Genomic DNA, 72,089 nt, shown 5'->3' on the forward strand with positions numbered 1-72,089 from the left:
TCAAGTAAAACTATTTAAAGATCATCTAATCTTAGAAAACAAATAATTTCACATAATTTAAATTATGATCTATGTGCTTATGACATTTTAAAAATAAATTGATAAATTTTATTGTCTGTTGAATTAATTTAAATTTAAACTGACTTGACCTTCTTTTTTTTATTATTTCTATTCGTTTGTCCTTTTCATTACCGATCAATTACTTAATAGACCTGTACACTTGTGACTATAATACAAACATCATGCGCAGCAAAGGAAGACCACAGACTAGTCATTGCCAATTGCCATAGTGGGTTTTGGCTTAGTCAAGTCTAAAAAGATTATAGAAATTTCTTTTGTTCACAAACCTTTTATTATATTTATTGATATTTAAAATAATAAAATAATAACTATAATGTAATTAATGAATAAATAAAATGCGTTTGTCAAACACATGGCAAATAAAAAAATGTTTAAAGACTTGCGTGGGGGAAGCACCAGTTTTACCGGCAATCAACCACGGAGTTTACTTTCTAATTTTTGATAATTATTAAATTATTAATTATGTCATATTTAGTTAATTTTATATAGAACGTATAAGTCTATATTTTTGCATTCAAAAAATGTTGAAGACTTGATGGCTACCTACGTCATGGAAAATTATTAATTAACCAAAAAGTTGACTTTTCCAATATAATTCCAAATTGTGCCGGCGAGATATATTGGACTACTAATATCAGTCCAGTGATATATTTATGAAGGGAGAAACACTTTATGCAACTTCCCACCACCTTCTATATGATTAGGTAGAATGGTGGATTTAAGAATAAGATTTTGAAATTTACTACATTTAATATTAATAAAAAGTTAATTGATCTTATAGTAGGATTCATTGCTTTGTCATCTGACAGTTGAAATGAGATAATTCTATACAATTTATTTATTTTTATACAAGCTTTTGAAATTCATTCAGAGAGGGAGATTAGGATAATATTTTTCTTTTGAATTTTTTCCACGGTTCGTCAAATTTTAATCAAAATGCGGCAAGTATCTTGTAGGTATTACATATCCAATCAAGATTTAAAAAACTAGTCACCGAACACTTCAAAATAATTGAAACAAAAATAGAAATGATGAGAATCGAAAAACCAACTTAGGATTGACTGTCTTAATAAGTAATGCTGAGATTGACAAATCTTTGTTTGGTAACGTGGTTGGATAGCAGTAATTTTATTAATGTCTGAAATTTGAGATTTTAGAGGTTGATAGAAAAAGTAATTTTTTGTGTTTTTTTGTCTAAATGAAAAAAAAAGATTTGAATAAGAAGTAAATATTATATTCCAAAGATATCTCTATAGAATATACTTATTTTCTAAATTATAAAAACTAATATCTTTTTTTTTATTTGATTTACAAGGACATAAATATCAAATAACCACACTTAAAGATGTTTTCTATTTATAAAAACAAACAAGATGACACTTATGTTCACATATTTAAAAAGGAAAAATAAATATGTCATTTAAATATTCGCATTCAACTCTATTTAAACTTTAGAAAAAATTAGACACATTCAGATTTTGGACAAAAAGACAAACAATACCTTAATTTTTTATTTAATTACTAACTCCGCATTACAATTTCAATTCAATTACTTTGTTTGTTCATAACAATTCTAGCTAGCACCAGCATGTTTGCTTGATGCATAAAGATAATGCTCTACTTGTATTTTTCAAATTAGAAAAATATGCAAAAGAGAGATATAAGCACATGAGCTCTAATAAACTAAAAAATGAATGTCAAATAGAAGTACTTTACTAATAATTTTGCAGACACACACACACACACAAAAGGTACCCAACATCACCTTTTGAGAGTCTAGTACCAAGAAGCAACTAGCACGAGAAAAGTTTTCTCTCAATAATAGAGAGAAAAATCTTTTTCTCTCAACAATAGAGAAAAATATTTTTCTCTGATATGTATAAAGTGGCTCATCTATTTTTCTTTAGAGAAAATAAGACTTTTTCTATCTCTCTCTAGTGAAAACCCTAGACTCTATTTTTTTATATTATTTAATTCTATTAAATCAAGTTTGATTTAAATTAAAAATAATAAACCAAAAGTAACGTTACTTTTTTCTTGTCATAGGGGCCGACCTTGTAAATTAACACAAGGCCCCTTAGACACAAGCACATTACATGGAGCCTCCCACTAAATAATATATTTAGGCTTTTAACTCAAATAGCTAGTTATCTTACTTATTAATCCAGTAGTGGTGCAGTCAATTAAATGAACTAACCCGGGGATCATTTGGGAACATACAATAGTGGCTACAATAATTAGGCCTGTAATTAAACTAGCCCAATTATTTAATTCCAAATCTACTCCACTAAAAGATTGGAACTGACTTCCATAATTATATGCTCGAATAATAATTCGTCCCAAGCCACATTGATTTCTTTACTGCATAATCATTTGTACCACATCGTTAATTAATTCGATATCTCAACTGTTCAATCGATTTAATTACATCTTATTCCTTGATACTTTTTTTTTTTTGAGAAGGGAAAAAACTTCATTAATAAGAAGAAAATAAACACAGAATTTGTGCTGGAATATTTCCCAGCCATACAACAGACTCTGCACCTTTTAAGGCTATCTTAGCTAAGGTATGGGCATTAACATTACCAGACCTAGGGGTGTGTTGAAATTTAACTTCCTGGAAGTCTTTTTTCCTGCTTTTGATATCCGAAATCACCCAAAAGATCTCAGTTTTGCTACCCTTTCTGTTGTTTGCCAAGTCAACAGCCACTTGACAATCAGATTAAAAAATAACAGAGGTTATGCCTGCACTTCTTGCCACTTGCATTCCCCATTCAATTGCTTCAGCTTCTGCAAAAGATACTTCTCCATTGAAAGTTGAAAGCTTGATGGCTGCTGCCACAATGTCTCCATTATCATTCCTTACAACCACTCCCAATCCCACTCTTTGTCTTTGATTGTCAATTGCAGCATCCACATTTACTTTGTACCAGTTTTTGGGTGGGGGTTTCCATTGCTTTGCTCCCTCTGCCTTTGTGCTCTCCCTTTGTTGGTGCTCTGGCTTTTTGTATCTTCGGAAAGCTTCTACCACTGCTTCAGCTTTTGCAGTTGAGATTAAAGGATCCAGCTTCTTCCTCTTGAAGAGGAAGTGGTTTCGTGCATACCATGTAACCCACCAATAAGCAATCTGAAGCTCAGCCTCTTTTTTGCTCAGCCTTGATGTATCTAGAAAAACATCCAACATACTCCCCCCATGAGAGGATGGCCTCTCCACTACTGCTAACGATGAATGTTGCCTAATCTTTTTTGCAGCTTTACACTCTACCAGAGCATGAAAACTAGTTTCCACTCCCTGATTGCATCTTTGACATGTTGGATTTGGTATCACTTTCCTTTTCCATAGATTTTTTGCTGTTGGAAGTAAGTTTTTTTGCAGCCCTCCACATAAAAATCTTCAACTTCTCAGGGAGATCAAGCTTCCATATGGCATTCCATTGGCTTGGCTTCGGTTTTGAGCTACTTGGGACATTCTGAAATTTTTCTTTTAAGGCTATCTGGTAGCCACTTTTGACTGAGTATCTCCCAAGCTTATCATAGTGCCAACAAAGCTCGTCCCTTGCTGAGCTTCTTGGGAGGGGAATCCTTTGAATGATATCTGCATCGTCCTGAACAAAATGCTGTCGAATTAAGTCCATCTTCCATTCTCTTTCGGGGTCTATCAAGTCTGCCACTTTAGTATCTGCAGCAAGTGTTCTTGGTGATATTGGTCTGAAGGTTGTTGGTCTTGGCAGCCAATTGCTGTTATAAACTTGAACTTCTTCCCCAGAACCAATTCTCCATCTTGTGCCTTTTAAGATTATTTTTCTGCCCCATAGGATACTTCTCCATATAAAGGATGGATTGGTACCTATTTTGGCATTTAGAAAGCCCTCATGTTTGAAGTATCTTGCTTTGAGAACTCTTGCCATTAATGATTCCGAATCTTGGATAATTCTCCAACTTTGTTTTGCTACCAATGCTTGATTAAAGCTGGAGATGTCTCTAAAGCCCAATCCTCCTCTATGCTTGGCATGACTCATTCTCTCCCACCTTGCCCAATGAATCCCATTCTTCTCTTTTTTATTTCCCCACCAGAATTTTGCCATTGCTTTCTGAATGTCCTCACATAATGTCGATGGGATTTTGAAAACGCTCATTGCATAAGCCGGAACGGCCTGGGCTACAACCTTTATCAGCACCTCTTTGCCTCCGCTTGAGAAAAACTTATGCTGCCAATTTGAGATCTTGCTCAGCACTTTCAGCTTCACCTCGTTAAAGAAACTCGTCTTTTTTCTTCCGATCATAGAAGGTAGTCCCAAGTACTTTTCATATTTAGACACCATCTTTAATTGGAAAATGTTCTTGATGGTTGATATTTGCTCCGCTGAAAGCTTTCCACTGCAAAACATTGAAGATTTCTCATAATTGAAAATCTGTCCTGAGGCCTCTGCATAGGAATCGAAGATTGCTTTTAAGTTTCGACAATCCTCAATAGATGCTTTGGTGAAGACAAGGCTGTCATCAGCGAACAATAGATGTGAAACCGTCACTTGCTTGTCGAACTTGAGGCCATGGATCATTTTCTCCTTCTCTGCCTGCATGAGTAATTTTGAGAAAACTTCTGCGCACAAAATGAACAAGTAAGGTGAGAGTGGGCACCCTTGCCTCAACCCCCTTTGCGGTTGGATTAAACTTGTGGCCACTCCATTTATGATTATCGAAAAAGAGGGTGTCGTGATACAATTCATGACTAAATGCACCCATTTTTCAGTAAAGCCCAGCCTCCTCATAATCTGCTCTAGGAAGCCCCACTCAACTCTATCATATGCTTTGCTAATGTCTAGCTTAAGAGCAACTAACCCATTTTTCCTCCCTTTGCTGTGCCTTATTTTGTGAAGGCATTCGTACCCAATAATAACATTATCAGTAATGATTCTATTGGGAATGAATGCACTTTGATATGGGGAAATAATCTGGTGAAGCACTTGCTTTAGCCTATTAGCTATAGTTTTGGCTACAATCCTGTACACTACATTACACAAGCTGATGGGTCTGTATTCAGAGACTTTCCTAGGTCTGGCCACCTTTGGAATTAAGGCAATGAAAGTATGATTTAAGGGGGTGAGGTTACCTTGCTCGTTCAGAATGTGCAGGCAGATTTGGGTTACAGCTTTGCCTACATATTGCCAATGCTTCTGGAAAAAGACTGCATGCAAGCCATCCGGACCAGGTGCCTTTGTGGGGCACATTTGGGACAAGGCCTCTGAAATTTCCTCTGTTGTAAATGGGGCATTCAACTGGTTATTCATAGCAACTGTAACCTTTGGCGTTAAAACCTCCAGAACTGCATTCATTTGCTCTTGGCTCGGGTTTGAGGAAGTGAAAAGTTGCTGGAAATAATTGCAAAACTCTCTTTCCACAGCTTCTCCATTTTCTGTCCAAACGCCATTTTTATCTTCCACTCCCCATATTTTGTTTTTCCTCTTTCTAGCTGTAGCTTTTGAGTGAAAAAATTTCGTGTTTCGGTCACCCGCTTGCAGCCAGTCAGTTCTAGCTCTATGCCTCCAATAAATCTCCTCATCGAGCAAAATGTTGTGGATTTGTTCTTCAATTTTCTTTATCGCCTTGGCCTCTTTATGTTGCACTTTGTTCTGCTTTGCCTTTTGGAGTTCTTGCGTCAACATGTTCAGCTTCTTGTCCCTCCCTCTGAATTCATCCTCGCTCCACCACTTCAGCTGAGCCAAAGAAGACTTAGCCACTGCTTTGAATTGATTAATTGGGCTTTCTCCTGCTGCTGTGCCATATTTCTCCCATTCGGCTTTAATTATGTCTTTACAGGACTCATAAGAGCTCCACATGTCCTCGAAATGCACTCTAGGAAAAGTCTTTCTCACATACTGCAACCCCGACCCTTTCTCTTTTACTTCCATCATTATTGGGTAATGATCCGACCCTACACTAACTAAATTTGTGCCCACCATCTCTTGAAAGTGATTCCCCCACTCTTCATTACAAAGAAATCTATCCAACCTTTCTTCCACAAAGTGTGGACCGAACCTACCATTACTCCATGTAAATTGATATCCTCTGTACCTCAAATCAGTCAACTTACTATCTCGTACTGCTTCTCTAAAATCAGACACCAACCGTATGTTCTTTTCATTCCCTCCGCTCTTCTCGTTCAAGCTCAAAATTTCATTAAAATCCCCAAAGCACAACCATGGTTTTGAAGACAAACCTGCCAGCCTTCGTAATAAAGTCCATGTGTGCTTTTTCTGCTGCGTTTCTGGGTGCCCGTAAACTCTAGTGCATCGCCACTTTTTACCTCTACCACATTGCACTTCCGCATCAATGTAATGTCTACTATAAGAGAGGATGTTGACATTAATATCTGAGCTCCACATCATAGCTATGCCTCCACTTTTCCCATTTCTACTTACTGCAAAGCACTTATCAAAATTAAGCTTTATGCATTCCTCTCTTACTTGTGCTGACTCCAACTTAGTTTCACAAACAAAAAAGAGCTGAATTTTATTTTTTTGGAGAATTTTTCTTATAGCTAGGCGCGTCCGGGGATTCCCCAAACCCCGAACGTTCCAACTTAAGAGATTCATAACTGTCGGCGGGGCTGTTCACCAGCTCCCGCCGCTTTATCTTCTGGAATTGTATTCAAATCCTCCAAGGCCATATCACTGTGTTGTTCCCACGCCAATTGAATCTTCATGGCAGGGGCGTTAATTTAGAGTTTGTTGTTGAGAGCTTTACTTGGGCTATTTAACTTAGTTCGTTTTGACTTTGGACTTTGCCCACTAATTGCACTGCTTGGGCGTTTAGTCTTTGCTTTTCCCTCGAAGATACTTCCTCTCTCAGTTTGTTCTCTTGCTTTGGCTTTCCATCTCCTGGTTTTGGGCCTTGGGTTGGTTTTTACCGGCCCATTGACTGACTCCTCAATTTCCGACAAATTTTGACTTCTTTCCTTTTGTGTGGTTTGGATAGCCCTTTGTTCAAATGCTTTGACCCATCCACTTTCCCGCCTTGCCCTCCATTTCCCTAGGTGAGCATTTTCCACCTGCGTTGGTCAGATTTTCATGCCCTGCATCATGTCTGCTATCTCTGATATTTGTAGCTTTCACAGCTACTGGCATTAAATGCTCTTCGACTACCTCTTTCTCCCTCCCTGCCTCCATTGGGGTTATGAGTTGACCGCTATCACTTTGACTCGACCCGTTATCCGTATTTGGGTTTTTTTGGGTTTGTCTGATTTGGACTTGGTTCTGGTCTTCTGTGTTCCCCATTCCCGGATTACCTTGCTGGTGCTCTCTACTCCATTTTCCTTTCCCTCTATTTTTCCGGCTCCATTCAGCTACTGTCAAAGCTTTAAACCATACTCCGTAGGCTAGATTTTCCTTTGGTTGCCCCTTGTACTTCAGGCACTCCCTGTATTGGTGGCCTACTAACCCGCAACAGAAACAGAAATCCGGAAGTCTTTCGTATTGGATTCCGATTGGAGTTTTGGCTCCATCTTCCTGTTGGAGAAAGATAATCTTTTTAAGTGGCTTGGTAACATTCACTGATATTCTTGTTCGAAAAATAGGCCCTATGCATTCCCCCCCTTCATCCGTGTCCACTTCTTCCACTTTCCCTATCAAAGACCCCAGCTTCTGAATTGCATATTTGTCCATACACATGAGAGGCACATTGTGCAGCTGTACCCAGAAGGAGGTGTGTGTACATGCTTGCTTTTTGACATCCCCCACTCCCTTTGGCTCTGAAAAAACTATTAGGGAATTATCAAAGTGCCAAGGGCCCCCTGAAAACACCCTCTTTTTATCCTCCGCTGTGCCAAATTTGAACATGAAAAAATTTTCTCCCAAACTCTCAATCTTCACTTCTCTAAAGGTTTTCCATACTTGCCTCATAGCATTTCTCAGCCCTTCTATGTGTATTCCTCGATTGAGAAGAATTTTTCCAATCAAGCAATGAGCTGCAAGTATTTCCCCTTTTTCCTTTATCTTTCCCTCGTACATAATCTTGTCTTCTTCTTCTTCTTCCAATGCAATGGAGCTGCATTTTTTAATTAATTCCTCTGTATCCATAGACAAAGAGAATTAATTTGTACTGCCACAATCGAATAAACTATTACTTAAAAGGAGCTCCCTCTTTATTGCACCTTACTGGACTTCTACTAACTCACAAAGACGTCGCGGTTCTCTCAAACCAAAAACTAACCTCCATACCCACCCAACTTGTAGGTGACCCGAGAAGGATTATGACAATCCTGTACTACTGCCATTCTGCGGTTTCCTCTAAGAGAGAGAGAACCTTTGAAGGAGACTTTAATATATAGTTTATTCCTTGATACTTACTGGTTTTCTCTAGTGATTATTTTCAACATAATAAATATATTGACACACTCTGACCAGAGAATTCTATGATCAAGTGCCGAAAACCCATCAAGAGATGTGTTGTACAAATTCTATATTGTTAAACTATAACTCCAATACTCATAATTGCTCCCACCAAGATATCGGGTAATTTTGACTACAAGTGTGTGTCGTGCCTATTGAAAACTCAAATGGAATAACAATTACAATCATGAAATTATAACTAACTCAAGATTAAGATTACAGTAAAATCAATGCCTATGAGATTTAATAAGTCTGACAATTATTTCAAGGTTAATTAAATTTTATATGTGATCCAGCTCAATGTAGTCAAACTACATCAGTAAATTCATACATGATTAAGACAAATCATTCAATGAATTTACTACAGTCTAAACATAAATAGAGCGCCCAACTCTATTTATCAATTGCAAACTTAATTTATTTAATCGTAAGATAACTTGTATTTATGTCTTTTGTGAATCTATATAATGATCACATAAATACATATAATATGATTAAACGAGCCTTATTCAATATATTTATGCAATTGAAAAATATCTCAAATATTTTATTAATAAGAAAATAAATTAATAAGCTTTAAAATAGCACATAATCCCAACAATATATATATATATATATATACATCACTCATAATTAAAATTAGAGTCGCCATTTAATAAAAGTTATTTAAATACACTCTATCAAACCTCTGAGGCAAAATTTGAAGAGAGCGTTGGTCCTTCTCCTCTATATAAATAACCTATGTTTTTCTAATTAGTGCTTTTGTGTTGATTACTAGGGCTAAACCGGGCTGTAGCTTGGTCTAGCTCCAAAAATTTTTATTAATACCTCTTGATTTTTCAGTTTTTCATAAAACAATATAATTTTTAATATTTTTAAATATGCTCCCAATCTAAGCTCCTTTTTTTAATTGAAATTAGATGCCTTTTTCATAAAATAATTAAATTAATATTTATTGAATAAATTGAAATCATTAGGAACTAGAATGTTGCTACTACTTTAATTTATTATAAAACAAATGTTATGATTCGTCTAAGCAAAAGAAATATATCTCCATATATTAAAATTACTAAGAAGTTATAAAGAAGTATATAGTAACAATCAACAATATTTTCATAATTTCATGACACATTTCCTTCACAGTCATACTTGTTCTTTTCTTTTTTGTTACACTAAATTATCTAAATATTTCAGCATCTCTATCAATAAAATAAATTAGGATTTCATTAAATAATTTTTTACCGTACAAATTTAATAATTTAGATTATTAGCTTATTTATTACAAAGTTGCCAATTTTTTTGTTAAATACATATATTTCTTTTAAGAGTTTTGAGATCTCATCACCGATATTTACAAAAAATATTTACAATAAATTTAAGAAATTAGCGGGGGCGGCGCTAGCAAAAAGGGCTTGGTCCACCCGTATGTGGCTGGCAGTGAATTCACACTTAGCCATTGACTTTTGATTCTTCAATGCACTCCTGATCATTCGTGCATATATATAGGTTAATATCTTCGGCTCCTTTGAGCGAATCTATCAGTAACATCAAAAGAAATGAAGCCTCACGGTTTGATGTGCCCAAACATTCTCTCATTTATTTCTTCTCTTTTATTGTTATCTCATGGGGTGGCTTTAGCAGCTGAAAATCATGAAAAATTTCTCAAATGTCTTTCTCTGCAGTCTGACACCATTTCTGAAGTGCTTTACACCCAAAACAACGCCTCATATTCATCAGTATTGAAGGCTTCAATACAAAATCTCATTTTCTCAACCCCCGCAAACCCGAAACCTCTATTCATCATCACCCCATTTCACGTGTCCGAAATTCAAGCAGCCGTTAAATGCTCCAAAAAAAATGGTCTCCAAATTAGAGTACGAAGTGGAGGTCATGATCATGAGGGTCTTTCCTCTATTTCTGACGTTCCTTTCATCATCATTGATTTGATAAATTTCAGTGAAATCAGTGTTGATGTAGAAGATAAAACAGCATGGGTTGAATCTGGGGCTACCGTTGGCCAACTTAATTATAGAATTGCTGAGAAGAGTCAGAATCTGCTAGCCTTTCCAGTAGGAACTTGCCCTAGTGTGGGCGTTGGTGGACATTTTAGTGGCGGTGGCTACGGTGCCTTGTTGCGTAAGTACGGTGCTGCTGCTGATCACATAGTTGATGCGCACATGATTGACGTCAAAGGTGAGAAATTTTAAAGAAAAAATAAAGAGAAAATAGTAATGACTCTTATTTGTAAGTAGGCTTAAAAGGTGAATTTATACAGGTGATAGAATTTGAAGATCTCTCTAATCATTTTCTTAAATAACGGAGAGTCAAGAAATTATATAATCAACATAATTTGGAAATAAATGAATTATTCAATCAGTTGTTTTCCTATCCAAAAAAAAATTAGCGGCGGACAAAGCTCAAATCAAATATTATTACCTTGGCCAAGGCACATCCAATCATATGTTGATTTATCTACATTTTCCATCTATGTTTTGCTTCTTTTCAGGTAGATTTCTAAATAGAGAATCAATGGGAGAAGATCTATTTTGGGCCATTCGTGGAGGCGGAGGAGCTAGCTTTGGAATCATTGTCTCATGGAAAATAAATCTAGTCGCTGTTCCGTCAACTGTGACTGTATTCGCCGTCCCGAGAACCTTAGAACAAAATGCAACAAAGCTACTTAACAAATGGCAGTACATAGCAGACCGGGTTCACGAAGATTTATTCATTTCACCCTTCTTATTCCGAGAGAATTCCACCATGGTCTCTTTGTTCACATCATTGTTTCTTGGTGGGGTTGATAGGCTACTTCGCTTGATGCAGGACAGCTTTCCTGAGCTCGGTTTGACTAAAGAAGACTGCAAAGAAATGACCTTTGTTGAATCTATCGTCTATCTCGATGGATTTGAGATTAGAGAGTCGATTGATATGGATGTATTGCGTGGTAGGAATTTTCCCAAAAGGCCTTTCATAGGAAAAGCAGATTATTTGACAGAGCCAATTCCTGAAGAAGCTTTCCAAGGAATTTATGATATATTTTTTGAACAGGATCAGAAAACCAACGGCCTTCTAGTGTTTTTCCCATATGGTGGGAAGATTAGTGAGATTTCAGAGTCCGAAATTCCGTACCCACATAGAGCTGGCAACATATACACACTTTTATACTATGCGGAATGGGGACAAGAAGCAATTGATGACGCATATCAAAGGCATGTCAATATGCTCAGAACGTTGTTCAATTATATGACTCCCTATGTCGCCAAAAATCCTAGAACAGCATATATTAATTATAGGGATCTTGACATCGGAACAAATAACAAATTAGGCCACACAAGCGTCCAGGAAGCTAGTGTTTGGGGCAAAAAGTATTTCAAGAACAATTTCTACAGGCTGGTGCATGTGAAAACTATGGTGGATCCTGAAAATTTCTTCAGAAATGAACAAAGCATCCCGCCTCTCAACTTGGTGAAAGATGAATTGTGAGGAAGTCCCATGCTTCCCCTGTTAACACAATGCAGGGTCAGATACATGTACGTGATTATTATATTGCTAAATGATTTCTGCTTTCGAGTTCTTTAATGTTTTTGTAGTAAGGTGCTCTTGACAAGTTGTGTCTTGTCTTTTTTTCTTTTTAATTAATAAATATTTGCTAGCACCGTCAGGTTCGCTTAAAAAAATTTATAATTGCTGCTTTGGCTTTCGGCGTGAATTTTATTATGGGTTAATTTTGTCCTGCGCCCAACTGTTTTAACATTTTTCGTCACACACTCATATGTTTCGAAAATACTCACTTCACACTTAATTCCGTTAATTTGACCGTTATGTTTAACGGAGCTATTTGAAATTTAAGTAAATGTCCGAAATACCCCTTATCTTAAATTAGAGAAAAATAAAATGAGATAAAATGTTAATTTAATAATTAATGTTTACATTAAAAAATTTTATTTAAAGGTAATTAATAATAATTTCATCAATTAAATTATTAAATAAATTTAATTTATCATCATCAAATAATATTTAGGATATAAATTTTCAAATTTACCCTTTGACCGTTAGAATAAACGGTCAAATTAACGGAATTGAGTGTGGAGTGAATATTTTCGAAACATATGGGTGTGTGGCGAAAAATGTTGAAACTGTTGGGTGCAGGACAAAACTAACCCTTTTATTAATGCATTCTTTGATGTGTGCGTGACACATGTGATTGCACTGTTAGACAATTTCTACTTTGGAAGGATTTTCTGCTTGTATTTTTCGTGCATAGCATAATAAATATTATCTAGTTTGGTTCGTAGGCTGTCCACTGATTAAAGAATTCTTTGTCGCTTCTCATTGTCTTCGCAAGTCAATTTCAATCTTTATACTGTGACATACAGTAAATCTTTAAATTGTCATTTAAACTTAAAAATTATAATATTTGAAATATTGAATTGTACAAGTGGCAACTTGTGATCAGTTTACACTCTGCTTTGTCCAGCAATATACTTTAATAAAGCATCTCCATGATTGTAATTTATTGTTACGTAAAAGGGTCCCCTCTTAATAATTTTCATCGTTGATTGGAAGTGAAAAAAAAATAGTAAACATATATGTATAAATTTGATTCATTCTAATTCAATCTCATTTATTTAATGTGAATAATAAATTTACTATTCATAAATATAATAAAATAATAAATTTATTATTCATAAATATAATAAAATAATAAATTTATTATTCATAAATATAATATTTGATTTATTGGTACGTAGCAAAGCAAAGTGTTCTTAAGAGAAACCCTGAAAATAATTTGAGGAATGAAGAAAGGAAATACTTCAAACAAAGGGTTCTAATTGAGTTCACAAAATGAAAACAATTGAAGGATTTATAGAGGGTGTGTACAAATGAAAAGAGTGGATATATAGGATCAAATGGCAAAGTAAAAATGATTAGGGTGATGAACAAAGTTTCAATTACTTGATTAACAGGAGATCAACGACCATTTATTTATTTGGTCAACTAAAACGACAAACATTGAAAACAATTTAACAAACACGGTCTATTTATTTAGTTAACTAATTGTATATATTTGATAAATGTTACTGTTAAATAGTTATAATATAAATGATTGAATTACATATAATATAGAATATAATTTATATAAATATTTATAAACAAATATATATTTTTATTGTGTGCCTATAATGACTGATAACTAAATAATTATTTTACATTATAATTTTATTTTCAGTTTTGTTATCTCAATATAATTGTTAATAATAATAATATCTTTAATGTTAATGATTTTATTTCCTAAATAATAAGGATAATTTTAGATTTTTATAATATATAGGATATATATGGAATTGTATTAAGTATAAAAGTAATTATCAAAATCAAATTTCAAAAAACTGCTCATTTTTTTATTTTTAATTGTGTTGTAGGACATGGTAATTTTGCCAAAAGTTATTTTTTTTTAAATTTACCAAACACCACAATTTGCTTTTACATTTTTAAAATCACTTTTGAGCCTCCCAAAAGCAATCTCAAACGGGCTCTTCGAGTGTAAGAAAAAATTAGATATATTTTATAGATGTAGGTCAATTAAAAAATTAGGTATATTTTATAGATGTAGGTCAATTATTCTTAATTAATTAAACTAATTATTTAAATACAAATAATAAAAATTATGGAAAATAAAGCACATATGGATTTTTACATAGTTCAGATCACAAGCTTATATCCAAGATTCCATGAAACCACACCTACTTATTAAGCAATTCACTAAGTATTAAGAAGATTACAACCTATTAGATTCTTACACGATTTCAGACTCCTTACTCTTGTCACCATCTCAATTGAATCTACTTAGTTGAATATGCTTGGTTAACATCCTTTGTTTTCTTGTCTACAACCTTAATGTAAAATCCATTCGTTGTTGCAAATGACTTCTTTATCCCAAAGAGACTAATAAAAAAAATAGTACATCTAAGAGTGAGATGAATATAAATATTAGAACTCCATGAATATTTTTGGCAATTACTGTTCACTAGTACTATTCAAGACATTTTTCACCAATACTATTCACCAAATACTACTTACGGTGTTGTTCATCTGATAATATTCCCGCATGCTTGTGGTGAACTACTTTTACTGCGTGGAATACATCCCAATTTATAAGAATAGTATGATAGTCTTATAATGAATCATAGTAAGAATCCATATTACCTTTTAATATTGATTTGCTTCCAAAACAAGTCTCCTTGTGTACTATGTAGTCTCCCTAAATAAAAGAACAAAGTTGTAATTTCAGGAAAATCAATACATAAATAAAGAGGTCTTCCAAACAATATAGACTTTCAGTTTGGGACTTACAAATCCTAAACTGTTATAACATACCAACTTAAAGAAGACTTTAGATCTTAACACAAAGTAGTTTAAAACTTTATATCATTTATTTATAATATTTTTTATAATTATGTCTGTATTAATATAGATCTTAAAGTCAATTTTTAATTTAATAAATTTTATTATTAGTAAAATTAATCAGGATAGACTAATAATAACTTAATATCAGAAATAATTGTCATTATATATATGTGTGTGTGTGTGTTATTTTATTAATAACGATATTTATATATGATTTTTGTCTTATTAAAACACAATTTTATTTATTTTAACCATAGTCAAAGGGTATGATAAAAAAAAGGTCTAAGTGACCATTTATGAAACCAAACAGGTGAAATAACACCCTCAAACTCCGTAGGGAATCAAAGGGTGGTCCTTAGATACAATTCATAAATAAACTTAAAAAATCTATGCAATATACAAAAATCCAATCATTAAATAGCGGAAGACTTTAAAATTTTGTCAAACCATCTACCATCCTTAATTCAAACTCTTCTCCTCACTCATCATAAATTAATCTTGATCTTTGGAAATCACAATAAATAATAATGAGTACAAATTTAGTAAGCAACCCAATTTTTTATGTATCAAAATACATACATATTTATATAAAATGCAAATGCATGATATGCAATGGCCTTCCAGAACATCATAAAACAAATTCATTAAAACCTCCTTTGTAACTTTAAACTTTACATGTCTTTTCAAATCATTTGAACTACCTTCATTTAATTCTAACTTAGTAGGACTCCTACTTAACATTCATAATATTATATAATACTCATTTTGAGCTTCATGCAAACGTCTTTCACCCACTTATCTCATAACATAACATATAGATTGCCTACCAAGGAAGTAACGAATTTAAGTTTCCAAAAGAAATAGAAAACTAACTTTCTTCAAAATCAGTTTGCTAAAATCCAATTTTTTGCATACATGTGCTAATGTACACAAAAATGCTTAACACATACCAACACAACACATAAATACATGGGAAATTCATATAATTCTATACTTGTAAATATTAAAATAGGCTTTTCAAACATGTCAAACATATACATGTATTTATTGTGACTCATTTACAAGTTTAATCTACTAATCTCTCAGCATTTATAAGTAACAAAAAGAGTATCAATAGCCTTGCCCTAAAGTCAATAATAAAATTGTAATAAGAGCATAAATTAAATCATAATCATAAACTCCAAGTCTTCAAAATTCTCTTTATAAGCATCTCTTAAAACCAATCTTAAATAATCACAATACCCATTTCCAAAATAGAACAGCGCATGATCTCTGATGCTTAATAAATTATTCCCTTATAGAAAAAATCTCAAAATTTATAGAGCACATGCCCATTGACATACTGGACATTCAATGATAAAAGTTTCATAGCATTGTAATACCCCTAACCTTTTTAGGGCATTTTAGTCATTTCATAGATTAAAGGTAATTAAGTCTTTTCGCATCCTTAGTAAACTTAATACCTTTTTTTTTGGTAAACTTAATACCTTAGTATAAAAGAAAAATATTCCATCCCTATTAGAAGAGAGAGAGATTGATAGAAAGAAAGAAGAAGAAAAGAGAGAGAAGAAAGAAGAAGAAAATACATTTCTCTTCCAAGGTTCAGCCATGGGCAAAACAAGAGGGAGATTTATGAGATTAAAGTTATATCAATGTGAAGTGCATGTGCTAAGAGAGAAAATTAAGGTACATTTTGATTATTGATCTTTGTTAATTGTTATAGAAAAGCATGATTAGATAATAGCAATAGAAGTAGAAATCTAAGATTTTATAAGGAAATATGCTAATTGTAGTTTGTTTTGAAAATCTTAGTTATTAATACAAATTGATTTTGATTATGGCTTTTGTATATGTTAAATTAGACGTTCTTAAGAATGTTTTGAAACTTTTTTCAAGCTAACTGAATAAGAATTTATTTCATTATGATTTTTTAAAAAGCCTAGAATTTCTATTTTCAGTGAAGAACATTAATTGCGAAATTATTTTATCATACCTAAACTATTTAAAAAGCTATTGAAATAATTTACATTTAAGACTTCATCAAGTCTGTCAAACTGCTTTCTGGCATTATAAAAACCATTGAATTGATTAAGTCCAAAATGTAAATTATTTTCAATAGTTTTTAAAGAAGTCTAAGTATGGTAAAATAATTTCACAATTCATATTCTTCCCTAGAAACAAAATTTCCAAGATTTTAAACTTGAATTGAAAGTTCATAATAAATTGAATTCCTGTCCAATTGTTTTGAAACAAGTTTCAAAACATTTTTTTAATATGATTTTTGAAAGAACATATTGTTAGTATATTTTGTTGCAAAATCTTAGATTTCTACTTCTAACACTAATATTTAATTGTGTTTATCTATAACAATTAACAAACACCAATAATTGAAACTTATCTCAATCTTCTCTTTAAACACAAAACAACACTTCAATTGACACAATTTGATCTCATGAATCATTCTCTTGATTTACTCGTGGCTGAAACTAGGAAAAAAAATGTTTTTTCTTCTTATTTCTCTCCTTTCTCTCTTTCTTTCTTTATTTTACCAATCTCTCTCTCTCTCTCTCTCTCTCTCTCTCTCTCATATAACGGTGATGACATATTTTTTGTTTTACACTTGGACTTTATTATAATGTCATTACGCTATTAAACCTTGTAGTTTAACATTTTTCATGGTCATTACATTATTAAACTACACAATTTAACAAGTTTTTCTAACTTTAACAAACTCCAAGATTCTTGATTTGTTAAAACCAGGAAAGTTATTTAACCATATGGTTTAATAGTATAATGGCCGTGAAAACTATTAAATCAAAAGTTTAATAGTGTAATGGTATTATATTATTAAATCATATAACTTAATAGTTTTTTTGGACTTAATAAAGTCTAAAATCGAGTACATACCTATAGAACTCATGTTAGCTGATCCACTTACTAAAGCTTTAGCTCCAAAATTGTTTAGGGAGCATGTGACTCATATGGGATTATTAGAATCCACTTATATATGCTAAGTTAGTGGGAGTTCTGAATGTATTATGAGTGACAACTTAAATGAAATTATATATTACTCATTTTGTTATTATGCATGCATATTGTTATGTGATATTGATATGCCATATATTGTGTACACATTTGGTTGAGTATGGCATTATGTATACAGTGAGGATATTGTGGTCCGAGACATTTTGTTTCAGTCTCATTATGGTTATAAAAAAGCACGACTTCCTTGAGACATCTTAGTATTAGTCTCATTATGATGAAAAGGAAGCTCGCTTCTCGAGACATTTTGATCGAGTCTCATTATGGTTATGAAGAAGCAATGGTCTAGGAGACAATTTGTTTTCGTCTCATTTTGCTAGACATATGGACTTTATGGAAATGGGTATGTTGATCACATTGTCATGTTATTTTCATAATTATACTTATATACTACTATATAGTCACGTGTTTTTAGGTATCTTATTGTATGTAGCATCCTGTCGGTGCACATATGATTTTGGTACCTATGGCACATTTCGGACTTATTTATGCTTTGGGTGATTGCTCACATTTGACCTTCTGTTATAGTCACATATTAATTAATTCGGTTGTTTTAAAAAATATTTATTTTATTTTATTTTAAAGCTATCATTAGAATGACTTCTACCGTCCAAGTGGGAGATTGTTAAATTTATTTCTCACATTTTGTGGACTGGCATAAATCATTATAATTATTTTCTATATTTTACCAAATTAATACGTGACTAATGTCAAATATTAAGGAGCAATTTTGACAGACTCATTTATTAAGTGATCAAATATTATGTTAATGAGTCTGATTTTGACATACCCTATACAATAATATTGTGGACAAATATAACCTTTAATTGTGTTATTTTAGCTCATAATGGGATGGATAAATTTTTACTAACACATGAGGCAGTCCCTACACTCAGCCACAATATTTAAGTAACTTCAGCCCATTGGGAGATTACTGTTGAACAAGCTGAGGTAAGAGTGTAGTGCACAATCTCTTTTCTTTCTCTCTTCTCTCCAGTGTATGTGTGTGCAGTGAGTTTTGAGTGAATCCATCTTGAGCTGAAGTGAAGGAAGCAAGAATTCAGAAGCTAGATTAAGGCCGTAGCAACTCTGAAAAAGCTCCATAACAAGCTTACAAGTTCAGATTTATGGCAAATTAAGGCAAATCTTGAAATTTGATAAATGCATGTGTTTACTTGGAAATGCAAGATTAAGGGCATAAAGCTCATATTTTGTTTTAGCAATTGCTAGCCTAATTGCCCACAATTTCGGGCTAGAGCCCCCAAGACAAGGCCAAAAGTGCTAGCTTGGCCCGATTCTAGAAACTTCTAGCCAACTCTAACACACTCAAGCTTGTACATATTTAGAATTCTCTCACATTTCTAGCACATGTAAATATCTATAATTCTAGGCAAGTGATAGAATTCTTTAGAGCTTTAGAGCTTGGAAAGTCTCCCTATAAATAGGGTATGACATTAGGCATTTGAGCAACAAGTTTAGAGCAAGTAACTCAAGCACTCTTGTAAACTCTCTTGTAATTTCTCTTGCAAGTAATACAATTTCTCTTTTATATATATATATATACTATAATAAATGAATCATTACTATGTTAAAGTAAGGGATAAGATAAAAGTAAAAAATATATACACTTTAATATAGTATATTAGTTATTATCTAACAAGGAAAAATTGCTCTATATAAATATGAATAGATGGAGATTAATTTCACAATAAGAGAATTTCTTACTGTATTAAAATAAGGGACAAATAGAAAAAAAAAATTCGCTGTAATACAATTTATTTTATATATTACTGTTGCTAGGTTACACTTGTGATTTACAAAGGATGAGACTGGGTGGGACCAGCCCCTGAATTGATCCGGCTGGCATGCGATAACGTAGTGTTGACCGTACGTTATAAAATGCCAATAAAATATGATTTTCCAAAACAGAGTGCATATTGGGGGTAAAAGAAAAATTTCTGTGGACCGCATGCACCAAGGACCACCTCAGCAATAACGACCTGCCATGTAAGGCCGAACAAATGTGGAGCGGGATCCATGAACTTTTACTTTAAATTCAGTGGATTCCATTACAGTGGATCCCATCTCAGACCCACAAACCTGCCAAAATAACAAGTTTTACTTTTCTTTTCTTCTAAATTTCTCAGAGCGAGGACAAGCGCAAGTCTCATCACTTCCTTCGCAACCCTCGTTTCTTCAGTTTTTCGTATCCTTTGCTCAATTTTCTTTTTTGTAATCTTCTGATTAGTCTATAGGAAGACATGGCTAAGAACATTTTGGTGATCGGTGGCGTCGGTTACATTGGAAGCCACACCGTACTTCAATTGCTGTTAGGCGGTTACAAAACCGTAGTCGTTGACAATCTCGATAACGCCTCGGAAATCGCCGTCGCAAAAGTCAAAGAACTCGCTGGCTATCAAGGCAACAACATGACCTTTCATAAGTTGGATCTCCGGGACAAAGCAGCGCTGGAGGTAGTGTTTGCTGGAACAAAGTTTGATGCTGTCATCCATTTTGCTGGACTGAAAGCTGTTGGTGAAAGTGTGCAGAAACCATTGCCATACTTTGACAACAATCTTACTGGAACCATAACTCTCTTGGAAGTTATGGCAGCACATGGCTGCAAAAATCTGGTCTTTTCATCATCAGCCACTGCTTATGGCTGGCCAAAGGTGGTTCCATGTACAGAAGAGTTCCCCTTACAGGCAATGAATCCTTATGGACGTAGCAAGCTTTTCATTGAAGAGATTTGTCGTGATGTCCACCGCTCAGACTCCGAATGGAAGATCATATTGCTGAGATACTTCAATCCTGTTGGTGCACATCCAAGTGGCAAAGGTGAGGATCCCCGTGGAATTCCAAACAATCTCATGCCCTTCGTCACTCAAGTTGCTGTTGGCAGGCGTCCTGCCCTGACAGTATTTGGAACTGATTACTCAACAAAGGATGGCACTGTGGTCCGTGATTACATTCATGTTGTTGATTTGGCTGATGGCCACATTGCTGCGTTGCGTAAGCTTGATGATCCTAAGGTTGGTTGTGAGGTGTACAACTTGGGAACAGGAAAAGGGACATCAGTTTTGGAGATGGTTGTAGCATTCGAAAAAGCCTCTGGAAAGAAAATTCCTCTTGTAAAGTCTGGGAGGCGACCTGGTGACGCTGAGATTGTTTATGCATCAACAGAAAAGGCAGAACGCGAATTGAATTGGAAGGCAAGGTATGGCATTGACGAGATGTGCAGGGATCAATGGAATTGGGCCAGCAAGAACCCTTATGGCTACGAATCTCCAAACTCCACTAACTAATAGCTGTCATTCGTCATCCTTATTGATTGTCTTCAGTAGTTTCTCGCTATATACAGTGTCGTGCTTATCATGCATACTTAATTATCCAGATTTTTAAGCTAAAAAACCTTGTGGTATCATACAACAATAAAAGGTCCCTGAACAATCTTCTGCTGAGAAGATTTAATTAGGCATCCGTTATTTGGAAAAAGTGTCATTGGTTTTCAAATTTTCAGTATTAATTTAAAGCTTTTCTTCCTTTCTCGTAAAAAAAAAAAAATTATTATTATTGAGGTGGTATGTCTTGCCATACAACATTTATATTAGAATAATTACTTGAATTAAATTGATTGTTAATTTTAAAAAAAAAATTATTTGCATAATGACAACATATTCTATTTCCCAGGATATGAGCGGATTATGAACCCAAATTTCTTGATTACCTTTTATTAGATTTCAGATATAATGCAATAAAACTCCTTTCTTCTTCTGCGGAATTTACCGTTTCCCTACTTTATCAATAACATTCTTTGAGTCTTAGATTTAACTATATATGAAAAGGCCAAAATTAAGTGAACGAACGAGAGTCAAGTAACGATGTGAAGGCCAAAATTAATAATCGAAGCCGATTTAATACATGTAACTGATGAAATTAATCCAGAAAAGAACACGTAATTTGATCAAATGTTGCTGCCATAAGCAGCCCCAAATTGCTTTTTTATAACATCACCACCTTCCGTATCTAAAATCAAATTTATACTTTCTTCTGCTTGATAAAACTTTTTTAACATTGTTGCCCTGTAATGAGTAGAAGTCTAAAAATATAAACGAACGAATTATGAAAGAAAGATAAATATTTTTCACATGACACAATGTAATTTACATCACTTGGCACAAAAACTACTGAGAGAATTTGTATCATCTAATTACCTCTTTGCTGTCAATTCTTGCTTGCCTCTGCCTCTGGTTCGTTGCAGCCAATTCTTCATAATCATCATTCAAAAGTTGACTTTCCAATATACTTCCAAATTGCGCTGGCGAGATACAATGGACTACTATTACTAGTCAAGTGAAATGTCTATTCAGGTTTTAGTGATTTTGATTTAAAGGAATGATAGAGATTATATTTTTCTTTTGATTTTTTTTTTTTGCTGTTTGTCAAATTCAAATATAAATGCAGCCAGTATTTTGTTGGAGTTACGCACGTATGCAATCAAGTTTTAGAAATTAGTCACCCAAGCACATGAGAAGAATTGAAACAAAAGTAAATGGTTACAATTGGCAAATCAACGTCTCGGATTGATTGTTATGGGTGATATTTGGTTGAATGGTAAAATCCTTTCTTTTAAAAATACGAGGTCTGGGATGGATTTTTATTTTTATGTTATTTCTATCGGAAGTTAGTCTTGGATTTTTATTTTTTGTTATTGCCTAGTAGTTTTTTTAGCTAAAATATTAAATATTTAGCAAGCACTTGCTGATATGGTATGGAAATTAGGATTTGTTTTATCCATGATAAAAAATTTATAATATCTTTATTATTTTTGTCTAGATTATTATTTAAATGTTATACTTACAGGCATTATCAATTTTTATTTTAGAATTATAATTTTTTTCATAATAACCTTGGCTTAAAAAACCACAGCAGCCAAACAAAGCCTAAAGTTTTTAAAATTTATTGACGTGTCATTTACAAAAAAAATGTGAAGTCAATGTTGATTTATCGAGCATTTAAAAAGTAAAAGATCACTATAAACTTGTAATAAAAATTAGCTAACTCTGAGTAAAAAATAATTAATTACCTTTTCACATATTTGTTCAACGGATTAGAATCATCTCCTAATCTGAACTCTTCTGACCTTTTATAGATTTTATGTCATTTGTATTTTAGTGTTAGTGTATAGTTAGTATTTTCAACAACTGTCTTTGTACCTAACATTTATTTAAAGAACAATTGTCAACTTCTATTTAAAACTAAAAAAAGAAAAAAAGAACTGATCAGTAAAACGCTCTCAGTATTGTGTGGGTGTTTCTTGTTTGTGACGTATAAAAGAAACATGTAGTCCATGGTGAGAAAAATAGAATTTAAGACATCTTTATATTTATTTGAAATATCGGGCATACCCTTATTTATTCATTGATCTGAACGTTAGAAACGTTTAGATAAAAAAAAAATGTAGTTTGAAGGAGCATCTCTTTTAAAGGTAGGGTTGGTGGCAAAACCAAATAAACTTTTTTAGTCTCACACTTCTTCTAGAATTGAAATTAAGGTGGTCAGTTACTTCTTGAGCAAATCCATGACTTCGTGACATTGATCCTTCTCTTATATATAAATAAACAAAAATTTTTAATTAGATCTTGGGGTTGTGACCAATCTTATGTGGTTGGTAGTGAATTGACACTTCGCCATTAACTTTTTATTCTTAATATTGTGGGTAGAGCATCATTTGATGTGGTCTGCTACTATTTATACCCAAAAGCATAATCAACATGCACTGAATAATTCACAAAAGATAAAAACACGAGAAATTTAACTTGATTCAGTTATAAAGCTAACCCACAAAAGTAAGGGAGAATAATTATTTTACTGATAATTATTATAGTATAAACTTAAGTAATAATATCTCACTTATCAAGTACCGAGTATACCTTGTATTTAAATAATTTTTTTAAGACAAACATTCTCTCACATCTCTCAAATTAATGCAGATTTTAACTGAAAAAAAAATCCCAACTTTTTAAGAGCTCATACTTACATGAACTAAATTTCCCGAACTCTCTATATTCTGGGGTATTTTCTTTAATGGAAATTACTTGATATTTGTAGGAGAACTTTATCATGCATACATTTAATTATCTAAACAAAAAATCTTAACAAATCAGCAACGAATTTCTTCATTTTTGACAAATGCATGCATGCGGCTCTAAGTCTTCCGTCAATTTTTGTGGCTAGAAAATGGCACCACAAATGCTTACGAGCTTTTGACTTTTTAACATTTAAATGTACTCTTCATTTGTGTATATATAGAGGATAAATTTACTTTGCTTCTTTCATCGGAGCTGTCAGTAACGTCAAAAGAAATGAAGCCTCACAATTTTTTGTGCCCAAAGATTGTCTCACTTATTTTTGTTCTTTTAATAAAATTTCAGGGGGTGGCTTTTGCAGCTGAAAATCATGAAATTTTTCTCAAATGTCTCTATCTACAATCTGACACCATTGCTAAAGTGATTTACACCCAAAATAACTCTTCATATTCATCAGTATTGAAGGCCTCAATACAGAATCTTATTTTCTCGTCCCCCCCAAACCCGAAACCTCTATTCATCATCACCCCATTCCACGTGTCCGAAATTCAAGCAGCCATTAAATGCTCCAAAAATAACGGTCTGCAAATTAGAGTACGAAGTGGTGGTCATGATCATGAGGGTCTTTCCTCTATATCTGACGTTCCTTTCATCATTGTTGATTTGGTAAATTTCAGTGAAATCAGTGTTGATGCAGAAGCAAAAACAGCATGGGTTCAATCTGGTGCCAGCCTCGGGGAACTTAATTATAGAATTGCTGAGAAGAGTCAAAATCTGCTTGCCGTTCCGGTAGGAACTTGCCCTGGAGTGGGCGTTGGTGGACATTTTAGTGGCGGCGGCTACGGTGCCTTGTTGCGTAAATACGGTATTGCTGCTGATCACATAGTGGATGCTCACATGATTGACGCCAAAGGTGAGAAATTTTAAAGAGAGTATACAGAAAATTCTGTGGGTCATTATAGTCATAGGATACAATTCTCTTAAGAAGCACCAATCTGATTATTTTATAAAACATAAGCGATATTTGTAATCATTTTATCAAATCATAGAATGTCGAGAAATTATATAATTAGTATAATTTCAAAGTGATCAATAGACATTAATTAATCTACCAAAATATTTTTCTAGCACAATTTCAAAATGATTAATAGACATTAATTAATCTACCAAAATATTTTTCTAGCACAATTTCAAAATGATTAATAGACATAAATTAATCAATCAAATTATTTTTTTATTACAAAAATATCAAGACAATAAATCATATAAATATTAAAAAACAAAAAAACTAATAGGAGGTGGGCAAAGCCCAAAATACAGTTCGTTGAACATAGTCACTACACGTAATTTGTGGTTTGCAAGCCTCCTATTAGTTTTTTGTGATAATCTTTTAACACCCGTCAAAATTTCTTGTAAAACCCCTATCTTTAAAATTAAAAATGTTAATAAATCCAACAACACCGATGTAATTCCAAAACTGCCCTTCATATATTTTTCTACTTTTCTTAATTGTTTTTCTCAAACAAACCCCGTAACCCATCAAAATCATAGATTCTCGTAGCCGCACGAGTTAGATTCACTTCCAGCTCATACCGCCTCTGTATTAGTCTTTCCGGGATCAATGCTTTCATATCCGACCATCACCAATAAACTTTGTCTTTGGAATTGAAAGATAAAAGCGTTGATGCTTTTTTTTTTTTTTTTCTGTGATAAGGAAAGTATCGATGCTTGATTTTGAGGATTATGGCTCTTTGATCTTTTCTCCTGAAGTTCTTGTTAAATTTATAGACTTCGTTGGGAAAATTTTAATAGCAATCGCAGTGAGAAAAAAATTTTATTATCTAAATTGGAAGATGGCCGACTCCTCTCTGTTAATTATGTTTCATCATTTTCTCACTGCTAAGTGCTTCTTCAGAAATTTTCAGATTTTTTTTTTTAATTTAGAAAATCTTTTAAAATTTGAAAATGACCTAAAATTGGTCTAGGCTTCATCTTTCTGAACTGGGCATTTGTTTTTGAACCCATCAAAAAGCAGTTACATAGGATAGACTAGCTTACGATAGCCACCAGCCGCCGGCAGCTCCACACCCTAACCCTTCTTAAGTAAGAAATTGAAATAAAAAAGGAAAAAGAAGAAATGAGTATTCGTCAATTATTTGCATAGCATCATGAAGTAAAGAAGATATGGGCTGTAAAAATTTCTTAATTAAGAAGAAATTATGCGTGAATTGAATTGTATATGCCATTGTCTCCTATTGTAATTTCTATTAAGGTTAAAATTGTAAATTTAATTAGAGGGGTTTTATCAGGAGTTTTGAGGTATGCGTTAAGCTCAAATCAGTTTTCAGCTTTTCAATTACTTTTGCAGGATTTGTACTCACGTGATCAATTAAGGAAAGCTGTTTGAAAATCAATTAAGTTTGTTTGGACACAAACTTCATTTACATATTTGCTGTTTTGATTATTTTCAGGCAGATTTTTGACTAGGGAATCAATGGGAGAAGATCTATTTTGGGCTATTCGTGGGAGTGGAGGATCTAGTTTTGGAATCATTGTTTCATGGAAAATAAAGCTAGTTGCTGTTCCGCCAACTGTGACTGTATTCGCCGTCCCAAGAACCTTGGAACAAAATGCAACAAGACTACTTCACAAATGGCAGTACATTGCAGACAGGGTCCATGAAGATTTGTTTATCTCACCCTTCTTATACAGAGAGAATTCCACTATGGTCTGTTTATTCACATCGTTGTTTCTAGGTGGGGTTGATAGGCTACTTCCATTGATGCAGCAGAGCTTCCCTGAGCTCGGATTAACTAAAGAAGACTGCAGAGAAATGAGCTTCATTGAATCCGTCGTTTACCTTGACGGATTCAAGATTAGAGAGTCAATTAATGCAGATGTATTGATTAATGAGAGATTTGTCAAAAGGTTTTTCATAGGAAAAGCAGACTTTGTAACAGTGCCGATTCCTGTGGAAGCTCTTGAAGGGGCATATGATTTATTTTATGAGGAGGATCCACGAACCTACGGCCTTCTCGTGTTTTTTCCTTACGGTGGAAAAATGAGTGAGATTTCAGAGTCCGAAATTCCATTCCCACATAGAGCAGGCAACATATACACACTTTTGTACTATGCAGAATGGCAAGATGCAACTGATGAAGCGTATCAAAGGCACTTAAATATGGTCAGAAAGTTGTTCAATTATATGACTCCTTATGTTACAAAAAATCCTCGAGCAGCATATATTAATAACAGGGATCTTGACATTGGAACAAACAACAAATTGGGCCACACAAGCGTTCAGGAAGCAAGCGTTTGGGGAAAGAAGTATTTCAAGAACAATTTCTACAGGCTTGTGCAAGTGAAAACTATGGTGGATCCTGAAGATTTCTTCAGAAATGAGCAAAGCATCCCGCCTTTCAACTTGGTGAAAGATGAATTGTGAGCAATAAGCCCAAAGCTTCCCCTGTTAAGACGCTCCAGGTCAGATACATGTCTGTGATTATGTTGTTGCTAAATAGCTTCAGCTTTATATTCCTTTAATGATTTTGTTGTCTTGTTATAATTAATAAAGATTTGCTCGCACCGTCCAGGTTAGCATAAAAAAAAAATAATAATAATAACAATTTCTGCTTTGGGCACGCATTTTATTAATACATACATACTTTGTTGGGCCCGATGCATGTCATTGTACCGTTAGCCCATTTCTACTTTGTCAATATTCAGCGAATTAAATAATTCTTTTTCTCTTCTCTTTGTTTTCGCAAGTCAATTTTAAAGTTTATACTTTAATAAAGCTTCTCTATGATTGCAAGTTGTTGTCAAGTAAAATGTTTCACCTCTTAATAATTTTCATTGTTAATTGGTCATAAAAATAAAAGTAAAACATATATTTATAAACTTGATTGTGTTATAAATTCAGAAATGTACTTATATCTTTAAGTAAACTAGGAAGTACGTAAATAATGTAAAGGGAGAGGAAGAATAATTTTGTGTTGAAATGAGAATCGTTCTCATTTTATTTTATTTTTTGGATGAATTACAAATGAAATTCACGGCTCTATTTATAATGGCCATTGACCAATCAGACGTTGCCACCATTTAAGCGGTATGACATAATTACAAAGCTCTCTTATGTAAGTGACTTCAATAGCTTGCTTGACATCACGTGTGAGCTATTTGATATATTGATACGTAGCAAAGCAAAGTGTTCTTTAGATTAAACTCTGAAAATAATTTGAGGAATGAAGAAAGGCGAAAAGGGACCAAAATCAAACAATAAATTACCTGTACTGTCCATGTAGAACAGTAAGCTTCAAGTAAAGTGTTCTAATTGAGTTCATAAAATGAAAAGTGAAGGATTTGTAAATGACCGGTATTGTCCCAAAGAACACGTTCACTATTTTTTTTTTCCTATCAAAAACATTATTTAAAAATCAAACTTACCAAATAAAGTCAATTTTTATTTATATTGATATGGCTATAAAGTCAACTTTTACTTACATTGGCATGGCTATGTTACATTTAGAACTGAAAAAATTTTAGGTCGCCCGACTACTTGACATGAATATGATATGAGTAAATGGGTACAATAATCAAATTCGACACGATTATTAAATAGGTTGGATCTAGATTGCCACAATTTTTTTCGTGTCGGGTTTAAGTCAAATTTCTTAACCTATTTACTTGATTAAGGACACGATTGTATTTTCTATTCGATTGATTCAGGACACGATTGTATTTTTTATTCTAAATTAATTTGTAAGTTCTCATCATCAAAATGCAAATCTAGACATAATTCTTCTTTTTTTTTGTTTGGGGGGGGGGGGGAGGATGAACATGTATATAATGTTTCATTTATGAGGGTATTATTATAAAGCAATGTTTAACATCCTTACAACAAATCTTACTAATAATTATTTATAAAAAACTAGTTTGATAAATTAATCCTAAAGCAAAATAATAAGATAAAAACTTGGGTAAATTTTATGTTACTTTTAAAACTAATTTGACAAATTATCAATTTTTTGCTTTTTATTAACATTGCCAAGAATATTGTTATAAGGGTATTATTATAAAAGGAAAGAAAAAAATAAGGTTATTTGTGTAATAATCCCAAATAATAATAATAATAATAGTTGTCCTTTAGTATTAATAATAATAATAAATTTAATAATAACATTATAAATAAATAAATAATAGTAATAATTAATGATAATAATGAAATTAAATAACAACTACTCCTACAACAACTACAACAGCAATAATAATAATAATAATAATAATAATAATAATAATAATAATAATAATAATAATAATAATAATAATAATAATAATAATAAAAATAAAAATAAAAAAATAAATAAAAATAAAATTATTGTTAATAAAAGTAATAGTTATAATAATAATAATAATAATAATAATAATTTTTTCCTCTTTTATTTTTTTATTATTATTTTATCTCTCTTCATTTTTTTTTGCCTTTCCTTTTCTTTTTTTTCTTTTTCTTGTTACATTGAATGTACTATACACAACCAACAAGTACCATACACAACCAACAAGAACCATACAATTATGTGGGTCCCACAATTTGTGTAGTTCTTGTGGGTTGTGTATGGTACATTCAATGTAACATAGGGACTCCCTTATTTCTTTCTCCCTCTTCTGCAATTTCTTCGTTACTTCTCCATGTTTAATTCCATCTCCTTCATCAACATCATCATCATCACAAATATCTTCTTCTTCCTCCTATCAATTTCGTTTCTTCTTCTTCACCAACATCAAAATTCCGTTTCATCTTCATCATCATCATCGTCATCACAATTACATCATCTTCATTATTACACCACAATTACATCATCAATCATCATCATCATCAGCAGCAGCAGATCGTGACGAACGGAGCTCAAATCGGAACCGGAGCTGCGTGACTAAGGCAGTTGACGACGCAAGGCAGCAGACGACGACGCGGGGCAGCTGATGACGATGCGACGAAGACAACAGCAACGACGGTGGGCTGCAGCGTGACGAGCGACGGAGAGGAGGGGTGACGAGTTGCTAAAACCGATTGTCATTTTTGGTTTTGGTGCTGCCGGATCAATTTTGGATGCTGCCCAATTCCATTTTCGTGATTTTAATTTGATTTTTCTTTTATATTTTCGTTAATTATTCAGGGCAAAGTAGGATTTTATGATTTAGAACCGGGTATGTTTGTCAGTCACGGGAATGGGATTATGATTCCCATCCCCCCTTTGGGAATCAGAATCCCGGTAATGAATCCCAAAATTATGGAGTCTGCGCGAATTTCATTCCGATTCTAAAATTTTAATTTGTAAGTAAACATGTTAATGAATCCCATTCCAACATTTTCATTCCGATTCATGGTTAGTAAACATGCCATAAATGAAACTTAAGTCAAAATATAAAAATTAAACGAGTATTTATCTAATTTTAGAGATGTATATTTAATTTTTAATGTAGTTACTAACTGTTTATTACAATTTCATTTTAATGCTTTCTTTGTTTAATAAGAATCACCATAAACAGTCTAAATACATGAAGATAATGCTACCTTAAATGTTAAATTAGACAAAGATACACAAAGAGAGATTTACCAAACATATCTTATTAAAATTCTTCTACACTCATGAGCTCTAACAAAATAAAAAATTAATGCCAAACAATTATGCTCTACTAATGATTTTACATATATATCTATTGAACTTACCAACACCACCTTTTGAGAAGTTAGTACATAATATTTAAAAATATTTAAGATGCTTGAAAATGGTGAATACAGTAAGTGTTTTCTTGCTACGATTGCTTGAATATTCAAGGTATATAAACATGTTCAGGGTTCTGCAAAAGGAAAGAAAATATTTACAATAATTATAATAATCAACTAGCCGTTGTCACAAATCCAACATGATTATGCCACTACTCTATTTTGCATCAATTGTGGCATACACAAGATGTTGGAAATCTTTTTGCTATAGCAGTGCAAACTAATATATTTGTTTCTAGTTGTGACTTGTCTTTATCAGCCCCCCTCAAGGTAGGCAGTGACATGCGATGAACGCCTAGCTTGGTTCGAAGCGCGAGAAATTGATGCTTCCCCAAAGGTTTTGTAAGAGTGTTTGCAAATTGAAAATGAGAGGCACATGTTGTGTAAATAACGATTCTTTGGCAATCTTTTCACAAAAAAAATACACGTTGAGCTCAATATGTTTTATTCTAGCGTAGAACATTGGGTTCTTAACATATGGATTGCACTCATATTGTCACAAAGAAGTGTGGGTACTTTTGGAATACATAATCCAATGTCTTTAAGTAGATATGTGAGCCATGTTAATTTAGCGGTGGCAGAAGCCATGTACCTATATTCGGCCTTCGCGCTTGAGTGAGAGTTAGTGTGTTGTTTCTTTGAGCTCCAAGAGATATGATTGCCTTTAAGATAAATGCAAAATCTTGTTATACTTCGTCTTGTTATCAGATATCCAGCCTAATCGGAATCCGAAAAGGCAAAGAGCTTAAGAAAGCTTTGAGGCAAAAATCTGAGGCCAAAGTCAAAGGTATCTTTAAGGTAATGAAGGATTCTTTTCACTCTCTTAAGATTGGCTTTTGCTGGCGCTTGTAAATGTTGAGAAACTTGATTGATAGCGAATGTGATATCTAGCCTTATGTAAGTGAGATACTAAAGACTTCGAACAAGACATCTAAATTCAGTTGCATCTACAAGTTCATTATTATCGGAACACAATACTGATCGTACAACCATTGACATGTTGATAGGAGAACAATCCTGCATCCGTGCCTTGCAAAGAAGGTCTTTAGTGTACTTCGCTTGGGATAGAAAGATGTCATGTGTGAATTGTTGAACTTCAATGCTGAAGAAGTAATATAGATTACCAAGATCTTTTAGAGCAAACGTTTGTGCTGAGATTATTGATGATTGATTAGATTTCCTTCTCATTATTTCATGTAAATAAATTAGTATAAGTATAATAATGGATTGTTATTAGATATAAACAAAAAGTTATTAGATTTGCTACTAGAAAATCCAAGAGAAACTAAGGCATGAGAAAGACACTCGAACCATGCTCTAGATGCCTGTTTCAGGCCATAGAGCAATTTTTGAAGTTTGCAAACATATAATGGATGACGCGGATCGTGAAACCTAGGTGAATGCTCCATGTCGACAGTCTCCTTTAATAGTCTATGAAGAAAAGTGTTGCAAACATCTAACTACAGAAATTACATGGATAAGGTGAATAGTTTTGGCTTTTATAATAGTATTGAAAGTTGCATCAAAGTTGACGTTGGGAACCGGTGTGAATGCATTTGCAACTAATTGAGCTTTGTAGCTATCAATGGTTCCATCCTCTTTGTATTTTGATATGATATACCCACTTCGAATCGATGACATTGACATTGTTATGCCGTGACACAAAGACCCATGTTTGATTTTATGCAATGCTTGAAGCTCTAGCTTGAATCCAAAACTAGATTCTTTAAGGTGGTTTTGAGCATTTTGGGTTCAGTTTGGCTAATATGGATGGTTTGAAGGGCTAACTTAGGATTTTGCTTGAGTTTATTATTGAGAATGTCAAATAAAACGGCATTGAAGGAAGTTTTGAAAGGCAGAATCTGCACTTGTCAAAGGGATGATATGCACTTGTCAAAGACACGATCCGCGCCGAACGGATCGACACATTTCCTTCCGTATTCACATATGTAATCTTTGAAAAAATGTAGCTTTTGCATCTATAAATAACGCTCAGTGTATAATGTTTTATTCAAGAAATGAAAACAAGTTTCTTCATGGTATCAGATCCATGAATACTCTCAAGTTTCTTTAAGTTTCGCTGCTCTGTTTGTAACAAAAACAGAGGAAACCAAATTCTTCCCACAACCATTTTTTCCACCATTTTCTTCCTTAAAATCATTCCTAACATTACAGAAATCCATGCCGATCAAAAAACAAGCCACCCATACGTAAAAAACTTGAGTTTACAAATTTATTAACAATCCCATAAATTTTCCAAGAGAGTGTTCCTTAAAAACCAAGAATACCATCAAACTTCTCAGTTTCCAGTAAGAAAACTATAAAAATTTCGCATTTAAACACAGCCCCACGCGCTCCCACGCGCCACCTGAAATCACGGCCAACAAACACGCGCCAACCACACGCCTCTGTCATCTTTCACGCGCTCTCACGCGCTCCGGAGGTTGAAGAAGACTCCAACCGACATGTCATTTTTCATTTCCAGAGTGCAGCAGTCTTAAAACGACGTGTCGTTTTGTATTACATTACCACCGACATGTCGTTTGTAAATTAGAGACAAAACGACGTGACGTTTAATCTCCAGAAGTGCAGCAGTCATAAAACGACATGTCGTTTCTATTCAATCAGAATCGACATATCGTTTCTTCAAGCAGAGGCCAAACAACTTGTTGTTTTTTGATCTAAAAAGGTTATTTTTTCTTATTTCAATCTAGACGCCAAAAAAATAAAAATAAAAAAAAACAAAAAAAAAGAAAAAAATAGAGAAAACTCCAATTGAATATGCTCATGTGGTCATGCAATCTGTTCAATCTGATGGAGTATTTAATGCTGGAATTATCCTTACTGAGATAAAATACGATGTTTGGTCTCAAATAATGGAGATGCATCTGGCAAAAAGAGAAAAACTCTCATATATTCGTAACAACACAAAGCCATCTGAGGAATCTTCAAAGGAATATGAGAAATGGTATAGTGAGAACTGAAAAGTAAAAAGATAGTTACTCATATCCATGTCTCCGGAGATCATGAAGCGATATTTACGAATTCCTACTGCCTATGAAATCTGGGATGCATTATCAAAAGCCTTCTATGATGGAAGCAATGAATTACAAGTTTTCACTCTAAACTAGAAGGCGTTCTCTATCAAGGAAAATGGACAACCACTCTCTAAATTCTACGGAGAATTGATCGAAATATTTCGACAACTTGATCACCGAGATAAAGTGGTCATGAATGATCCAGAAGATGTTGTAATATATAGAAGGTCTGTTGAAAGATTGAGAGTGCACATTTTTCTTGCTGGGCTAAATGAAGAATTTGATCAAGTCCGTGGAGAAATTCTACGAAAAGATATTATCCCAGACTTAGAAGAATGTTATTCTCTGATCCGAAGAGAAGATGTACGGCAGAGCAAACTAAACAAGAAGGTCGACTCAGAAACGTCTGCTATGATAGCACGGCAGCAGCCTCAAAGGAAGCTTGTTGACAAGTCATCACTCAATTGGACTCATTGTAGGAAAAATGGTCATACGAAAGAACAATGTTTTGAAATCATTGGATATCCTGACTGGTGGGATACTCGAAAGAAGAACAGCAAGCAGGGATTAAAAACTGCAGTAGCTGAATCCACATCCACTACATATCTTAGAAAGGAATCTTCAGTGCAAATCGCAACCTCTGTCAGTCCAGGTAAGACCCTTAAAACTCTTACACCTGTTATTAATAGTACATGGATAATTGATTATGGGGCAACTGATTATATGACTTTTGATTCTCGACAAGTTTCTCAATTGAAACCATCTTCACAAAAACATGGTTCCACTGCAAATGGAACTACAACCTCAGTTATTGGGGAAAGATCTTTACGACTCACAAATGAATTAAATTTAAACTCTGTGTTAATTATTCCATCTTTAGATTATAATCTTTTATCTGTGTCTCAATTAACCACTTACTTATCATGTGTTATAATTTTTTGGCCTGATCATTGTTTATTTAAGGACATCCAAACGAAGCAAACGATTGGTTATGGTATTAGACGAGGCAACTTGTACTAATTGGAGATGACATCAACAAACACTGGAAAGCTAAGCCCCGCACTAATCGCAGATAGTTCTATAAAAAAAAGGAAATCAGAAATTTGGTTATGGCATAGACGTTTAGGGCATGTGTCATTTGGTTACTTAAAAAAATTATTTCCTAGTTTGTTTCTGAAATTTGATGTTTGTAAATTTAAATGTGATGTTTGTGAACTTTCAAAAAGCTATCAAACTACTTTTCCATTGTCCTTAAATAAGGATCCAGTTCCTTTCATGGTAGTACATTCTGATGTATGGGGGCCATCTAAAGTTTCTACAATTGGAGGTGCTCGTTGGTTTGTTACATTTATTGATGATTGTAGCAGAATGACATGGATTTTATGATGAAATCGAAAGACGAAGTAAACTCTTTATTTCAAAGATTTCAGAAGATGGTGACAACTCAATTTCAGACACAAATTCGAGTTCTACATACTGATAATGGAGGTGAGTATATGAGCACAACAATTCAACAGTTTCCGAAATCACAAGGAAATGTCCATCAAACCACTTGTGTGGGGACACCCCAACAAAATGGCGTTGCTGAACGAAAAAACAGACATTTACTAGAAGTTGTTCGAGCATCACTAATCCAAGCCCACATGCCACTATCTTATTGGGGAGAAGCACTGGCATCCGCAGCATACTTGATCAATCGAACACCTTCAAGTTCCCTTGGATTCCAGACTCCTTTCCAGGTTCTGAATGATGCAATTATGTCACCAAATGTGCCGAATTTACCCCCACATGTGTTTGGCTGTGTTGCCTTCGTTCATTTGCCGCAACAACACAAATTATCTCCTCGAGCACTACGTTGTGTGTTTGTAGGGTATGCCTTACATCAAAAGGGATACCGATGCTATCATCCACCATCAAGAAAAATATACATTACCATGAATGTCGTCTTTCAAGGGGAGTATAATGAAGAAGAAATTCATACTCTTACATATCTTCCACCTGAAGAAGATCAATCTTCTATTGAGGTAGTAAACCTTTAAGATACTGGAAAAGAAAATTATGGTGATTCTCAGGCTGAGATAAGTGAAGACACATTTGGGAAGCAAAATAATTCAAACACAACTGCAATCGAGAATGAGTCACATGAAGAAATACCTAACCAATCATCTGCAGAGGATGTTCCTGCCACAAGTCCTAGTCTAATCAGAAGAATTCTTCCCCAGCGTCAAAATAGAGGTATCCCTAAACCCACATATGAGCCTGACCTCTCTAGTAGAGTCAAATACCCTATGAGTCATTTTTTATCTAACCATCGCTTATCAGAATCAAATCAGGCATTTGTAAATCAATTATCTACTGTATCTATTCCTAACAGTGTGCAGGAAGCCTTAAAAGACCCAAAGTGGAAAGCGGTTATGAATGACGAAATGAGATCTCTTTAGAAAAATTAAACATGGGAACTATTTGATCTTCCACTAGGAAAGAAACCAGTGGGTTGCCGATGGATCTACACTATAAAGTACAAAACAGATGGCTCTATTGAACGATACAAAGCAAGGCTCGTAGCTAAGGGTTACACCAAACCTACGGGATAGATTATACCGATACATTTGCACCGGTAGCAAAAATTAATACTATTCGTATCTTATTATCATTAACAGTCAACTTGGATTAGCCAGTGCAATAGTTCGATGTAAAGAATGCTTTCCTGCATAGAGACCTATTTGAAGAAATTTATATGGATCTGCCACTAGGATGCAGTGGACCAGAACGACTCAATTAGAAAGTATGTAAATTGAAGAAATCATTGTACGAGTTGAAGTAATCCCCAAGAGTATGGTTCGGGAAATTCACAAAGGTTATGGTTCTTTTTGGGTATAACCAAAGCAATTCAGATCATACCTTGTTAATTAAAAAATGACAAGGTAAAATCACTGCCCTTATTGTCTATGTGGATGATATGGTAGTTACAGGCAACGATGAGGAAGAAAGAGAGGCTCTTCAGAAGTACTTGTCGAGAGAGTTTGAGATGAAGGACTTAGGAGCCTTAAAATACTTTCTTGGAATTGAGGTTTCTCGATCTAAGGGAGGAATCTTCCTGTCTCAAAGGAAATATGCCTTAGATCTATTGCATGAAATGGGAATGACAGCTTTTCAGCCTATTGACACCCCAATAGGAGAAGGACTGAAGTTTTGTATTACCTCAGACCAAGTTCCAGTAGACAAAGGAAGATATCAAAGGCTGATTGGAAGATTGATGTACTTCTCCCACACAAGGCCAGATCTTGCTTATGCATTGAGTGTTGTAAGTCAGTTTATGCATAATCCTGGAGAAAAACACATGAAAGCAGTAATGCAGATCCTGAGGTACCTGAAGTCAAATCCAGGAAAATGAATCATATTTTCCAAAACTGAAGATTACAACAACATAGAAGTTTATACTGATGCAGATTGGACCGGGTCAGCTAATGATAGACGTTCTACCTCAGGATACTTTACCTTTGTGGGAGGCAACCTTGTCACATGGAGAAGCAAGAAACAACATGTCGTTGCCTGTTCGAGCGTTGAAGCAGAATATCGAGGCATGGCCCTTGGGGTATGTGAAGGGCTATGGATAAGCTTTATCTTAAACGATTTGGGCTATTCATCACAACAACCAATACAACTATACTGTGACAACAAAGCTGCACGAGATATTGCTCATAACCCAGTTCAACACGATCGAACAAAACAAGTCGAGGTAGATAGATTTTTCATCAAGGAGAAATTAGATGAAAAAATCTTAGAACTGTCGAAAATTAGATCAGAAGATCAACTTGCAGATATTTTAACGAAGGCCATTTCAAGCAGAACATTTACAAAATTCCTAGACAAGCTGGGTATGCCAGACATCTATGCACCAGCTTGAGGGGGAGTGTTGAGAATATCAAATAAAACGGCATTGAAGGAAGTTTTCAAAGGGAGAATCCGCACTTGTCAAAGGGATGATCTGCACTTGTCAAAGACACAATCCGCGCCGAATGGATCGACACATTTCCTTCCGTATTCACATATTAATCTTTGAAAAAATGTAGCTTCTACATCTATAAATAACGCTCAGTGTATAATGTTTTATTCAAGAAATGAAAACAAGTTTCTTCATTTATTACATGTAATAATGGGATGAATATTTAGGCTTTATGATTCTGCGACAGTGTTTGGTATTTTGATTTCCACAAATAAGTGGTTGGAAATGTTAGGATAATCTGGTTGTGAATTGTAGCAGAGTTGTTGTTCGCATTTCTGGGCTTATTGTTTGGTTTAGTCAGATGTAATCTATTAGGATTTAAGTCATTGGTAGTCAAAATTTGCATTACATGTGGAGACTCCAAAATATTTATAGTTGCTTCTTAGTTCTGTTGAGTGGCTCAAGTGGTAGAAAAAGCATTTAAATTATCTTCCAAATTGTCTTGCTGCAAATTTGAAATAATTGTAGAAGCAACATTTGAGTTGTTGTCCAAGTTTGCACCCCCGTGAAGCATGAATTGCATATTTGGTGTTGTATTATAATGCCTTTAGAATTATTTGCTTTGATAGCACGTGGATCATTAAAATTTCATAATTGGAGAATTCTTTGAGAGCTACTCGTCTTGTAGAGGGAAAGTAGTTAATGTACTTTATTCCTACACATTAAAAGATTGAGTGAATTTTTTGAAGGGTAAATAATTCTCATAAAAAATAGCATGCCTTGACGTATATTCACGATTAGTATCAGGTTGTAGACAACAATATCCTTTATGGTGGAGACTATAGCTTATGAAAACACATAGGTATGATTTTCTATCAAATTTTGTTTTACTATAAACCCAAAGATAAGGAAAACATCTACAATCTTAGACTTTTAATCGTCTATAGTCTAGTAATTTTTTGAAATAAATTTCATAAAAAGCTTTTATTTTTTAAAGTTGAAAGAGGCATCCTATTAATGATATAAGTAGCAGCAAGAAAAGAATTCGCCTATAATTTGAGTGTCAAAGAAGCATGAAACATCATAATTAAGGCTATCTTATTGATGTGCCCTATATTTTCTCTCTACAACACCAGTTTGCTCCGGAGTGTATGGACATGAAATTTCTCTTGTGATGCTGCAATTTTTAGGATATTTGATAAAGGCTGTAGAATTAAATTCCCCTCCTCCATTGCTTTGAAATAGTGTGATCTTTTTGTCCAATCAATTTTCAACTTTTTTCTAAAACTTCAAGAAGCACCTAAAGAAATCAGATTTTTCTTTTAAGGTATATAACCAACTAAAATGTAAGTAGTCATCTACAAATAATGCATAACAACGAAAATGTTGAGTAGAAGTAATTGGAACTGGTCCTTATAAAATCATAATGCACTTTTTGTAAAGGAAAATTTACTTTATTATTAGATAAATTAAAAAATTTCCTACAACTTTTGCCTAATTGGTAAGAAACACAAATATTAGGCGCTTTAGACCAACTAGGAAAGTCAATGAAATTATTGCATTTTAAAATGATGACTTCAACTCTAATTTTGGTTTTGCTTTTTGGGTGGAGATAGCTATGAAAATGGGGGCTAGAGAAAGAAATATAGAGAAAAAAAGCTATACCTTCAAAATTTTTATTTGATTTGTTTAAATTTTCTATTATATGTAAACTTGTTTGTATAATTGATTGATTAAATTCAATCCTAAATGCTTGATTAACTGCAATATTCATTTGGCCTAAAAGTTAGGCAACTTAAATTTTGTTTGAGTGATTTAGATTAAATTTTATTTGCACATTTTCATTAAGCTAAATTGAAAACTCTAGCTAGCTGTGTTAATGATTTTTAATGGGTATATTCAGTAATTACATTAGAAAATTTTTTTTTTGTTAAGGATATATTTCGTATTAATATGGACATGTAGAGTGAAATTCCAATTTTTAAATTTTAATGATGGGTTTAAAAAGTAAATGGCTTTAGAGAGTATCTTAGTGAGTTCAAATAACCCCACCCAATCACAAAATGTGGAGAAATTATATAATTAGCATAATTTTAAAATGATATATTAGACAGGCAGGATATATCCAAATCTTCTTCTAATATAATCTTTTTTAAGATTTGTTGAGATTTTGAACACATGCCATTTTAATGATTCAATGGATAAGATTTAATTTTCCCTTACTAAATATCAAAAACTCATATTTTAATGGCTAATTAAGAGTTAGACTATTAGCACCCTCCTGTTACCCTCTTAAAACCCCTTTTTTAAATATAACCTATTAAATAATTTGAAATGTCAGATAACTTCTATTGACACCCTCTTTTGTTCCACAAATATCCCTACTTCACTCTTTCCTCCAAACAAACCCCATTCATGATGTCTCTTTTCTTAATTTCTTTAGGAACTTAAAAATTTCTATGTTTCGCTAGTCACTAATGCTAATCGTGCATCTTATTTTAAAAAAAAAGTCAATATGTTTTTGGGATTGATTATTTTATGGCAGTTTTCCTATTATTTAACTTCTCATGGACTTAAAATTCAAAATAAGAAAAAATTAAAATCTAAATGTCTTGAGTACATCTAAAGGCTTACAACAAGTCATGGGTTGTTTTCATCTTCATCTATTTTTATTCATAACATTTTTCTGGGTGTTTTCAACAAATTTTAACTAGGATGTAATTTGAACCGATTCTGTGGTTCTCACCGGATTCAGTTCAGATATGACTCAAACAAATAAATTTATATTTGAGGGGAGCTTGTGCTAAGTTTGGGCTTAGGTGTGTTTTTCTAATGTTAGGGGTAGGTGGTTTAACTAAGGTACCTCAGGTGGTGAGCCAAAGTAACATGTAGGAATTAATTTAGGGAGTAGCTCAGGTGTATAACATAATACTTAGGGCAGCTGAGGTATAGCTCATGGGTCTCACCAACTACATAATGTAAGTGGGGTACGTCAAGTACACTCACACATGAAATACAATCTCGACCACAAATTGAAAATACAACAAAATAAACATAAATACAATGGACGCACAATGTTTATGTAGTTCGGTTTTTGGCTTACATGCACGGAAGCAAGTAATCACAAATTCACCATATAAATGAGAAGTTACATAAGATTTTACATTATACAAGATAAATAAAATAAGGTAGATAGCTCTATAGAGATTTTTGGTGTTTTAAGTAGATTTTTGTTGCAAGAGAAAGGGGGAAAATCTAACTAAAACAATAAATTCATTTTCGGGATGAAGGATACCTCACTTGATCTAGCCAAATCAAATATGCTCATTGGGCAATGGATATATTTCTCATGATTGATAGTTTGGAGACTTTTTTTTACCACATTACTTTTGGCATGGTGTACTCTATATACCAACTCGATTATCAGGTGTACCTGGTGTAGGTCGGGTACCCTCTAGGATTATTTTTAATCATACAATTTTTATCGACACGTGGCACTTCATTATTAATCTTCAATTTCTTTCCCAAACAACATCCCCCTAGTTTATTTATAGTGAAAGCATTTGAGCATAAGAAACTCATAGAAGAATTATGAGTAACACATGGTGATGTTTGGCCGCCCTTCATGGATGGCTGATTAAAGAAGAGGTACCTTACTTACTCACTTTTTGAGTTGGCTACATGGTTTTCCATGTACACAAACCACTTTGTTTTTTAGCCAAATAAGCGGTGGTGTATGGGGTACTCTAGGTGTCATTCTTTCATCAAAAGTTATCCTGCTTTCTCGTGCTCTAAGGCAAAATTTTAGGCACATATCTCTTCTACCAATGGTTCCTGGGTACCTCAGTTATCCGCATAAGAAAATTAAGATCTCTTTTTTCTCTGCTTGAAAATTTTGCTCAAGAAGAGCTGGATCCGGTAGCGAATGAGAAAGTTTTGCACTTGTTTGGGTTTATGCACTGTGTTAACAAGAATATTATCCTGTAAGGAGAAGCTTGCTCAGGAAAACAAACCTTTGACGGAATGCCTGATGATCCATCCAAAGAGAAGGCTCGTGTAGCCAATAGATCATGTGGAGTTGCAAACACACAATGACTGAAGTTTGGAGTATAAAACTGGGGCTGGTGCTATTGAGAATGGAGAAGCGGGTAGATAAGTCAGCCATCTTAAAGGCCATTGAGGATAGTAGGGCTTATCGTGCATTCAAGTCTACAAGCCCATGGATGTCATCCAGGGTACCTCAGCTGAAATCAAAATAGTGTATCCTTATTGTCAATGCTCGTGCTTTTGCTATCTCGAGCATTTGTGTTGATCCCCCTATCTTTATAGTTGAAAGTGAAGATGAACCGCCTGCTGTGTAACTTGGTTTGGTATTGACACGTGCTTGTTGGATCTCTTCCTAAATTCTATACTTGAAACTATTTTCTTGATTTTTAGTTATACACCACTCTGTCAGGGTGTCGGAGCAACTTGAATATTGTACTTAAAAAATCCTTTTATTTTGTGATTGTCTGCAATGTTATTTTCATTTTCCATAGCTTTGGATGTTGCCACTTGGCTAGGTGACCTTTTTGGGATCTCTTACGCTTCTTTGATGCATCCTTAAATCTGATTCGGTATATGGGGTGTCATTAATATGGGATTCTTCTAAATATGCTTGCCTTATGCGAGATGGTCGAAAAACAACATGATCGGTCATTTGCATGGAATAAAATAGACAACATAGATAGAGATAAAGGTGACTGCTCGTCTACCTTTATGTGAGATGGTCGAAAGCCTTATGATCTGCTATTCACGTAGAATCAAATAGACAATACATATAGAGATAAAGGTGGCTGCTCACCTATCCATATGCGAGATGATCGAAAACCTTATGATTTACCATTCACATGAAATCAAATAGAAAACATAGATAGAGATAAAGGTAGCTCACCTACCTTATACGAGATGGTCAAAAATCTCATGATCCACCATTTGCGTGCAATCAAATACGCAAAATAGATGGTGATAAAGATGGCTGCTCACCTACCCTTATGCGAAATGATAAAAAACCTCATTATTTGCCATTTGAAAACATAAGTAATGATAAAGGTGGTTGTTTGCCAATCCTTATAAGTGCTTTAGGCATCTTAACAAATTTTTGTAATGTTAGGTTACCACTGTGTACTTCATTCTCGGGTCTTCTTTGACCCTCACTCTCCTTATTCAAATAAGTACATTTTCATAGCTGCTATGAAAAGCTACTAGTGATTTCTTTTTATTCTTTTTACTGGGTTTGCCTTTAAGTAGATCGTCATGGTCAAAATAGCTTAGGTAGCTCGTTTACGGTGGAACAAGACGATCTCTTGACATCATGCTACGTTATAATCATTGCACAATAACAAACAATAAGTTATTTTAATGGTGAATATATTTTAGTGGATAACATTTCAAACTACTTATCCATATTCTATAATTGAAAGGCAAATGAAAGAGCACAAATTATCATATTTTTAAAAAGGAAATGCATTCATAGGTAATGGCAGCATGGATCATTACATGACTCAGCTTTGGTTATCCTAATGAGAAGGGTCGATCTCGAGATCTTCCGTTTTGTTATTAAAGAGTTAAGGAATTGAAAAGTGCAACTGATTGCTTCAGGGGTATTGATGCAAAATAAGAAATTGAAGAAATCTTAATTAGATTGAAATTTATAGTATTTATGAATATTTTAATTAATTTGTATTCTACTTTGATTTGGTTTCCTATTTAGAGTTTCATTATTTAGCCATAGCTTATTTCAGTTGTATTTCTAATTTAGGTATGAGTTTTATTAAAATAAGTTTTCTAGTCAAATTAGGATAAGTCCTGTTTAGTATAAATAAGTGTTTTTTGTAGCTTTATAGGGGACCTTAGTTATTTGTTATTTCTTGGAATAAACTTGAGATTTTGATTTTCGATAATATTTCCTGATTTCAAATCTCTATGTGAGTATTTAAGTTTAACTAATTCTCAGTATTCTGCGGAATCAACGAGTCTTAAGCTCCTAAATTCACGGTATTCTTTTGAATCAACGTGAATTTAATTTGTTATTTTATTCTCTAGAATCAATATTTTGAACATTAAACTTCCACTGCATCGGTTCCTTGGGTTCCCTATAGGATCTTCACACAATATTTACAGATGTATATTTATATAGAAGCTGACCATGGCAGGGTACCCTTAAGATCCACACAAGGTCTTTATACAAAATTTACGGCTACATATTCATAATGGACTTGGCTACTGTGAGGTACACGATAGGTCCCATTAGGGTCTTCATAAAATATTTATAGATACATATTCAAAATAAAATTGACCACTGCGGGGTACCCCTGAGGTTCCTACAAGGTCTTCATATAGTATTTATAAACACATATAAATGATATTAAAAACTATATAGAGGTGAAGAGAACATCCCCGGAATTTTACTTCTGGTGATATTTCCAACCATTGACATGCTCTATATGAATTTAGAGGTGCCTCCACAAATGTCAACTATTGCTCTTCAGATTTTCCTTCATGTATTTCCTCACTCAGGTGCCCCAGGTGATGACTTGAATCTAGAGTTGGTGATGACTTGAATCTAGATAGCTGAGCGATATTTGGTTTCTCCTGATCTAGTAGGTAGAACTTCACTTGCCAATTACAGGCATATCTCAAGTACTCCACATGGCGGTGTTTGCATCTGAGGGTACCTCAACTGCCCCTTCATTCAAACACAACCTAAATCAAACTAGCCACTGTTATGAAATCTTTTTATAGTACTCCCCACAGACGGAGCCAATATTTTTAGTAGATTTTAGGTGTGTAAGTGAAAACTTCATAACATAACTAAGAACAATGAATTTATTTTTGTTAGGACGTAGGGTGCCTCGCTTGATCAAGTGTATGGGCTTTTTTCTAATGGATTGAAGAAAGAGTGAGAGGATGGTGGATCAGTTGCGATGTTTGAATTTGGTCATAAAAAGTTCGCCAAGTTATCTTAGACCTGTAAAACAACAAAAAAGAGGCCATAAGTAGAGTTAGGGGTGACCGGAGACCACACTTTATCAGTCATGTTAACTTCTTAAACTTGTTTATAGTATCAAGAACTTGCAAGCTCTTGAAAATGGTGGCTGGAGTTTGAAGAAAACCTTAGCCTTTTTAGTAGAGTAGGCGTGTTTGATGATAATTGAGAAAAATAGAGCCTTGATGTCTTTATATATGGAGTACCCTGGCTGCCCTACCACGTGGTGCCTTTGTAATGTGATTTTGTTGTCCTTTCCAAGATATTTTCATCCTTTCACCTTTATCATGATTTTTGGGCCGTTAGGAGCATTCTTGGGGAGTAAGGAGGGCGTTGTTGGCTTGGTTTGTACTCTTATACATATGGTGCATGCTGCATGGTGGTCTAGGATACCTTTGCAAAAGTTGTCTCAATAGTTTTTGGTGTGGCAGCTAAGGGCCATTGTCCTTGGTGTGCTGTCTTTTAATTTTTGCAGGTATGACAACCAACTATCCCCCTCTTTTCCAGTAAGATATTCCCTATTTAATCTTACCAAATCAAATATACTCTTTAGGCAATAGAGATATTTCTCATGGTTGATATTTTGGAGACTGTTCTTTACAACCTTACTTTTGCCATGATGTACCCCACGTACCAGCTTAATTATCAAGTGTACTCGGTGTAGGTTAGGTACCCTCTGATGATTATTTTTAATCATATAACTTTTATCAACACATGGAAATTCATTATTAATCTTTAATTTCTTCGCTAAACACTGGGGTTGGACTTTTTCTTTATGCATCAAAACAAGATATCGTTGACATTTTTTGAAACGATTAAGAATAATGAATAGTCCAATGTACATTAATGAATGGGGCACAGCTACAATACATGCATGTAAATGATACATGCAAAAAAAAAAAAAACAAAGCAATTGTTTTAAAAAAATAATAACTGGGAGCAACCAGTTTTTGCCACTGGTTGCCCCTTAAATGAATTAAATAATAATAAATATAATAATATTCAAATATAATAAATAAAATAATAATAAAATAATAATTATTTTAATATTAAAGGACATGTAATAATAAAAATAATTTTTATAATAATAAAAATTGAGTTTCAAGTTTAATGGTCCTAGTATCAAGTTTATGGTCTTGGTTTCATGTTTATTGATCTATTAATTGGATGATTTTCATGGCTGCAAGTTAATGATCTCATGTTTCAAGTTCATTGCCCTATGTTCAAGTTCCTTTGGTTTCAAGTTTAATGGTACATGCATCACGTTAATGATCATGGTTCATGTTTATTGGTCCATTAATTGGATGATTTTCATGGTTGCAAGTTAATGATCTCAAACGGTCCAAGGATAGCAAGTACAGTGAGCTTTGCAGGGAAATCTTGTAAAGTTAGGATGCTCATTTCCTTTCATCATCCCTAAGCGGCCTTTATGGCCCCTTCAGGCGCCAATGATGACAATTGGTCATCACCGATAAATACTGACTATGTAACACTCCACTTAAATGTTCATTTTAAAGATGTTTAAAACATTGTACTTTTAATATAAGTACGAATTCTAAAAGTTAACAAAACTTTCTTACAAAAACTAAGAGTTATACAGAGATTTCGTAGTTTATTTCAAAACTTTTATTATTACATAAAGGTAACTAATTTACTTTTAATTGAAACAAAGCTGAGCCCATTATGAAATCCCAAGGTCTGTTATGCCCATATGCACTTCGTTTTAGTTAGGACTTGGCGTCAGCTTGCCCTACTTATTATTACTAGTAATGTAAGGACTTTGTGAGCTAATGCCCAGTAAGATAACACTTTGATGCATGTATAAATTACAATACATATGGATGATCATATTAAGCTTTTAAAAGAAACTTAGAAAATACAAAACAACATTATTAGGGCCCCAGGTATGTTGCACTACAAGGCTGGCACTTTTACTCTTTATACAATATGCCCTTGGGCCTCATTAGTTGATATTTTGGGCGTTACGTATCACCGTCCCCAAAAGATTTCTTTTCACTTAGCTTTGAGGGGTTGCCCTCCTTAGAAACTTTGCCACCAAGTAGTACACCTACCTATTTTTCATAAATTCTTTTTCTGAAATGTCTTTTTCATAATGTAATCCACGATATGCATGCATCTAATGCAACTTATGTCATAATATTTGAAATTCCTAGATGCATAACGGAATCAACACATAACACTTTTTAAGAACAAGATTCTTTAATATAGGCGGCATAGCCGACCATAGCATAATTATGTATAAGTATCACAGATTAGGTGGCAAAGCCGTCCATAACATAACTAAACATTGTAGATTAGGCGGCATAGCCGACCATAACATAACTTAGTATCGTAGATTAGGCGGCAAAGCTGACCATAACATAACTAAGCATTATAGATTAGGCGGTAGAGCCGACTATAACTAAGCATGGTAGATTAGACGGCAGAGCCGACCATAACATAATTAAGTATCATAGATTAGGTGGCATAGCCGATCATATAAGAATTTAGATTATAACTAATAATATCATAATAGCCATCCCAACATAAAGAAATAGTTAAAACTGAAGTTAAGTATAAAAAAAACTTGTCCTTACATTGCAGTTGAAGTGTTACTTACCTCTTGTTTTTGACTTCTCTAGATCTTTCTAAGTTAAGGATTTCTCTACTCTTGTTATTATGACTTAGGTTAGAAGAGAATGAAATTTCTAGATTGCATTGAAAATGAGAGGTGGTGAGGGGTATTTATAGGATTTCTTAAGGCTAATATATGGGTAGGATTTTGCCACCATAACTCTTGATCAATGGTTGAGATTATCCTTTATAAATGCCTTACTAAATTCTAGAATTCTTATCTTTCTCTACAACTTTCTCTTACATCATCACTTATGTCATTACTTATTTCATCATTACTTATGTCATTAATTATGTCATTTTATTAAATATCTAAGTAAATATGAGATTATTCTTTATAAATATCTTACTAAATTTTAGAATTCTTATTGATCTCTACAAACTTCTTTTACATCATTACTTATGTCATTGCTTATGTGATCATTAATTTAATATTTTATATTATTATTATTATAATTACTTAAGGGAGCTTGTTAGCTTAAAATAAATTCTACCATATTGAAATACAAGTGTGCAACCCAAGAGGGGGGGTGAATTGGAATTTTAAAAATTACCCTAACAAATCCACACAACAAGCAATCTAATGTCTTAACAATAATTGAAAACAATAAGTTCAATAATAGCACAATAATTAAAGAGTAAGGGAGAAGAGAAACAAACACACGAAATTTTACGTGGTTCGGCAATCCCCGCCTACGTCCACGCCTCCAAGCGATCCAAGCTCGAGGATTTCACTATCCAAGCCTTTCCAAGGCTTCAACAATTACAATTGACTTCGAGGTGTCAATAAACCTTTACAACAAAGAGATTATCTCCCAATCTCTTCACTCAAGTGTCTCACACACTCAAACTCTTACAAATGAATTGAAGAAATGAAAGATACAATGAAACTCACTCAATGAGTAGATATTCAAAGATGAAGAACAGTGAATGATTCAATGAATTGTGTTTTACAAGTTGAAGGCTCAAGACATCACGTGTGCTTTTTGTTTTTGCTTGTTGGAGAGCTTCAAAATGAGTTGGATTTGAGTTCTTACAGCTTGAGCTCGAAAACTAGCCGTTACTCACATTCTGGGCTATCCGGTTTGCCGTTTTATGGAATCCGGTAAGCCGGATTTATGTTACCGTTAAGGTAAAATTTAAAATTTTGCCTAACCGGCTTGCCGGTTACGAAATCCGGTAAGCCGTTTTCGTTCTGGATGCTTACTGCCCTGAATCCGGATTTCCAATTTTCTGAATCCGGTAAGCCGCTTGCTACAGTAACCTGCTATAGTGAAATTTTTTCCAAATTTTTAGTTTGACCCCAAAACTTTATAAAACTGTAGTATGGCCCAAAACGTTATAAAACTTTGCAAATAAGTCCAATTTCAGAATTTCTAAATAATTCTTCATTAATCCTAAACTTTCTGAAATTATGATTTTTCCCAAACTTGTGAAATTATAGAATGACCCAAAAACATTTAAATAGTTTCAAATAGGTCCAAATCCGAAATTTAAAACACTATCAAAGATTTTGAAATTACTTTCATTTTAGTCCAAAATGCTTTAATTCCATAACATCATTTTCTTATTATAAAAGCATAATTCATAAATCTTTGCTTAATAAATACATGTGGTTTGTTATCATCAAAATCAATATTTATAGCCATATAGGCTAACACATATTTAAGTTAGAAAATTGTACCTTACAATTCCTCCCCCCTTTTTAAAAATTTCGTCCTCGAAATTTACTTACTGAATAACTCGGGATACTTATGCTTCATCTCTTCCTCATGTTCCCCTGTTGCCTCCTTTACTGAGATATTTCGCCATAGTACTTTGACTAAAGGGATCTTCTTGTTTCTTAACTCTTTTATCTTTCTATCAAGAATTTGAATTGGGCGTTCTTCGTAGGTTAGGTCTCATTCTAGTTGTAGAGGCTTATAATCTAGCACATGAGAAGAGACTGGGACGTATTTCTTTAACATGGAGACATGAAAGACATTATGTATTCTTGATAACGATAGTGGGAGGGCAAGTCAGTAGGAAAAATTTCTGACACGATCAAGTATTTCAAATGGCCCAATAAACCTCTGACTTAATTTTCCTTTGTTCCTAAATCTCATCGATCCTTTTAGAAATTTTTTGTCACCAACTTGAAATTCCAAAGGCCTTTGCCTCTTATCTGCATAAGTGTTTTGTCGACTTTGAGCTGCCTGCATTCTTAGACGTATTTTCTGGATCGCTTCAGATGATGCAGTAATTAACTCGGGTCCAAGATGCATTCGCTTGCCAATCTCATCCCAATGAACAAGCGATCTACATTTTCTACCGTATAGAGCTTCGTATGGTGCGATGCCGATTGTTGCTTGGTAACTATTATTATAAGCAAATTCAACCAATGGTAAATACTTGTTCTATGATCCTTGAAAGTTGATAGCACATCCTCGCAATATATCTTTGAGCGTCTAAATCATTCTTTCTAATTGGCATCTGTTTGAGGGTGAAATGTTGTACTAAAATGTCGAGCGCCTTATGTAACTTTTCCCAAAATATCGAGGTGAACCTTACATCTCGGTCAGAAATAATAGAAATGGGTACACCATATAGTCTTACTATCGTCTTTACATATATTTCTGCAAGCTGGTCTATGGTGTACGTCATTCGAATATGCAAGAAGTGAGCAGACTTTGTGAGTCGATCGACGATCACCCAAATAATATCATGCATTTTTGTAGTCCTTAGAAGACCAATGACGAAGTCCATCGTGATTTCTTCCCACTTCCATTGAGGAACTTGATTGGATTCCAAAAGTCCTGCTGGTCTTTGGTGCTCTACTTTGATTTGTTGATAAGTGAGACATTTTGCCACGGACTCAACTATATCCTTCTTTATTCTAGGCCACCAATAATACTTCTTTAAGTCTTTGTACATCTTTGTTGTGCTAAGATCAAGTGAATATAGGGTTGTGTGAGCTTCAAGTATATCTTTCTTTATATCTAAATTATCTGGTACACATATCCTGTCTTTGAACAAGATGATTCCCCTTTCTAACTTCTTAAATGACGTCCTCTTTGAGTTGGTCTCTATCTTTAGGTTCTTCAAGTAAGAATCACTTTCGTGCCCTTCTTTAATCTTTTTTAATAAGGTTGAGCTAAGGGTCATGTTGGCTAATTTTCCTGTTACTAGCTCGATCTCTGCCTTGTATATATCATTTTGTAATGGTTTAGGTAGAATCTTTAAAGCTGACAGACTTGACTTTCTACTTAGTGTATTTGCTACCACATTTGCTTTTCCAGGATGATAGTTTATTTTGCAGTTGTAGTCCTTGACTCTAGCCAACGCCGTTGTTGTATATTTAACTCCTTCTGTGTAAAGAAATATCTAAGGCTCTTATGATCAATATAAATCTTACAATGTGCTCCCATTAAATAGTGACACCATATTTTTAATGCGTGCACCACCGCTGCCAACTCCAAATCATGCGTTGGATAATTTTTCTCGTACTCCTTCAATTGTTTGAAAGCATATGCAATGACTTTCCGATTTTGTGTGAGGACACATCCTATGCCATTTTTGGAGGCATCGCTATAGAAGACAAAATCCTCAGAGCTGTTGGAATGGCTAGGATTGAAGCATTGATCAGTCGTCGTTTTAGTTCTTCAAAGCTTTTCTCGCATTTTGACGTCCATACAAACTTGGTATTTTTCTTTGCCAACTGGGTCAATGGCATTGCGATCATTGAGAAACCTTCCACAAATCTTCAGTAGTATCCAGCCAAACCCAAGAAGTTTATGACTTCTTTAGTATTAGTCGGTCTAGACCATTGGCTTACAGTTTCCACCTTCAAGGGGTCTATTGAAATTCCATCTTTAAACACGACGTGTCCCAAGAATGTAACTTTCTCAAGCCAAAATTCACATTTCTTGAGTTTTGTATAAAGTTGCTTTTGCTTCAAGGTCTGAAGAGTGATCCATAGATGCTCGGAATGCTCTTCCTTTATTTATAAGTAGATCAAAATGTCGTCAATGAACACCACTATGAATTTGTCTAGGTAGTCTTTAAGTACCCTGTTCATGAGGTCTATGAAGGCTGCTGGGGCATTAGTCAGACCAAATGGCATGACGACAAACTCATAATGTAACACCCCAAATCTAACACGTGCGGAGCACGTGAAGAAGGAGGTTACTCACAAATCATAATCTTTACTCATAAGTTTCAAACTGAAATTCCTCCAATTCTTATTCAAATAAATCCATAAATCCAAACGTCAAATACTAAATAATCTCTCTCGAGGACATATAAAAATAATAACAAAAGTCTCAAACTCCAAATTACACGTTCATAATAAAAGTAACTAAATAGAAACACAAGTCTATTCCTCCTCTTATTCAATAGCAAACGGAAACTGGAAATCATTAACTCCAAAGCTAAGTGCACCTCTCAAAAGAAACTTAATCTGCAAAAAAGTAATGACGAGGGGTGAGCCGTCAACTCGGTAAGTAAAACCATTCCTAACACACTAGGCCTATCGATACCAAAAATATTGCAAGCCTTCTTTTGTTTAAAGCATATATCATAATCCATAATTTTCATAAAACGATATATCACAATAACATAAGATAAATTCTTAATAATTCAGAATATTCAAAAGCATATTTACTTACGAATCAACTCATGTAATACGTATACAGAAAACAAACAGGTTAGCTCATGTCACATAGTGTCACCTATAGTCCCGGTGACCCGGCCAGAAACATAATCAGAATATCGTGTGCACATTCAGAACAGAAACCCAGTACTGGTCCAGACAGATATATCGTATATTACGATCAGAATCAGAATCAGAATAACTATGGACAATGAGCCAAAACATTAGGAATCTCATACAATTATCAGTAATTGAAATCATATATGGGTACAAAACATTCGTATCAGATTTATAAAAGTTCATATCAATAATATAGGCTTGCATAACATTTTAAAGATAACATCATAAAAGGTTGTCATGTCATAAAATCATTTACATATTAAAAAGCATTTATAAAATACTTTGTTAAAAAGAATGGTTTGAAAACATTTACATAAAGCTAATTTTGTTATCAAAATTAGTAATCCTTTAAGTAGTATCAAAACATTTATACTTATAATAATAATATCAAAATACTTCTACATATCCAGTACATTAGGAATGAAGTTACTTACCTCGACAAATGAACTTGGATTAACACACCTCTCAGCTTCTAAGAGCCTCAAACACCTTCAAAACCTTAAACAAATACAAGATATGACAATCAATAACTTATTCTAAGAATTTGATTTTCTAATTCATACCCGTACAGGTCTGATTCTCGGAATTTTAACTCTTAATCAAAGACTCAGAATGATATAAAATCCTATGGAACCATTCTGGACATCCATGAGTACCCCATGTAAAATTTACAAGAGGATCCGATATCAAAAAACATTTTAAAAACTATTTACTTCTCAGCAAATTCGAAACTGTTTTCACATAATCTAAACCAAACAGAACGGGTTCCGTGATTTTTATAAAATAAAATACTAATCAGAAAATTATGAAATTAAAACTGGGAATCCTAGACACATATATTAACATACATATAAACTTTCAGAATTTTTTTGAGTTCATTTGGTGGTACAAATAGTCTTGTGAATCTGATCACAATACTGGAATCGTGGATTTCCAGTGCAGTGGTTTCTATTTCCAAAATACGTATAAAATTGAAAACGAAGTTGAATTTAATGAAATAAAATTTAATCAAGAAGCCCTACATGTCTAGTTTCCAGAAATATAAATTTTATAAGAAAATTCGTTCAGAAAATATAGCTTTAAAAATTCGAGATACTCATGCTGTTCAGAATAAACGTTGTGAACTTACCCGTCGCTTTGAGTCTCTCCTAAACAAAGGTTTGAATCCTAAGATTTGGGTAGGAGCGTAAAGAGCAGCAGAGAAGAAGGATAAACGTTGTGAACTTAGGGTTATGGAAGGGGGAAAAGTATGTATTTATAGGGGATCTTAAGAAACCCTATTCAATAAGGAAAAATAGCCCTTTTCCAAAATGATCTCATAAATAACCTCTATTTAATTAGTACCCCTTTCTAAATAAGGGTTATAGGCCACTCATAATTCTCAATGAAAGCCCAATTTCCATAATTTAATATGTATGGGAATTTGTGGCGTTACAATTTCTCCCCTCCTAACAAAAATTTCGTCCTCGAAATTAAAAGGTTACCTTATGCATGGAAGAGTTGAGGATACTTCTCCAACATTTCTGCTTCTCTCTCCCAAGTGGCTTCCTCAATAGAATGATTCATCCATCGTACCTTCACTAGGGGAATAACTCTATTCCTTAATACTTGTTCGTCTCGATCGACAATCTCAATAGGCTGTTCCTCATACGACATGTCTTCATTTATCTGAATCGGTTGATAGTCTAGCACATGTAAAGGGTCTGCAATGTACTTTCTTAACACAGACACATGAAATACATTGTGAAGCCTAGACAGACTTGGTGGTAAAGCTATGCGATAGGCCACCGGACCAATTCTCTCTAAAATCTCAAATGGTCCAATAAATCTAGGGCTAAGCTTTCCTGTCTTCCCGAACCGAAACACCCCTTTCCATGGCGATACTTTCAAGAAAACAAAATCTCCTTTTTCGAATTCCAACTCACGTCTACGACGATCTGCATAACTCTTCTGTCTGCTCTGAGCTGTTTGAAGACGTCCTCTAATCAACTTGATTTTATCAACAGTAATCTGTATTAATTCTGGACCCAAAAGTTTTCTTTCACCAACTTCATCCCAGCAGATTGGGGACCTACACTTTCTTCCATATAATGCCTCAAATGGTGCCATGCCAATACTCGAATGGAAGCTATTGTTATAAGCAAATTCGATCAACATTAGGTGCTCTTCCCAACCACCACTCAAGTCTAGGACGCAAGCTCGAAGCATATCCTCAAGGGTTTGAATAGTCCTTTCGGATTGCCCATCTGTCTGTGGATGGAAAGCAGTGCTAAATCTCAATTTCGTCCCCAACTCTTTATGTAAGCTAGCCCAAAATCTTGAAGTGAACAGTGGATCTCTATCAGACACTATTGACACTGGAACTCCATGAAGCCTCACTATCTCCTTAATGAACAACTTAGCTAGTTGCCCTACATTGTCTGTACTCTTCCTTGCCAAGAAATGAGCTGATTTCGTCAATCGATCAACAATTACCCAAATGCAATCACATCCCCTCCTAGAACGAGGTAATCCAGAAACGAAATCCATTGTTATGTGTTCCCATTTCCACTGAGGAATAGGAAGCGTTTGTAAAGTTCCTGCTGGTCTTTGATGCTCAATCTTTACTTGTTGGCAGACTAAACACCGAGACACAAAAGCAGCAATATCTCTCTTCATATTCCTCCACCAAAAACTTTGCTTTAGATCACGATACATCTTAGTACTACCAGGATGCATACTGTAAGATGATTCATGAGCTTCTCTTAAGATCTCCGCCTTCAACTCTTCGTCTGCTGGCACGCATAACCTTTGTCCCAACCATAATCCATCCCCATTATCAAGTCTAAATCCGGGCTTATGTCCTTTGCTCACATCTTCACAGATTTTATTGAGTTCTATGTCGTTCTTCTGAGCTACCTTAACTCTATCAATTAGAGTGGGTTGGACTGTCAAATGTGCTAACACGTCTGCTTGCCCATGAGTAACTACCTCAATCCCACATCTCCTCAAGTCTTTTACCAAATGAGATTGCATGGTGATAAGATGAGCCATGCACCCAGATGATTTCCTACTCAAGGCATCTGCTACCACGTTTGCCTTACCTGGATGGTAATTAATAGAACAATCAAAATCCTTTACCAACTCCAACCATCTTCTTTGCCTCAAATTCAATTCCTTTTGAGTAAACAAGTACTTCAAACTCTTATGATCGGTGAAGATCTCACAAGTCTCCCCATACAAATAGTGTCTCCAGATTTTTAGAGCAAACACCATAGCAGCCAATTCCAAATCGTGTGTTGGGTAGTTTTGTTCATGATTCTTTAGCTGCCTAGAAGCATATGCTATAACCTTACCATGTTGCATTAAAACGCAACCCAAACCTTTTCTGGAAGCATCACTGTAAATCACAAAACCTCCACCTTCAGAAGGGAGAGTTAAAACGGGGGCAGTCACCAAATGACTCTTGAGCTCTTGAAAGCTCTTTTCACATGCCTCATCCCAATTGAACTTCACATTCTTCTTAGTCAAATTAGTCAATGGTGCTGCTATGCTAGAAAATCCTTTGACAAAGCGCCTATAATAACCTGCCAATCCTAAGAAACTCCTTACTTCAGTCACACTAGCAGGCCTTTCCCAATTCACAATTACCTCCACTTTGGCTGGATCTGCTGAAATACCATCCTTCGTCACTATATGTCCCAAAAACATCACACGATCAAGCCAAAACTCACATTTCTTAAATTTTCCATACAACTTCTTCTCCCGCAATGTTTCTAATACAATCCTCAGGTGCGTCTCGTGCTCCTTCTTACTATTAGAGTAAATTAATATGTCATCAATAAAGACGATGACAAACTGGTCAAGATAAGGTTGGAAGATCCTATTCATCAAATCCATGAACACTGCAGGAGCATTAGTTAATCCAAAAGGCATAACTAAGAACTCATAATGTCCATAACGAGTTCGAAAAGCTGTCTTCGATACATCCTCACTTCTTATTTTCAATTGATGGTAGCCAGATCGTAAATCAATTTTAGAGAATACCGCTGCACCTCGTAATTGATCAAAGAGGTCATCAATTCGGGGAAGAGGGTATTTATTCTTGACGGTAACCATATTCAACTGCCGGTAGTCTATACACAACCTCATTGAACCATCTTTCTTCTTTACGAACAAAACGGGAGCACCCCAAGGCGACACACTAGGACGAATGAAACCCTTATCTAGTAATTCTTGTAGCTGGACCTTTAGTTCTTTTAATTCAATGGGTGCCATCCGATATGGTGCCTTGGATATAGGTGTAGTACCAGGAACTAATTCTATAGTAAACTCAACCTCTCGATCTGGGGGTAGTCCCGGAAGATCTTCAGGAAATACATCAATAAACTCCCTTACAATAGGTATGTCTTCAAGGCACGCCCCATCGGGATGGTCAGCAACTATATACGCTAAAAATCCTTCACACCCCTTCTTTAGCATTTTCATTGCCTTAACCATAGAAATCAAAGCTTTATGACTCTTATGATTCCCTTGAAAATGAAATTCTTCCTCGCCAGGTAGGCGAAAAATAATTTCCTTAGCAAAACAATCTATTGAAACATGGTAAGGTCCTAACCAATCCATCCCCAAAATCAAATCAAAATCGTGCATCTCTAAAGGTAGGAGATCCACAAGGAATTCTTTATCACACAATCTGATCACACATGACTTATAGACATGATCTATAAACTGGCAATCCCCCATAGGGGTACTAATTGTCACGTGAACATCCAGTGGTGTGATAGGCACATTAGCATAACGGGCAAACACACAAGATACAAATGAATGTGTAGCACCAGGATCAAAAAGAACTTTGGCTTCTCTAGAGAATAAGGACAATGTACCTGATACTACATCATTGGACACCTCAGCATCTTTTTCTGTTAGTGCAAAAACACGCCCTTGCACCCTCGGTTTCTTCCTCTGCCCTTCGTTAGTCTGAGTATTTGTAGTCTCGCTACGTCTCTTTGGGCAATCCATAATCCTATGCCCAGATTCTCCACAAGCAAAACAAGCTCCAGTTTTCCAATGGCATTCACCAGGGTGCCTCCTTTCACAATGTCGACAAATGGGGTAGTTCCTCCGAGCAGTGTCATCAGGAACACCCTTGTTATCCCATTTGTTACCTCCACCATTATACTTCTGGGAGTGAGGACCCTGCCTATAAGAACTTCCATTTTGCGGTCCACCTTGTGGATTCTTCTTATTTCTCTGATCCCTTGTAACTTGGGCTTCAAGAATATCCTTCTCCGCAAGAATTGCTCGGTCCACCAAATCGGCATAATTGTTAATCTTAAGGATGGTCAATCGCCCTTTAATGTTAGGACGTAACCCTTCCAGGAACTTCCTACACTTACTACCTTCATTAGCAACCAAGGTATGAGCAAAACGAGAGAGGGCAGTAAATTGTTCCTCATACTCCGCAACAGACTTTGTTCCTTGAGTCAACCTCAAGAAATCAGCCTCCATCTGATGTCGAACTCGTTCAGGAAAATACTTTTCATGAAAAGCCTCCAAAAATAACTCCCAAGTAATGGGTGCATCTTGCAAGCCAGCCCTTATGAGACGAGATTTGGCATCCCACCAGTGGTCTGCCTCACCCTGAAGGACAAATGAGGCTAATATTACCCTTTGATCATCATTACAACCCATAGCCACAAATATCTTCTCCATCTGTTTTAGCCATGCCTCTGCAACCATGGGATCGGCAGTCCCCTGAAAGGTAGGTGGTCCCAATTTCTTAAATCGTTCTAAGTTCACCATAGCCCCATGATCTCTTGCGCCACCTTGCCTTTCAACTGGCACATTCTCTTGTGCCCCAACTCTGCCTCTAGCCATATCTTGAATTAACTTACTTTGTTGTTCCATCAATCTAAGCATTGCGCGCATCATAGGATTTCCTTCGTTAGCCATCTCGTGCAAGGTTGGGTCAGCGTCGTCAGCGATACCTAAAACATCTCTCGAGCTAGAGGCATGCCTAGCACCTCCCTTACGTGACATCTCTTGACTATAACACAGAGAATAAATAAATAATTAAAAAGGGGTAAATAATTCATAGCTAAAGGTCGTGCAAGCGCGCAGAGTACTGAATAAGTAGTGTAACTAAGAAAATTTGATATTGTAAACAAGAGCAATAAATATTTCATTCTACGTTAATACCAAAGATCATATAACAAGAGTTATTACAAAGTCGCAAGCAACATAGAAAGCCAAAAAGACCAAAATAGAATTACTAGTTACTCCTTGCCTTAAAATATTTAATCACTCTATTAACCTCAATAAAGTCTACAGAGTTTCATGTCCTACAGCCACAAAGTTCATAGGTGTACTCAACCGGATAGGAAAAGGATCTATCTTTACTTTCCTTTCCTTAGTCGTGACTCCATCTGTCTCGATTTCCTTAGGAGTTCTATAAGGTAGTTTATTTAGACATGGAGATACCCATCCTTTGCTATAGTAAGGCTTAAATCGAGGTCCTGTCCAAAATAGGCGACGTATTACAAGCTTATTCTTGTTAGCTCCCTTGCCATAAACACGTAGTCCACGTATAGCCTCATTGAGCTTCTTTCTTGAAGCTCCAGGTCCTGGAGGAGTATCGATGTAGACCTCTATAGTCCGTCTTAGTCTATCATCCATTCGCTGCTTATGAAGTCTCCTAAGATCTTTGACAAGAACTCCTCCTAAGATAAATTGTTCGGTCCTATCAATTTCTGTCCATCCCTTATTCTTGACACTTTTCATACCCATATTGTCCTTCTTCATGTCTACAAAACAAATGTAATCGATTTAATTAGACAATCTAATTAAACGGTAAAAGAAAGTCTACAGAATCCTAACCTAGTTGCTCTGATACCACAATTGTAACACCCCAAATCTAACACGTGCGGAGCACGTGAAGAAGGAGGTTACTCACAAATCATAATCTTTACTCATAAGTTTCAAACTGAAATTCCTCCAATTCTTATTCAAATAAATCCATAAATCCAAACGTCAAATACTAAATAATCTCTCTCGAGGACATATAAAAATAATAACAAAAGTCTCAAACTCCAAATTACACGTTCATAATAAAAGTAACTAAATAGAAACACAAGTCTATTCCTCCTCTTATTCAATAGCAAACGGAAACTGGAAATCATTAACTCCAAAGCTAAGTGCACCTCTCAAAAGAAACTTAATCTGCAAAAAAGTAATGACGAGGGGTGAGCCGTCAACTCGGTAAGTAAAACCATTCCTAACACACTAGGCCTATCGATACCAAAAATATTGCAAGCCTTCTTTTGTTTAAAGCATATATCATAATCCATAATTTTCATAAAACGATATATCACAATAACATAAGATAAATTCTTAATAATTCAGAATATTCAAAAGCATATTTACTTACGAATCAACTCATGTAATACGTATACAGAAAACAAACAGGTTAGCTCATGTCACATAGTGTCACCTATAGTCCCGGTGACCCGGCCAGAAACATAATCAGAATATCGTGTGCACATTCAGAACAGAAACCCAGTACTGGTCCAGACAGATATATCGTATATTACGATCAGAATCAGAATCAGAATAACTATGGACAATGAGCCAAAACATTAGGAATCTCATACAATTATCAGTAATTGAAATCATATATGGGTACAAAACATTCGTATCAGATTTATAAAAGTTCATATCAATAATATAGGCTTGCATAACATTTTAAAGATAACATCATAAAAGGTTGTCATGTCATAAAATCATTTACATATTAAAAAGCATTTATAAAATACTTTGTTAAAAAGAATGGTTTGAAAACATTTACATAAAGCTAATTTTGTTATCAAAATTAGTAATCCTTTAAGTAGTATCAAAACATTTATACTTATAATAATAATATCAAAATACTTCTACATATCCAGTACATTAGGAATGAAGTTACTTACCTCGACAAATGAACTTGGATTAACACACCTCTCAGCTTCTAAGAGCCTCAAACACCTTCAAAACCTTAAACAAATACAAGATATGACAATCAATAACTTATTCTAAGAATTTGATTTTCTAATTCATACCCGTACAGGTCTGATTCTCGGAATTTTAACTCTTAATCAAAGACTCAGAATGATATAAAATCCTATGGAACCATTCTGGACATCCATGAGTACCCCATGTAAAATTTACAAGAGGATCCGATATCAAAAAACATTTTAAAAACTATTTACTTCTCAGCAAATTCGAAACTGTTTTCACATAATCTAAACCAAACAGAACGGGTTCCGTGATTTTTATAAAATAAAATACTAATCAGAAAATTATGAAATTAAAACTGGGAATCCTAGACACATATATTAACATACATATAAACTTTCAGAATTTTTTTGAGTTCATTTGGTGGTACAAATAGTCTTGTGAATCTGATCACAATACTGGAATCGTGGATTTCCAGTGCAGTGGTTTCTATTTCCAAAATACGTATAAAATTGAAAACGAAGTTGAATTTAATGAAATAAAATTTAATCAAGAAGCCCTACATGTCTAGTTTCCAGAAATATAAATTTTATAAGAAAATTCGTTCAGAAAATATAGCTTTAAAAATTCGAGATACTCATGCTGTTCAGAATAAACGTTGTGAACTTACCCGTCGCTTTGAGTCTCTCCTAAACAAAGGTTTGAATCCTAAGATTTGGGTAGGAGCGTAAAGAGCAGCAGAGAAGAAGGATAAACGTTGTGAACTTAGGGTTATGGAAGGGGGAAAAGTATGTATTTATAGGGGATCTTAAGAAACCCTATTCAATAAGGAAAAATAGCCCTTTTCCAAAATGATCTCATAAATAACCTCTATTTAATTAGTACCCCTTTCTAAATAAGGGTTATAGGCCACTCATAATTCTCAATGAAAGCCCAATTTCCATAATTTAATATGTATGGGAATTTGTGGCGTTACAATTTCTCCCCTCCTAACAAAAATTTCGTCCTCGAAATTAAAAGGTTACCTTATGCATGGAAGAGTTGAGGATACTTCTCCAACATTTCTGCTTCTCTCTCCCAAGTGGCTTCCTCAATAGAATGATTCATCCATCGTACCTTCACTAGGGGAATAACTCTATTCCTTAATACTTGTTCGTCTCGATCGACAATCTCAATAGGCTGTTCCTCATACGACATGTCTTCATTTATCTGAATCGGTTGATAGTCTAGCACATGTAAAGGGTCTGCAATGTACTTTCTTAACACAGACACATGAAATACATTGTGAAGCCTAGACAGACTTGGTGGTAAAGCTATGCGATAGGCCACCGGACCAATTCTCTCTAAAATCTCAAATGGTCCAATAAATCTAGGGCTAAGCTTTCCTGTCTTCCCGAACCGAAACACCCCTTTCCATGGCGATACTTTCAAGAAAACAAAATCTCCTTTTTCGAATTCCAACTCACGTCTACGACGATCTGCATAACTCTTCTGTCTGCTCTGAGCTGTTTGAAGACGTCCTCTAATCAACTTGATTTTATCAACAGTAATCTGTATTAATTCTGGACCCAAAAGTTTTCTTTCACCAACTTCATCCCAGCAGATTGGGGACATACACTTTCTTCCATATAATGCCTCAAATGGTGCCATGCCAATACTCGAATGGAAGCTATTGTTATAAGCAAATTCGATCAACATTAGGTGCTCTTCCCAACCACCACTCAAGTCTAGGACGCAAGCTCGAAGCATATCCTCAAGGGTTTGAATAGTCCTTTCGGATTGCCCATCTGTCTGTGGATGGAAAGCAGTGCTAAATCTCAATTTCGTCCCCAACTCTTTATGTAAGCTAGCCCAAAATCTTGAAGTGAACAGTGGATCTCTATCAGACACTATTGACACTGGAACTCCATGAAGCCTCACTATCTCCTTAATGAACAACTTAGCTAGTTGCCCTACATTGTCTGTACTCTTCCTTGCCAAGAAATGAGCTGATTTCGTCAATCGATCAACAATTACCCAAATGCAATCACATCCCCTCCTAGAACGAGGTAATCCAGAAACGAAATCCATTGTTATGTGTTCCCATTTCCACTGAGGAATAGGAAGCGTTTGTAAAGTTCCTGCTGGTCTTTGATGCTCAATCTTTACTTGTTGGCAGACTAAACACCGAGACACAAAAGCAGCAATATCTCTCTTCATATTCCTCCACCAAAAACTTTGCTTTAGATCACGATACATCTTAGTACTACCAGGATGCATACTGTAAGATGATTCATGAGCTTCTCTTAAGATCTCCGCCTTCAACTCTTCGTCTGCTGGCACGCATAACCTTTGTCCCAACCATAATCCATCCCCATTATCAAGTCTAAATCCGGGCTTATGTCCTTTGCTCACATCTTCACAGATTTTATTGAGTTCTATGTCGTTCTTCTGAGCTACCTTAACTCTATCAATTAGAGTGGGTTGGACTGTCAAATGTGCTAACACGTCTGCTTGCCCATGAGTAACTACCTCAATCCCACATCTCCTCAAGTCTTTTACCAAATGAGATTGCATGGTGATAAGATGAGCCATGCACCCAGATGATTTCCTACTCAAGGCATCTGCTACCACGTTTGCCTTACCTGGATGGTAATTAATAGAACAATCAAAATCCTTTACCAACTCCAACCATCTTCTTTGCCTCAAATTCAATTCCTTTTGAGTAAACAAGTACTTCAAACTCTTATGATCGGTGAAGATCTCACAAGTCTCCCCATACAAATAGTGTCTCCAGATTTTTAGAGCAAACACCATAGCAGCCAATTCCAAATCGTGTGTTGGGTAGTTTTGTTCATGATTCTTTAGCTGCCTAGAAGCATATGCTATAACCTTACCATGTTGCATTAAAACGCAACCCAAACCTTTTCTGGAAGCATCACTGTAAATCACAAAACCTCCACCTTCAGAAGGGAGAGTTAAAACGGGGGCAGTCACCAAATGACTCTTGAGCTCTTGAAAGCTCTTTTCACATGCCTCATCCCAATTGAACTTCACATTCTTCTTAGTCAAATTAGTCAATGGTGCTGCTATGCTAGAAAATCCTTTGACAAAGCGCCTATAATAACCTGCCAATCCTAAGAAACTCCTTACTTCAGTCACACTAGCAGGCCTTTCCCAATTCACAATTACCTCCACTTTGGCTGGATCTGCTGAAATACCATCCTTCGTCACTATATGTCCCAAAAACATCACACGATCAAGCCAAAACTCACATTTCTTAAATTTTCCATACAACTTCTTCTCCCGCAATGTTTCTAATACAATCCTCAGGTGCGTCTCGTGCTCCTTCTTACTATTAGAGTAAATTAATATGTCATCAATAAAGACGATGACAAACTGGTCAAGATAAGGTTGGAAGATCCTATTCATCAAATCCATGAACACTGCAGGAGCATTAGTTAATCCAAAAGGCATAACTAAGAACTCATAATGTCCATAACGAGTTCGAAAAGCTGTCTTCGATACATCCTCACTTCTTATTTTCAATTGATGGTAGCCAGATCGTAAATCAATTTTAGAGAATACCGCTGCACCTCGTAATTGATCAAAGAGGTCATCAATTCGGGGAAGAGGGTATTTATTCTTGACGGTAACCATATTCAACTGCCGGTAGTCTATACACAACCTCATTGAACCATCTTTCTTCTTTACGAACAAAACGGGAGCACCCCAAGGCGACACACTAGGACGAATGAAACCCTTATCTAGTAATTCTTGTAGCTGGACCTTTAGTTCTTTTAATTCAATGGGTGCCATCCGATATGGTGCCTTGGATATAGGTGTAGTACCAGGAACTAATTCTATAGTAAACTCAACCTCTCGATCTGGGGGTAGTCCCGGAAGATCTTCAGGAAATACATCAATAAACTCCCTTACAATAGGTATGTCTTCAAGGCACGCCCCATCGGGATGGTCAGCAACTATATACGCTAAAAATCCTTCACACCCCTTCTTTAGCATTTTCATTGCCTTAACCATAGAAATCAAAGCTTTATGACTCTTATGATTCCCTTGAAAATGAAATTCTTCCTCGCCAGGTAGGCGAAAAATAATTTCCTTAGCAAAACAATCTATTGAAACATGGTAAGGTCCTAACCAATCCATCCCCAAAATCAAATCAAAATCGTGCATCTCTAAAGGTAGGAGATCCACAAGGAATTCTTTATCACACAATCTGATCACACATGACTTATAGACATGATCTATAAACTGGCAATCCCCCATAGGGGTACTAATTGTCACGTGAACATCCAGTGGTGTGATAGGCACATTAGCATAACGGGCAAACACACAAGATACAAATGAATGTGTAGCACCAGGATCAAAAAGAACTTTGGCTTCTCTAGAGAATAAGGACAATGTACCTGATACTACATCATTGGACACCTCAGCATCTTTTTCTGTTAGTGCAAAAACACGCCCTTGCACCCTCGGTTTCTTCCTCTGCCCTTCGTTAGTCTGAGTATTTGTAGTCTCGCTACGTCTCTTTGGGCAATCCATAATCCTATGCCCAGATTCTCCACAAGCAAAACAAGCTCCAGTTTTCCAATGGCATTCACCAGGGTGCCTCCTTTCACAATGTCGACAAATGGGGTAGTTCCTCCGAGCAGTGTCATCAGGAACACCCTTGTTATCCCATTTGTTACCTCCACCATTATACTTCTGGGAGTGAGGACCCTGCCTATAAGAACTTCCATTTTGCGGTCCACCTTGTGGATTCTTCTTATTTCTCTGATCCCTTGTAACTTGGGCTTCAAGAATATCCTTCTCCGCAAGAATTGCTCGGTCCACCAAATCGGCATAATTGTTAATCTTAAGGATGGTCAATCGCCCTTTAATGTTAGGACGTAACCCTTCCAGGAACTTCCTACACTTACTACCTTCATTAGCAACCAAGGTATGAGCAAAACGAGAGAGGGCAGTAAATTGTTCCTCATACTCCGCAACAGACTTTGTTCCTTGAGTCAACCTCAAGAAATCAGCCTCCATCTGATGTCGAACTCGTTCAGGAAAATACTTTTCATGAAAAGCCTCCAAAAATAACTCCCAAGTAATGGGTGCATCTTGCAAGCCAGCCCTTATGAGACGAGATTTGGCATCCCACCAGTGGTCTGCCTCACCCTGAAGGACAAATGAGGCTAATATTACCCTTTGATCATCATTACAACCCATAGCCACAAATATCTTCTCCATCTGTTTTAGCCATGCCTCTGCAACCATGGGATCGGCAGTCCCCTGAAAGGTAGGTGGTCCCAATTTCTTAAATCGTTCTAAGTTCACCATAGCCCCATGATCTCTTGCGCCACCTTGCCTTTCAACTGGCACATTCTCTTGTGCCCCAACTCTGCCTCTAGCCATATCTTGAATTAACTTACTTTGTTGTTCCATCAATCTAAGCATTGCGCGCATCATAGGATTTCCTTCGTTAGCCATCTCGTGCAAGGTTGGGTCAGCGTCGTCAGCGATACCTAAAACATCTCTCGAGCTAGAGGCATGCCTAGCACCTCCCTTACGTGACATCTCTTGACTATAACACAGAGAATAAATAAATAATTAAAAAGGGGTAAATAATTCATAGCTAAAGGTCGTGCAAGCGCGCAGAGTACTGAATAAGTAGTGTAACTAAGAAAATTTGATATTGTAAACAAGAGCAATAAATATTTCATTCTACGTTAATACCAAAGATCATATAACAAGAGTTATTACAAAGTCGCAAGCAACATAGAAAGCCAAAAAGACCAAAATAGAATTACTAGTTACTCCTTGCCTTAAAATATTTAATCACTCTATTAACCTCAATAAAGTCTACAGAGTTTCATGTCCTACAGCCACAAAGTTCATAGGTGTACTCAACCGGATAGGAAAAGGATCTATCTTTACTTTCCTTTCCTTAGTCGTGACTCCATCTGTCTCGATTTCCTTAGGAGTTCTATAAGGTAGTTTATTTAGACATGGAGATACCCATCCTTTGCTATAGTAAGGCTTAAATCGAGGTCCTGTCCAAAATAGGCGACGTATTACAAGCTTATTCTTGTTAGCTCCCTTGCCATAAACACGTAGTCCACGTATAGCCTCATTGAGCTTCTTTCTTGAAGCTCCAGGTCCTGGAGGAGTATCGATGTAGACCTCTATAGTCCGTCTTAGTCTATCATCCATTCGCTGCTTATGAAGTCTCCTAAGATCTTTGACAAGAACTCCTCCTAAGATAAATTGTTCGGTCCTATCAATTTCTGTCCATCCCTTATTCTTGACACTTTTCATACCCATATTGTCCTTCTTCATGTCTACAAAACAAATGTAATCGATTTAATTAGACAATCTAATTAAACGGTAAAAGAAAGTCTACAGAATCCTAACCTAGTTGCTCTGATACCACAATTGTAACACCCCAAATCTAACACGTGCGGAGCACGTGAAGAAGGAGGTTACTCACAAATCATAATCTTTACTCATAAGTTTCAAACTGAAATTCCTCCAATTCTTATTCAAATAAATCCATAAATCCAAACGTCAAATACTAAATAATCTCTCTCGAGGACATATAAAAATAATAACAAAAGTCTCAAACTCCAAATTACACGTTCATAATAAAAGTAACTAAATAGAAACACAAGTCTATTCCTCCTCTTATTCAATAGCAAACGGAAACTGGAAATCATTAACTCCAAAGCTAAGTGCACCTCTCAAAAGAAACTTAATCTGCAAAAAAGTAATGACGAGGGGTGAGCCGTCAACTCGGTAAGTAAAACCATTCCTAACACACTAGGCCTATCGATACCAAAAATATTGCAAGCCTTCTTTTGTTTAAAGCATATATCATAATCCATAATTTTCATAAAACGATATATCACAATAACATAAGATAAATTCTTAATAATTCAGAATATTCAAAAGCATATTTACTTACGAATCAACTCATGTAATACGTATACAGAAAACAAACAGGTTAGCTCATGTCACATAGTGTCACCTATAGTCCCGGTGACCCGGCCAGAAACATAATCAGAATATCGTGTGCACATTCAGAACAGAAACCCAGTACTGGTCCAGACAGATATATCGTATATTACGATCAGAATCAGAATCAGAATAACTATGGACAATGAGCCAAAACATTAGGAATCTCATACAATTATCAGTAATTGAAATCATATATGGGTACAAAACATTCGTATCAGATTTATAAAAGTTCATATCAATAATATAGGCTTGCATAACATTTTAAAGATAACATCATAAAAGGTTGTCATGTCATAAAATCATTTACATATTAAAAAGCATTTATAAAATACTTTGTTAAAAAGAATGGTTTGAAAACATTTACATAAAGCTAATTTTGTTATCAAAATTAGTAATCCTTTAAGTAGTATCAAAACATTTATACTTATAATAATAATATCAAAATACTTCTACATATCCAGTACATTAGGAATGAAGTTACTTACCTCGACAAATGAACTTGGATTAACACACCTCTCAGCTTCTAAGAGCCTCAAACACCTTCAAAACCTTAAACAAATACAAGATATGACAATCAATAACTTATTCTAAGAATTTGATTTTCTAATTCATACCCGTACAGGTCTGATTCTCGGAATTTTAACTCTTAATCAAAGACTCAGAATGATATAAAATCCTATGGAACCATTCTGGACATCCATGAGTACCCCATGTAAAATTTACAAGAGGATCCGATATCAAAAAACATTTTAAAAACTATTTACTTCTCAGCAAATTCGAAACTGTTTTCACATAATCTAAACCAAACAGAACGGGTTCCGTGATTTTTATAAAATAAAATACTAATCAGAAAATTATGAAATTAAAACTGGGAATCCTAGACACATATATTAACATACATATAAACTTTCAGAATTTTTTTGAGTTCATTTGGTGGTACAAATAGTCTTGTGAATCCGATCACAATACTGGAATCGTGGATTTCCAGTGCAGTGGTTTCTATTTCCAAAATACGTATAAAATTGAAAACGAAGTTGAATTTAATGAAATAAAATTTAATCAAGAAGCCCTACATGTCTAGTTTCCAGAAATATAAATTTTATAAGAAAATTCGTTCAGAAAATATAGCTTTAAAAATTCGAGATACTCATGCTGTTCAGAATAAACGTTGTGAACTTACCCGTCGCTTTGAGTCTCTCCTAAACAAAGGTTTGAATCCTAAGATTTGGGTAGGAGCGTAAAGAGCAGCAGAGAAGAAGGATAAACGTTGTGAACTTAGGGTTATGGAAGGGGGAAAAGTATGTATTTATAGGGGATCTTAAGAAACCCTATTCAATAAGGAAAAATAGCCCTTTTCCAAAATGATCTCATAAATAACCTCTATTTAATTAGTACCCCTTTCTAAATAAGGGTTATAGGCCACTCATAATTCTCAATGAAAGCCCAATTTCCATAATTTAATATGTATGGGAATTTGTGGCGTTACACATAATGTCTATAACGTGTTTTGAATGCTGTTTTAGGAATATCTGCTTCCTTAATTCTCAACTGGTGATATCCTGATCGTAGATCAATTTTTGAAAATACTGATGCTCTTTGTAGCTGATCAAACAAGTCATCAATGCATGGAAGCGGGCACTTGTTCTTGATAGTCACCTTATTTAGCTCTCGATAGTCGATGCACATTTGCAGTGATCCATCCTTCTTTTTTACGAACAATACTGTTGCTCCCCATGGTGAATGGTTTGGGCGTATGTAGCCTTCTTCTAGTAACTCTTGTAATTGACTCTTTAACTTCTTTAATTCTGATGGGGCCATCCTATAGGATGCCTTTGAAATTGGAGCAGTGCCTGGTAGCAAAATGATTTTGAATTCAATTTCCCGATCCAGTGGCAATCCTGGAAGTTCTTCAGGAAAGACCTCAGGAAATTCGTTCACCACTGGAATATCTTCCAACTTTGGTCTTTGCTCTTCTGTTTCAACAACCATACTTGTCAAGTACCCCTCGCATCCTCTATTTAATAATCTGGCCGCTTTTAAGGTAGAAATGATAGACATTCTATTTTTTGCATTCTCCTTTAAATGTAAATAATTCTGTTTGTGGTGGTCGAAAAGTTACCTTCGTTTTCTTACAATCTATCTTGGCATTGTGCCTTGATAGCCAATCCATGCCAAGAATTACGTCACAGTCATGCATCTCGAGGATTATTAGGTCAATACATAGTGTATTACCATTAATGCTAACTTCACATGCCTTAACTAATGCCCCGAGTTTAATATTTCACCTAATGGTAGCATGACACTAAAATGCCTATTTACTATGTCAGGGACGTTTTTGATTTTCCTAATGAATGTTGGTGAGGCAAATGAATGTGTAGCTCTTGAGTCTATTAGCACATATGCAGGTGTTTTGGAGATAGATAGTTCACCTGATATTACTGAGGGGTTTCCTTCCGCATCCGTTTTGGTGAGTGTGAATACTCAAGCATTAGCCTTTTCTTGTTGCATACCATTTTCTGGGCAGTCCCTGATAAAGTGTCCTTCTTTTCCACATTTGAAACATGATCTGGTATTTGCTTGACATTCCCCAAGATGAGTTCTACCGCATTGGTTGCACGTTGGTTTCTGTGGGACTTCATTCTGATGATTCTTTGGGCGCTTGCCTTCACTCTGATCTTGGACCACTGGCAATCCATTTCTCTTATTATTATTTGAGCGTTGTCCTTCGTGGTTAGCTTGAACATTCCTTTTGTCTATACTTCCTTTATTCGTTCATTTTTCTTCCTTCTTTTCTTTATCTACTTGCTCAATTACCAAAGCTCGATCGATGAGTTTGTTGAATGAAGCATCACGAACTCCCGCTACCTTTAAATATTTTGCAAGATCTTTACGCAATCCTTGCATAAAATGGTATTTTTTCAAATCTTCCGTTGCAACCATATATGGGGCATAACGAGATAGCTCATCAAATTTTCGGATATACTCTAGCACAAACATCCTTCCCTATTGTAAATAAACGAACTCTCTTCTTTTGGCTGAGCGAACAGTCTTTGAAAAGTATTTGTTTTAGAAGTGTTCTTTAAATTCCACCCATTGCATCGTTGCTTCATTATGAATTTGTTTGATAGAGTCCCACCAGTATTTCGCCGCTCCTCATAGCATAAAGGAGGCACAAGTGACTTTTTCTTCTTCTGGCACTTTGGCTACTTTTATCTTTCTTTCCATGGTTCGTAACCATTGGTTTGCTGCGATAGAATCTACACTGCCTTTGAATATGGGTGGATTTAATCTTTTAAATTCGCTTCCGATGTTGTTCATTGCCTGGCCATGTTCATCCCTTCTAACTTCTCTTTCCAAGAGTCGTGCCACGATGTTTGTAAGTCGATCAATTACAGATTGCTCCCCTACAGTTCCTTTCGCCTTATGCTTCTATTACCCTTAGCGCTTGACATCTCAACGAGTTTTAATCTAATTTCTACATGTCAAACAAATCAAATGTAAGATTTTTAACTAACCTAATTCAAAGTTTTTACTAAAAAAAACCGAGCCTTGTCCTTCCTCTTGACTTGCGCATATGGACGGTCTACATAATCGCTTCAAACCTTAGGCTTTGATACTAATTTGTAACACTCCACTTAAATATTCATTTTAAAGATGTTTAAAACATTGTACTTTTAATATAAATACAAATTCTACAAGTTAACAAAACTTTCTTCCAAAAACTAAGAGTTATACAGAGATTTCATAGTTTATTTCAAAACTTTTATTATTACATAAAGGTAACTTATTTACTTTAATTGAAACAAAGCTGAGCCCGTCATGAAATTCCAAGGTTTTTTATGCCTATATGCACTTCGTCTTAGTTAGGACTTGGCGTCAGCTTGCCCTAATCATCGTTACCTGCAATATAAGGACTCTGTGAGCTAATGCCCAGTAAGATAACACTTTGATGCATGTATAAATTATGATGCATATGGATGGCCATATTAAGCTTTTAAAAGAAACTTAGAAAATACAAAACAACATTATTAGGGCCCCAGGTATGTTGCACTACAAGGTTGGCACTTTTACTCTTTATACAATATGCCATTAGGCCTTATTAGTTGATCTTTTGGGCGTTACATATCGCCGTCCTCAAAAGATTTCTTTTCACTTAGCTTTGAGGGCCTGCCCTACTTGGAAACTTTGCCAGCAAGTAGTACAACAACCTATTTTTCATAAATTCTTTTTTTGAAACGTCTTCTTCATAATGTAATCCATGATATGCATCCATTCAATGCAACTTATGTCATAACATTAGAAGTTCCTAAATGCATAACAAAATCAACACATAACACATTTTAAGAACAAGATTATTTAATATAGGCGGTATAGGCGACCATAGTATAATTAAGTATAAATATCACAGATTAGGCAGCAGAGCCGTCCATAACATAACTAAGCGTTGTAGATTAGGCGGCAGAGTCGACCATAACATAACTTAGCATTGTAGATTAGGCGGCAGAGCCGACCATAACATAACTAAGCATCATGGATTAGGCGGCAGAGCCGACCATAACTAAGCATGGTAGATTAGGCGGCATAGCCGACCGTAACATAATTAATTATCATAGATTAGGTAGCATAGCCGACCATATAAGTATTTAGAGTATAACTAATAATATCATAATAGCCATCACAATATAAAGAAATTGTTTAAACTGAAGTTAAGTATAAAAAGATTTTGTCCTTACATTGTAGTTGAAGTGTTATTTACCTCTTGATTTTGACTTCTCTAAACCTTTCTAAATTAAGGATTTCTCTACTCTTATTATTATGATTTCGAATAGAAGAGAATAAAATTTCTAGGTTGCATTGAAAATGAGAGGTGGTGGGGGGTATTTATAGGATTTCTTAAGGCTAATGGATGGGTAGGATATTGCCACCATAA

The 72,089-nt window shown here is 34.9% G+C and overlaps 6 protein-coding genes across 6 annotated transcripts; 4 read left to right on the top strand and 2 right to left on the bottom strand.

Annotated features, from left to right (window-relative positions):
* Positions 1 to 2,803: 2,803 nt before the first annotated feature.
* Positions 2,804 to 3,265, bottom strand: LOC127902188 (uncharacterized). Its single transcript, XM_052441005.1, has one exon. It carries the CDS (start codon positions 3,263 to 3,265, stop codon positions 2,804 to 2,806), a length of 462 nt encoding a protein of 153 aa, XP_052296965.1.
* Positions 3,266 to 7,064: 3,799 nt separating this feature from the next.
* Positions 7,065 to 8,353, bottom strand: LOC127902189 (uncharacterized). The gene is made up of 2 exons (XM_052441006.1): positions 8,290 to 8,353; positions 7,065 to 8,146 (listed from the first exon to the last, which is right to left on the bottom strand). The coding sequence occupies exons 1-2, from the start codon at positions 8,351 to 8,353 to the stop codon at positions 7,065 to 7,067; spliced, it is 1,146 nt and encodes a 381-aa protein (XP_052296966.1).
* Positions 8,354 to 9,986: 1,633 nt separating this feature from the next.
* LOC102613244 (tetrahydroberberine oxidase-like) lies at positions 9,987 to 12,043 on the top strand. Its single transcript, XM_006492530.3, has 2 exons — positions 9,987 to 10,661; positions 10,975 to 12,043. The coding sequence occupies exons 1-2, from the start codon at positions 10,025 to 10,027 to the stop codon at positions 11,949 to 11,951; spliced, it is 1,614 nt and encodes a 537-aa protein (XP_006492593.2). The 5' UTR covers positions 9,987 to 10,024; the 3' UTR covers positions 11,952 to 12,043.
* A 7,950-nt stretch (positions 12,044 to 19,993) lies between these two features.
* LOC102613529 (UDP-glucose 4-epimerase GEPI48-like) lies at positions 19,994 to 21,413 on the top strand. Its single transcript, XM_006492531.4, has one exon. It carries the CDS (start codon positions 20,180 to 20,182, stop codon positions 21,221 to 21,223), a length of 1,044 nt encoding a protein of 347 aa, XP_006492594.2. The 5' UTR covers positions 19,994 to 20,179; the 3' UTR covers positions 21,224 to 21,413.
* Positions 21,414 to 24,248: 2,835 nt separating this feature from the next.
* LOC102613827 (tetrahydroberberine oxidase-like) lies at positions 24,249 to 27,759 on the top strand. The gene is made up of 2 exons (XM_025093167.2): positions 24,249 to 24,920; positions 26,479 to 27,759. Exons 1-2 carry the CDS (start codon positions 24,284 to 24,286, stop codon positions 27,450 to 27,452), a joined length of 1,611 nt encoding a protein of 536 aa, XP_024948935.2. The 5' UTR covers positions 24,249 to 24,283; the 3' UTR covers positions 27,453 to 27,759.
* Positions 27,760 to 36,788: 9,029 nt separating this feature from the next.
* Positions 36,789 to 37,446, top strand: LOC127902190 (uncharacterized mitochondrial protein AtMg00810-like). Its single transcript, XM_052441007.1, has 2 exons — positions 36,789 to 37,178; positions 37,279 to 37,446. The coding sequence occupies exons 1-2, from the start codon at positions 36,789 to 36,791 to the stop codon at positions 37,444 to 37,446; spliced, it is 558 nt and encodes a 185-aa protein (XP_052296967.1).
* Positions 37,447 to 72,089: the final 34,643 nt, after the last annotated feature.

Source organism: Citrus sinensis, chromosome 5, assembly GCF_022201045.2.
Source record: "Citrus sinensis cultivar Valencia sweet orange chromosome 5, DVS_A1.0, whole genome shotgun sequence".
Lineage (NCBI taxonomy): Eukaryota > Viridiplantae > Streptophyta > Magnoliopsida > Sapindales > Rutaceae > Citrus > Citrus sinensis.

What these genes read in the sequence shown, in the direction of transcription:
- LOC102613827 (XM_025093167.2), top strand. Translation starts at nt 24,284, where the DNA reads ATGAAGCCTCACAATTTTTTGTGCCCAAAGATTGTCTCACTTATTTTT. An exon ending in TCACATGATTGACGCCAAAG is followed by an intron (nt 24,921 to 26,478) that starts GTGAGAAATTTT and finishes GATTATTTTCAG; the next exon opens with GCAGATTTTTGACTAGGGAA.
- LOC102613529 (XM_006492531.4), top strand. Translation starts at nt 20,180, where the DNA reads ATGGCTAAGAACATTTTGGTGATCGGTGGCGTCGGTTACATTGGAAGC.
- LOC127902190 (XM_052441007.1), top strand. Translation starts at nt 36,789, where the DNA reads ATGGTAGTTACAGGCAACGATGAGGAAGAAAGAGAGGCTCTTCAGAAG. An exon ending in GAGAAAAACACATGAAAGCA is followed by an intron (nt 37,179 to 37,278) that starts GTAATGCAGATC and finishes ATACTGATGCAG; the next exon opens with ATTGGACCGGGTCAGCTAAT.
- LOC102613244 (XM_006492530.3), top strand. Translation starts at nt 10,025, where the DNA reads ATGAAGCCTCACGGTTTGATGTGCCCAAACATTCTCTCATTTATTTCT. An exon ending in GCACATGATTGACGTCAAAG is followed by an intron (nt 10,662 to 10,974) that starts GTGAGAAATTTT and finishes GCTTCTTTTCAG; the next exon opens with GTAGATTTCTAAATAGAGAA.
- LOC127902189 (XM_052441006.1), bottom strand. Translation starts at nt 8,353, where the DNA reads ATGGCAGTAGTACAGGATTGTCATAATCCTTCTCGGGTCACCTACAAG. An exon ending in CAAGTTGGGTGGGTATGGAG is followed by an intron (nt 8,147 to 8,289) that starts GTTAGTTTTTGG and finishes CTATGGATACAG; the next exon opens with AGGAATTAATTAAAAAATGC.
- LOC127902188 (XM_052441005.1), bottom strand. Translation starts at nt 3,265, where the DNA reads ATGTTGGATGTTTTTCTAGATACATCAAGGCTGAGCAAAAAAGAGGCT.